The sequence below is a fragment of the Neolamprologus brichardi genome, chromosome 10 (assembly GCF_056152115.1).
Source record: "Neolamprologus brichardi isolate AB-2024 chromosome 10, ASM5615211v1, whole genome shotgun sequence".
In the NCBI taxonomy this organism is placed as follows: Eukaryota; Metazoa; Chordata; class Actinopteri; order Cichliformes; family Cichlidae; genus Neolamprologus; species Neolamprologus brichardi.
The window spans coordinates 21,296,226-21,354,402 of NC_142113.1; the positions used below are offsets into that span (position 1 = coordinate 21,296,226).

The window sequence follows — 58,177 nt, forward strand, 5'->3', positions numbered from 1 at the left end:
ATATATAAAAAGATTCCCTCTTAAAGGCAGAGATTCAACTCATGTAATAAATAAAGAATGAATTATCATAATATGCTACAGTTTCCAGATGACGATTTAAAATTTGAGTGCCAGTGTATGGGCAGGCTCAAGATCACCATTCACCTTTTTTCACTCACTATGTGTTCATACATCACTCTACATTCAATCACTAGTTATTATTAATCTCTGGCTGTCTTCCACAGCATGTGCAATGGGTGATTGCCACTCCCTGAGCCTGGTTCTGCTGGGCTGGAGGGTTCTTCCAGTTAAAAGGGAGTTTTTCCTTCCTACTGTCGCCAAGTGCACAGGGGGTCATGTCATTGTTGCAAGGTTTCGTTTTTGTATTATTAACTTGCAGTATAAAGCACCTTGAGGCCACTGTTGCTGTGATTTGGCGCAACATAAATAAAATAAAATTTAATGAACTTCATATAATGCTAGCAAAATGTTTGGCAAAACAATAAAATACAGATTCAGATTTCTCTCCTTTAACAGCAAAACTATCAGTTTGGCCTAAAAAAGATGTTGGAAGAAAGTCTTAAAAATGGTAGAGGGACTGGTTCATATAGTGCTTTTCTACTCTACTTGAGCACTTTATATAGCATGTCTCATTCATTCACACAAGCACTTTTTTCTCTAGATCTAAGTGCTTTCTGTCTAAAATTCAGACACATTCACACACTGATGAATGCATTAGGAGCAACTTTGGAGTTCAATATTTTGCAGATAGGAACCACACCAACCTTCCAATTAGTGGATGACCTGCTTTACCTTCTGAGTCAGAGCCAACCCGAAACGGTACAGAAACCATCCTGTCAGATGTTGGCCATCTTTTGATATCACTGATATAACTATTTGACAGGAAGCCGCTGGCTGACACAGACACCAAAAAAACAGGGTCACAAGAAAAAAGGTTTTAATACTCAGCAACAATGACTAGGGATGGGTATTGATAAGATTTTCACGATTCCGATTCCATTTTCGATTCTGTTTAACGATTCGATTCTTTATCGATTCTCTTATCGATTTTTTTTTTTTTAAAGAGGAGAACACTAAGGTCAATTAGCTTAGATCTTTGTTTTATATCTTCTCTTTGAACAAGATAGAAATTTAGGAGTAGCATGGCCTTACAAACCCAACAGTGAGATCTTAACAGATCCAACCTACGGCTCTTCAATGGGGTGTCACAGGGTCCCCAGGAAAAAAAATTGTGAATGTAAAATAATAAAATAAATATTCTTCTGTAGCAATTACACAAGAATATCCAGTAATGTCCCTGCCTACAATTAAACACATTCACTTACCGAAAATCGGGGGCATCTGCTGTGGCAAATGGGTGCAAGCCTTTTACCACAAACTTAGTCACTGCTCGGTGACATTCGTCTATCCTGGCCTGAAAGGAGACGCTACCAGTAGACTGCAGCGAGAACTGCCAGCATCTGAGCCAGACTCTGTCTCTCTCATCATGGTCACATAAATGCACAGTAATGGCAGGTTTGGTAATAAGGCAGATCGCGCTAACATAATATGCACTGTTAGTTGATTATTTACCTGCCGTATTAACGGGAGAGGACATGCAAACGTTACCGCTGCTGCTGGGTTGAGATTCACGAGTCCGGAGCGGAATTAAAAACACGACATTCATTTAAGGTCATTGCGTGTTTCCTTAAATTAAATATCTACTTTGCAAGTATTGCAAGTTGCCCTGTTGTCATCCGTTCTCGTAAAGTATAACCAAACTTTTTAGCGTTTGAGCCGCCATGTTTCCTGCCAGGTAAATGACGCTCCGCAACGTGGTGACGTCATTCGGGGCGACTGGAATCGATAAGGGAATCGTTTGCAAAAATGGCAAACGATTCCAAGGAATTGAAACAGTGGGAACCGGTTCTCAACAAGAACCGGTTTTCGATACCCATCCCTAACAATGACTCTTTACAACAAATTTAATACAGCTGATGCCAGTCTTTCTAGATACTATCATGTTCTTGTTGGGTAAATGTGACTTAGAGGAAGAAGAGAAATCTCACTACAAAACAACACATCTCTGTCTATCTGTTCATTTGGCCAGACGTGGGCTCCTAGAGTTTCTTCAGGAAGAGATGTGTTTGATACTATGATGTTGTCACATTGGCAAGCAACCACACACCCACAACCTCATAAAAGCTTTATTTTATTTAAAATTTCAAAATGATACCTACAAAAATGAAATATCTACAATATATAATGAAGCTATCACTTTGCCTGGCAACCACCTAACAACAGACTGAAATGATCTGTTTGTAGCCTTTTTATACACTTAAAATAACTTTTGACACTGTCCTATAGTCCTCAGTTCATTACAGTAGCATCTAATTTATATCCACAAAGGTTGAATTATGCATGAAATATTGTACCATCATCATATTACCTAGCAACCAACTGGACACCAGTTAAGGTTAAGCATTTTTTTTTACTATCTATGCACCCTAAAACACCTTTTAAATGCATTGTATCATCTTAATTTCACAGCCAACAGCAAGAAGATGCCAAAATGTTGAACTGTTGCATTGGCTTGTACTAGTTGCTGCAGTTCATTCTCTGAGGATCATGAATTTAAAGTAGTGAGTTTGGTTTTACTCCATTGCTTTAGAGCTAGTGGCGAATCAGCTGATTAACAAATACATAATCTGTATTATCACACAAATGCGACTGTTGCTTTTTGTTTAGACTACTGACATGCAGCTCACTGTAAAACATGTTTCTGCCAGGTTATCAGTTTAGAAATCATCAGCTCAGTTTGCAGACTCTGCGACCTCTCATGTTGCTAACCTTTCTCCCTACATGCATACAGATAAACCACTGCCTTTTAACCTTTATTTCACTTCTTGCTTCTTACAGCTCACACACACCTGCTTCTGAATGTGTATGCAAAAAAACATTCTTGCTATTTCTAGTTTCATGTGGTCTTTTCACTACATAGTCACTTAGTTAACCAACAGCAGAGGTGTGATAACAGATAGCTATCTGCACATCTGTCCGTTCCATTAATAGAAGCATATTGTTAATGACAATAAAAAGACTGATGGTGAATTTTAAGCTAAGTTCAGTATAGTGTGACACATTTACTGCTATTTGTTATAGAGCAGCAGTAGCTGCAGCCCAGTAAACAATGTTAGATGATTCAAGAGTCACAATTAAACAAGACTAGAGTGTAAAGTCATGCTAGCAGCAGGGAGCTACAAGCATGCTTTGAGGACCTTTGAGCTAAAGCACAATATTAGCATGCAAAGCTAACACACTGGTGGTAATACTTAGATTTGATGTCTTATTGGGCTGCAAATTTAATTGACTTTACAGGAAATGAATGCCTGTAGCATTTTTGCAAATACAATTATTGAGATGCTTTCTTCTAAAGTAAAATGATTTTTAAAGAAGAAAAGCTGAGGTTAGTGGGGTATAAGCCAACATTTGGCTCAAGAGAGAAAAGCTCATTCCACAAAATCACTATTATAGAAGCTGATTGTAACACCAGCCTGGATACCAGACTCACACTGATGCTTAGGAAACTTGTGCTTTAGCTTGAGCCCAAATAACCTTTAGACCAACCTGTTTCTTTATATTTTTGTCACACCTAATAGAAATTTTGAGAAATTGTTGAGCTTCTTAAAAAAGTGGCGTTATTCATCTTTTCAAAGGAGCAGGTGGGTAAAAGAGCTTCGGATTTTCCTTTGTAGTGCTACGATTTATTTTATTTATTTCTTTGCTGTGGCAGAGAGGTGTAGAAGATACAAATGCAAACTAAAAGCTACATTTTATATTTTTATCGACCCAAAAATGATGGTGCTTTTAATGCGCCCTGTCTGCAAATAAATAGAGGAAACTGTTTTGATCCAAATATAACAGGTGTGCTCTGTCCACTGGCCCACCGTACTATAAAATACCTACCTGATAGAGTACCTTAAAATGTGGTCCAGATATATGAGTCTGAAGGATTTTACTTTCTCCCCAAATCTTCCTCTGGGCTCTGCTGGAAAGAACTTTTCCAGGATACCCATACAAATATCTGAAAGCCTCAGCTATATTTTGTGCTAGAACGATGTTAGCATGCTAAATGTTTAGCTAACACAGTGGTCTGTTTTTACTGTGAGCACGCTAGAACACTTCAGCTAGTATTTAGCTCTGAAATAATGGCTTGCCTAAAGCATACCTAGCATGGCCATACTCTTGCAGGTTTTATGACCAGTGTTGATGTTGGATTGTAAATGAAAACTAAATTGCTGCACTAAAACACCTCTGCCGTTGTGATGAGAAATAAAAAATTTTTTGGCTTATAAAAAAACATCAACTTGACAATTACATATATTTTCTGCATTTACACCACAGAAGTAAGAGCTCCGAATGAATATCCTTTTAATATGATCCTGGTCACTGTGTTTCTTCCTCGCTCTGATTCTGTGCCTGCATGTGCGTGTGTGCGCGCGTGTTCGTTGCGATGGTTAAATGGGTGCCCACAACTTGGCAGAGCTGTGTTTAGACCTCGCTATGCATCTCAATGACTGCAGGGACACTGCAGAATGAGTCAAGCACTGTCAACACTGGAGAGAGCATTTAGTCTCTTCACCGGCTCTGGGTTTGAGTTTCTCAAGGCTAAGGCGTGTATGTGTGTTGAAATGTGCGTGTATGGGTGGAGGCGTAACAGAAAGAAATATTTTGGAAACCATCTTTCTGAATCATCTCATATGAAAGATGGCCTTTTCATCTGCAAGCGTTAGAAACTTCTGCCTCTCTGCAAACAATGTCACCGTGTTACTGTGACCTCTGTTAGTCTGTGCCACTTTTGTTTTGGTAACCTGTGTGCCCGGTGTCATTAGGAGTAAATTACCTGTCTGCAAAAAAATTGCATGGCGACTCATATGGATTATTATAGGTGGAGGTGTAACAATATGCTATAAAAGCCTCTTTGTTCTACTCAAAAGCATTTATAACATTAAACCATTCAGTCATGTTATATCACTGCTTGGAATTCAAGCAGCTAGTAAGTAAAGTACCAGTGTTTGAACCATTAAAGGCTTCAATGCAGTATTTCTTTTTTTAGTTTAAAGCTTCACATTGTAAATTTGTGAAATTTTACCACCCTTATCAGTGGGGCTTGTGGAAACAGATTTACAGGTGTGGACAGAGGTTTGCATACACTCATCAGGGACATGAATATCTTGGTAATTTTGGTTTTGTTTTTTTTAGGATTTCTTTGACCCGGCTTTTAAACATAAACCTCAAACTGTCAATAGGTTTGAGATCGGGGCTTTGGGAAAGCCATTTCTGAAGTTTAATGCTTAATTCATTCAGAAAAAAGTTTGTATGTGTGTTTTTGTGATTATTATCCTTTTGGAACACCTAACTGTGTCCAACCTTCAACTATCTAACTGTTAATTTGAGATGACCTTGAAGAAGGTGGTAGTCGTCCTTATTCATTATTTCATCCCATTTGTGCAATGTACAAATATCACAAGTAGCCCTAGAGCACAGGTATCAAACTCCAGGCCTCGAGGGCTGGTATCCTGCTGGTTTTAGATGTGTCCTTGATCCAAAACAGCTGATTTAAATGGATAAATTACCTCCTCAACATGTCTTGAAGTTCTCCAGAAGCCTGGTAATGAACTAATCATTTGATTCAGGTGTGTTGACCCAGGGTGTTAACTAAAACCTGCAGGACACCGGCCCTCGAAGCCTGGAGTTCGACACCCCTGCCCTAGAGCATGATGCTACTGTCACCATGCTTGACAGCTATTACAGTGTTCTTACTGTAGGTTTCAAAGCCTCACATTTACTCATGAAAACATTCCTCAAAGAACAGTTTAAAGCGATTATTAAAAGCCCAAAGATACCATGAAGAGTGGATGCAAACGTCTGATGACACCTGTACCCGAATTAAAACTATTTTTACTTTTTTTTTTCGTTCAAAAGAAGCAACATGTAGTTAATACGGTATGAGCATGCTATAGGCAGCTTTCTGACGTGCAAAGTTCCTGATGGTAAGGCTATTTAAAGTCTTCCTGCAGTTTGGAAACACAACATATCTCATCTGGATTGCAGCTTTTTGTACCAAAATATATTGTGGCACAAGTAACACCCTTTCCCCGAGGTTTCTCTCGCTCTGTTGCAGTCTGACTTTAAGCTCCATTAGGCATTGCTCCAGCAGTACTGACCTCAGAGGCAGTTTTTCTCCACTGAGGCACATTTCATCAAAATCCTGTGAAATGTTCAGCATTTCTACACTGAAACATACGTCATCATTACCATGGTTTTATGTCCATCTATTATCGTACACCAGTGCTATACAGGTCTAAGAAGTGGTGTTCCAATAACCAGTAAGGTGGCTATTCAGGCCATCTGGTGCAACCTCATGGTTTGTTTGCTCAAACCTGCACCTGTATTTCAGATAAACTTTGACTCAAGATGTTGTTATTCTTATTTTAACCTAGAGAAAGTTTTTCAGTTCAGAGTTAAAAGTCATTATAAAAGAGTTATAATGGATGTTGTTTGCAGCTCAGGATGACCTGTCAACTTTCTACAAGAAAGAAGGAAAAAAGTATTTTTGCAAGACAGCTGAAGGCTCCTTCAAGTTCCAGTTCCTCAACTGACAAACTGTGACTGTAGAGTCCCAACAAAGGTTAAGAAAAGTGAAGTGTGTCAAAAAACAGTTTAAAGCACTGCTGCCAGCCTCTGAGTGGCTTCTATTTTCATTGGGTGTCTGATGACTATCCAGACTGCAAATGAAACGCAGAAATTCTGAGTTTATTTACTGCCGTTGAAGTTTTTCATTATGTAAAGCACTTCAAATGGTCTTTGTGGTTTTTCAAATGTGCTTCACAAGTAAACTTGCTATGCCCGTTGGTAAAGCTAGCAATTTTAAATCCTGCTGGCTTGGCTAGACTGACCACTTGTCTTTACCCTGCTTCTTGAAAGATACTTGATCTCATCAAGCAAAGTCATGGCCTGGGAAAAGACACAGCTGTGACTCATTTTTGCAAAAAGGCATAATATAGACAAACGTACAATTTAATCCAGCAAACAAAACCGTAAACTTAAACCACGGCAAGCTGCTCTTTTTTTTTTGTTGTTCTGAGAAAAGTGAGCAAAACACTAAGTCACAATACAAGCGGTGAGCTTGACTCAGTTGAATTCACAATAGAGGTGAAGACAAGCTGACTACTGCCTGGTTGTCATCGACGTGGCCGTGGTTGACTTGGCAACCAAATCTCAGTGGGATTGTTGGAGAGAAACAGACCGATGGTTATTAAGATCTTTTTAACTGCACGTATTTGTCTGCGTGTCAGCGCTGATGATGTTTCTGCGTGTTTACGTGGGCGTCTATGTGTGTTTCTCATAGAAAAAATATTGTTTCCGAGCAGCAAAATTGGTGCATAGCAATGTAAATAAAACCTGCATTTAGGTCAGAAGGTAAAAGCAGAATTCAGTGACGAAGTGACGCCCAGGGTCTTCTGAGTTTTTCTGCAGAAAAGCATCTTTTTCTGCACATTGTCGTCATCATTCAGTGGGTGCGAAACTCTGCTTGTTGTTTTACTGAAAGCTTGAAGGACACTGCAACATGACAGCAGTGCAGCTGTCCATATTAGTTCCCGTGCCTCCTCCTCTGCCACCTCCACCTCTCCTCCTCCTTCTTTTCCTTGCCTGGCTGCTTATCATACACGTTTCTCTTTTCCCATCCTCCTCAACACTGTCATCCTCCTCCTCCTCCTCTCACTTTTTTCTCTCTCTCTCTCTTGACTCATCATCCTTGTCCTCCCTTCCTCTAACGTCCTTCTCCGCTTATTTGAGATACAGGACCCCAGGGACTAGAGGCTGCAGTAAAACAAGTCTGATAGATTCAATATGTCCTGATGGAAGTCCTTGACCAAAATCTTAACAATATAGAAGAAACCTGGCATGAACCTGAAGTCTAGTGGAGCATATAGGATCGTTTCTGTCAGTGTTGAAGGGGAGAGTTTCTCTACGATTCACACTACTGCAAAATGCATTTAAACTCACAGTTCAGCAAAATAAAACAATTCTAAGCTTGCAACAAGGTTAGGTACTGTATCTGTATGCACATGTGGGGGTGGAATGGGTGGACCTCTGTGATGTCACGGAGTGAGCGTCCGTGAGGAGGCTGTGTCAGTGAGGTTGTAAATGTTTGATGGGGTTTCATCTAACCATCTGTCCACTACTGCTGGCAAAGAGAACGAGAGCTACAGAGAGACCGGGTTAAAATAAGCACACATAGAGAATGGAATAACGTGGAATGAAATAGCATTAGCATGCTAAGCAAGATTACTAAGATAGACCACTCATCTTTCAATGCACAATTCCTATACATTTGATCTAAATTTCATTGGACAGGCATCACGATTAAGGGTGTTTGATGGCAGGCCTGTAATGTTTGAATGGTATAAATGAATCTATATACAGTTCGATGAATTTGTTTTGCTGCACACCACAACAAAGGATTGTAAATCAAACAATTAGTTTCAGCTTTAATTCAAGGTATTTTTTTAGAAGCTCACAATTAAATAGACAAGCTAACAAAACTTAAAATAAAAGGATCAGTCAATGATTGCCTGAGGTCTAGAGCCCATGGACATCATCAAAGGCTGCATTTCTTTCTGTGAGATGCTCTGCTAGCCACCTTCAGTTACTGCTTGTTTGTGGGCCTCTGTACCTTCAGGTTTTGTCTTCAGTAACTGGAAGCACGCTTTAATGAAATGAGATCGAGGGACTGACTTTGGTTTTGAAGAATTTTCCATTTCTTTGCTTTGGGAAACTCTTGGGTTGCTTTTTGCAGTATGTTTCAGATCTTTATCCATTTACACTGTGAAGCGCTGTCCGATCAGTTTTGCATCTGACTAAATTTGAGTGAGAGTATAGCTCCGGAAATTTCAGAATTTATCCTATTACTTCTGTCACATAGTCACATAATTAATAAGCATTCTGTAACATTAAGTTAATTGGTAATTTTAAATTGCCCACAGGTGTGAATGTGAGTGTAACTGGTTGTCTGTTTCTCTGTTTTAGCCCTGCAACAAGGTGGCGACCTGGGTGTACCCTCACGCCCTATGGTAGCTGGGATTGGCTCCAGCGCACCCGCGACCCTGAATTTGATAAGAGGAGGAAAACATGGGCATTTCCTGTCTCATTTAAGTTTGCAACAGCTTACAGGATCAGCTCTCAGGATGATGCTGGACTCTTTTCAAAATGTTATTGGAATGTTTTTGCTGCAGCGATGGAGCTGCAGGGTCCACAATCTGCAGAAGAAGGAATCAGACAGCTGTTACAAATATATCAAATTTAACTTCACAGCATACACACTGAAATACTCAACATTTCTATTGCAAACGGATGACCATACACTTGTAAATTAGCAATAAGATATTTCCCATCATTCTTGGAAATCCTGTAAAAACCTTAACAGGTCACCAGAGAAACATGAAGTGTGTACAATCTTCAGTCATTAACTGGAGATAACCCAGTGATGTCTGAGGTCTAATTCTGGGCAGGAATCTTTGTTATAATTTTTGCACACAAAAGATTCATTTTGTGTTCATTTATTTGTACATGACTCTTATTTTGCTTCTATGACCATTTAATGAATAAATGACATGAATAAAAGAGAAAAGTGAAACCTACCGGTGGTGTTTGAGTGTATTTACTTTTACTGTTTGTGTGTGTAAAGCACTTAATTGTTTTTGAATGGAACTGTGCAAATAGATTTTATTGCTCTAAAGATGAAGAAAGAGACTTTGACATTTACTCTCCATTTATCTGTTTGATCTGCTTTAAAATGCCCTTCAGAGAGCAGAATTAAACCTGATTAATGAATCTGCTGGTTCGCTGTGGAATTTTGTGTGAGGAAAACATGCGATGATTAATGTATGTTTACACAGAGTGCATGCTGCATGTTAATGAGCGTGTTTGTTGAATGCATGATACAGATATGCATCAGTGCACACAAAATGCTTTGTGTGCATGCATGCAGAGACAACCCGTTGCACCCCACCCAGAAGTCACGTTGCTGTGTGCCTCCATGACCCCATAGACTGATGAGTAGTGCGATCATGTGTGTTTTAACTACCAGTGGGTTAGATTGTGTCAATAAACACAACACATCCTGGGGGTAAGCTGAAGGGTTTGGAGCTGAGGGGAAGCTTTCAATAGCTTTACTAAAGGGCCCTGTCTTGTACTTTTGCTCACTCTAAAGGTCATCAAGATTTTCTCATTGATAATAATGCTAACACAGCTCATAAAACAAACATCAACCAGCCGTATCAAAAAGAATTAATTAGATCCTGTAAACTCCTGTGACCTTCTGTGGATCTGTGACCTTCATTTTACAGTAGCCTTCCCTAAGATCATTTAGAAAACTACTCAGTCTTCTGAGATCAGCATTTTAATAGCACATTAAAAAAAATCTTAGGGCATATCATGTTATATAACTTTGCCCTTGTATCGTCCAGCTAGCTAAATACATACAGGGTTGACCCTTATAATGGACTAAACCAGAAAGCTAATAACGTCTTTTATTTCAGCTATGGCTCCTAGTTCAAAATGTTCTTGTACCAAGTTTGAGAGACACCTGAGTTGAACGGGAATGAGGCTTCAGCACGTTACGTCTTAGGGACTTAACCCCGGTTAGTTTTTGGCTGGCAGAGCTACAAGGTGTAAGGGGACTGCGGCAGGGACAGAAACATCTGGAGGAGTAATTAGGATAGAACAATCTGGCTGTCAGAATATAAATCTTCGACGAGGAGGAATCACTTATTCCTTCCAAAGCTCGCAACTCCCACTGATTCTCGATATTAGAAAAGCATGCCAAACGAACCTGATAATACCCATCACACTGAATTTTCTCAGCAGGGTTGCAACAACCACAACATGTATTTGTGAATTTACACAATCAGTGCTTTAAACAGGCGATTTTACAAATAGGGGCATATCAAAAGCTTAAACTGATATACAGATAAATTCTATCATGAAACAAAGGGACAGCTTTATTTAATGAAAAAAAAAAAATACCCAAACCACGTCAATAAAAAAGGAAGAAGATATTTTATGTCTACCTAGACCTTGACTTTTTTATCAGCTAGCCAATGTGGAATTTAAAAATGTGTCATAAAAATAGTTCACTGGCAAACTGGTCCTGACTCTGTTATGCTGTCAGCGATGTCTACATCATATGCGGCCGAGTGGGCTTCATCAAAAATGTGGTGAGAAGCAAAGTCTTTGTTTCACGTTGGTAAATGTAAATCACCTAATGTGCACCTCCTCCAGCAACGTGGCTAACAGTGTTGCACATATACTAATGCTGTTGTGGTTGTAGTTTTTTCAGAGGCAAATATATTTATGCTTTAGGTTTTCACGCTTCTTTGTACAATTCCCTGATGTCCATTTTAATAGTTTCAGAAACATTACAGGCATTTGCTGACATGCTACGGCTGAAGGCATGGTTTTTATTATTAAGAACCATACCTTCTTAAAGTAGCTGCAAAGAGGAATTGACAGTAACGAACTGACCATTCACAGTAATTGCAGGCTGTGTGGATGCGACATGAATACATTTAAGGCTATGCCATAATGTTTCAGAAGGGTTTGCAGTTATGATGTAGCACAAATCTCCAGTAAGATTGCATTAGGAAGGAGATATGGTGTTAAACAAAAAAAAACCCCGTTTTGAATAGAGTTAGAGGTAACAAGTAGCTTGTTCTTCTTCATACTCTTCAGAGAAAATAACAATCGCTAGCAAAATATAAGGAATCAAAATCGTAGCTTTACTAAAAGGACTCAAAGATGTCAGCAAACAGCTGGAGGGAGATTGCCAAAACTATTTGAAAGGATGTGAAGGAATGGACAAAGATAGGACAAATATGTTTGCCTCTGAAAAAAACAAACAAACCCAAGGAGGGGCCTCGCTCTTTTCTATCATGGCTGCCACCGCATATAAAACTCTGGGAAATCACCACAAGGTAATTTATTCATAATATACAATGCAAAAGCATGAATGCTGGTAATGATATCAGCCACTTGCATAGGCTACGTTATATTTTTTTTATATAGATTCATCTGAGAAGCCAAATCAAACCCTAAGACTTCAGACAAGTTTCCATTTATGACATATGGTGTAAATTTAAGGCAGAAAAACGCTTTTAAACCCCACTTAACATGAAGCAGAGTATGAATAAAATGTGAGTGCACGTGCATGTTGCTTCTATGTATTGGTTACTTTTTCACATGTAATTTCATACATCAGGCCATGAGGTAAAATAAAAAGACAGCTATATAACTCAAAATTGAATTGAAATTTGAGATGAACCATGTATGCTGGCCTAACCCTGACCTTAAATGTACCCTTTTAATTTTTGTTGAAAGACAGCATCTCATCATCCTTTGAGATTTCCCTCTCTGGATGAATTCCCCATTTTTACGTGTAGGTCCCTAAGTCGTGCAGCAAGAAAAGCCCCTGTCGTTTTGCATTCGCCACTCTATATTTGGTGAAATACAGTAATTTGCATTGGAATTTGGACATTGCATATTCACATGGAATTATGGTCACAGTTATTTTTCTGGTTTTGTGAAATCAAGGACAGAAAATATAATTAAACAAAAAGGTTTCTTTCAATCAAACCATTAAATAACGTGAAAAGTCTCCTGGGTGTTTCAAAACACCTAATTCATGTCTACAAGTGATAGACTTTGATAGTTCAAAGCAATGCAAAGTGAAATGGCTGGCACTTTGCATGCTTGTGGCGTAAGGACAGCCTTTAGGAGCGTGTGCCAGAAATTCCTTAATTCTCAGTTCGCAGTTGAGTAAACTAAGATTTGGGGGGATTACAGAGTTGCTGGAGGGAGCAACATGTAGTCCTGTCTGGAAACCTTCAGCTGGTAGGTTTCACATTATTCGCACACGCTTTTCGCTACATCTGCCGTCTGACACACATCACAGTACATCACAGTGTCCTCGGAGGTACAGCTGTGTCGACTGATAAGAGACTCTTGAAGCTCCACCTCCGAGTGATCTGAAAATACTATGAGCCAAATTATCTCTTCTTGTGCATCCTCCTCCCAACTGGAAGCTCAGACTTGCTCACAGCTGCCTTTCCATCACACTGAAGGACATTGCACTGACATGTACTTAAAGTAACCTTACCCAGCTCTAACTACAAACACTAGCATGACAGTAACATTAAGCTGAATTTTTACTGTAAAAGGAAATGACTGATGTGTGACTTGCCTTTAGTCCCGGAAGTGTGACTGTTTTACTATACATACAGGTTCGAATATATATACGCTTGCTTAAACCTTTTAATAAGTGGTACTGAAGGTTATGTGACATCTTTTAACTCGACATGACTTGTTAACTTTTCATTAGTGATCATGATTGTTTCTCTTTGCCAGAATGAAAAGGAATTGTTTGACAGCGCTCATTGGACTGACCAATACTCAGATCAATGAGAAATTCCAAGGAACTCGGTGAAGATCTGAGGAAAGTTGTAGATTTACTCAAGTTGGGAAGGTCTCTGAGCCATATCTAAACAACTTCAGATTCCAGGGATTCCAGTTATTGAGATGTCTCCCCATTTTGCTAAGGTCTGGAAGAAAACACAGACTGTCACCCTCAGATGAGAGGAAATTTATTAGGATACTCAGGAGCAACTCAAGAACACAAAGCCTGTCACGAACTGGAAACTGCTGGAACACCAGTGTCATTGTCCACAGTAAAGTGAGTTTGGGCGCCGACCAAGAAAGAAACCATCCATCGATCTTCTTCCGCTTACCTGGGGCCAGGATAATGCCGTAGCAGCCTAAGCGGAGAAGCCCAGACCTCCCTCTCCCTAGCCACGTCCTCCAGCTTGTCTGGGGAACACCAAGCCTCCGCCAGGCCAGCCAAGAGTTATAATCTCTCCTGGGTCTGCCTCAGGGCCTCCTCCCAGTGAGGACATGCCCAGAACACCCAGGAGGCATCCTTGTCAGATGCCTGAACCACCTCAAAAGGCTCCTTTCAATGTGGAGGAGAAGACGGCTCTACTATGAGTCCCTCTTGGATGGCTGAACTATCACTAAAAGAGAGGCCAGCCACCCTTTGGAGAAAGGTCATTTCTGCCGCTTGTATCTGCGATCTCGTTCTTTCGGTCACCACCCAAAGTACACGACCATAGGTGAGGGTGGAGATATAGATCAACTGGCTTCGCTTTTACGCTCAGCTCTCTCTTCACCACAACAGACCGGTGCAGCGTCCTAGCGTCCATAGCACCAATCTGTCTGTCGAATTCCCGCTTTCCTCTTCCTTCACTTGTGAACAAGACTCTGAGATACTTAAACTCTTCCACTTGGGGCAGTAACCAGTCCCTGACTCAGAGTGGGGACTCCACCCTTTTCTGAGGACCATGGCCTCAGACTTGGAGGTGTTGATTCTTGGTTTGCAGCACTGGGCCGATTCACCCTGCTCCAAAATACACACTTTCAGTCTTGACTGAAATTTGCAGCTGCTGACATGGATGAGACAAAACAAGGCATAATCACATGACGTGAAAAGGTGATGTTTTCAAATGGATGGAATAATGAAGGAGGAGATCCGCCTTCAAATTCTTACCTTCATTTCAAATCAACAGCTAGAAGGTGGAAACTTGGACATAACTGGATGCTACAACAGGACAGTAATCCCAAACATACATCAAATCTGGTTTTGGAATGAGTAAATCAGACTAACATTGAGCTTGTGGAATGGCCTTCCCAAAACCCCGACCACAACAAACCAAAATTTGTGGCTTACACTTAACGGCTGGGTCCATGTCAGGAAACCATCAATTTAAACAAACTCTACTAATTCTGTAAAGGTTACCAAATTAATCAAATATCGGTTGGGATGTATGTATACTTTTGATACTGTGTGGATTAGAGAAATCCAAAATAACATCAAACTTGTGCACAGTGGAAAAAGAACAGTTCCAAGAAATCACTAAAAGCCCCAAATTACCATGACTTTTATGCCAATGATAAGTGTCTGTAAACCTCTGACCACAACTGTATACACACATGAACAATGAAAAAGAGAGCACCTCATACCCACAAGTCCAAGAAAAAAAGCACACAACATAAACACACATGCATCTGGGACTTTCAGAGCTTTAAGGAGAACTTTCAATTATTGATGAGGCCACGTGCTTTGTACCTTTATTGAGGCAAAGGGAGTCTCAGGTGGGCTTGACTCAGCATTTCTCTGTCCATTGCTTTTTCTTTCAGCCTCTGTCAGCACGGTGAGTGTGTGTTGGTAAATCATCTGTTGAGAAACACACAAAAGGGAAAACTAGACAGACAAACACAGACGATAAAGCCAACGTAGACTAAACAAGAGACACAAGTTGGTGAACAACTAACAGGTCAGTGGACCTTTATAATCTCGTTTTGTAGGTCAATAGCAATTTTCAGACTCCTGAAAGAAAATAAAATGTTACTGGTGGCAAACATCAGGTTTTGCTGTTGACCTCACAGCTGAAGGACTGCACTCATAGCGGAGGCAGAGCCACCAATTTGTCCTTCAGCTGTGGCTTCAGCCCAGCTGATATGATAAAATGCTGGCAAGAGTGTCAGCCTCCTGGGCATTATTTATAGTGTGAGGCTTGGGAATTTTAAGAACTATGATGTCTGCTTCTTGGTAGTTTAAAAAATTAAATAACAATAATTAGCTTTGTCTGCGTTAATCTTGTTAAAATGACGTTAACACCATAACTGCATTAACGCGGCAAATCTCCGTTTGCGAGTTAGTGCAGATCGCCCCGTGCGTGGGGCTGCCCGGCGTCAACGCGTTAGCGCCGGGCAGCCCCATGATCCGTGCTAACTCGCTAGCAGAGATTTGCCGCGTTAATGCGGTTATGCTACAAAGAAACAACTGGCGATGTCAGCAGGTTTAAATTAAATTGAAACAATATTAGACTCGAGTTAATTCCTAATCAGCCATTTATCACCTGTAATTTAAACACCCCACCATCATAAAAAAGCTTTGAGTTACATCAGGCTATGCTAAAGCGGCCATAGATAACTAGTCTCGATCATCATTTTAACAATCGGGTTACGCTTACCCTTGCACCTGTCCACTGCCTGCCGTTTCATTTTGACCAGATGCAGTTTTCTGCACCATCTCCTTTTGTTTATGTGCTAAAAGAGAAGTCATTTCCTTGTAAGTAAAACCGATTCTGAAGTACGATTTTGCTAACTCATCTACACAAGACGTTTTGTAGAGGCCATAGCAGCCGTGGCAGTTTGGCTTGAAACAATAACTCTAGTCTCTAAATTTCGACTTTCTTCTCAAAATGATCAATAATATCTTTTTATCTTAATGTGGCCCTAATACATCCCATCACACATCATGTGGAAGAGAACTAAAAATGGGGTATTTCATAGGTTGTTGTTTTTTTTTATTTGAAGCTGGCCACCACTTCCACCCAGTGACTGTTTTTGTGGCTCCTTCCAGCCTGTCACACAGCCAGACTCCTCGGCCATGGAGAAGTGCCCAGAAGGTAAATGAAACCACTCTGGCTTTAGAGGCAGAGGTCCTCAATTGATTTCACACCCACGTTTGCGCGCACATTCTTTAATTACACATTTAAACACACACACACACACACACACACACACACACACACTGAACCTTTGGCTAATGAATGGGTTTGAAACGTTTCTTGCGTTGCTTCATAAGAAAAATAGGATAACATGAAAATGAGCAGAATTAGACTCCTTTTTATGTCACGAACCGTGAATGAATGAGCAAGTCGCCCAAATTTGACATCACCATGGCAACAACAAATTCACAAATTGCATGCTGCCGTGCATACTACAGAAACGGCTCAACATACAGGGATGTACTGTAGTGAAAGATATAAAGACGGACAAACACAACTGTAATTTTGTACATCCTTGACCCACTTTGCTCAAGACACCATGTTCAGTCCCTGTTTGAATAGAGGCTAAAATCTTTATGACCCTTTTTTCACAGTGATGTGTGCTGTTCACATCTGATTACCACCAGGGCAATAACAGATAATCCACCGCTACTAATTTTCTACAACAGTCATGCTAATTGTTCCTGTTTGCTCTCTGACTTTGGTGCCTCTCCAAATAAAATAATTGTTTTCACTCCTGAAATTATGCAGCAAATTAAAAACTATTTTTTTCATTGCCTGTGTTAGTTTTTTTATTTACCAATATGGAAAGCTGCATACTTATCACATAAAACTTGCAGATTTGTCCGTTTTTGCTCTGGAAAATTTTGAAATTTGAAATTTCTTTCAACACACTTAACCACTTATTTGCTCAGTGTAGCGTACACATGCACACGATGCACACGCACACTGACCCTCACATCACAGGCCCCCAGCTGCTGCTCTGTTGTAATTTATTATCCCTTCTGTGCCCAGTGGAGTCATGAAATCAGCCTGGCCTTTGTGACACACACACACCCACATGGATGCACACACACACACACACAGTTCATGTGTCTTTTTCAAACAGTCATCTCAGCCCGCTACCCAGAAAGACCTCTTCGGCTTAATTAGTATAGGGTCCCCAGGGAGCGCACAACAGGGGAAAATACACTGGATGGATGAAGGAAGGATGAAGGGTCTGAGGCTGTCAGGCAAAAAAATAAAGAAAAAAGAAAAACATTGAGGAGATGAGCTTGTTATATAAAAAGTGGAGCAAGTTGGGGGTTTTACAGCTTATATTTAGAGTGAGGTTGTTAGTGATTATAAATATTACCCATAGATCAATGAGAAGCTTCCCATCCATACCCCAAGGTCCTTTGCATCCCCAAACTACCCACACGGTTTTCTTTCTCAGCCACATGCCCGATCCAAATGAATATTTTATAGGACCCAAACACAACTCTACAATAGCACACCATAAGGCTTTGTTACGCTGGTCAACACTACACATGTAAACATCTACATAATTTACGCAAATACAATCGGTGTCAAAGTCAAAATTCTGTATTGTTCATGTGTAAACTTGGGAATACAGAATTGTCTTCTATGCACTTTTGGGTTTGGCTGCAGAATTTTCTACCAAAAATCAAAACAGCACAAAATTGTTGAAATGAGATTTTAAGAAATTAAACATCAAATATTGTGAACTTGTGTGCATTTGCTCTCAGGCACCTCTGTGCACGCTTATAAATGCACACTTGACTCACAAACACACACACATGCACGCGTAGACTCTGGGAGGAATTGCACCATAATTATGCCTTAGGTAGAGGTGATTAATTTTTTAATGGATTCAATGTTTTATTCATAGTACCTATCCACTCTTGAATATGGCAGAGCACACAGAAAACCATTGCCAGAAAGTGAATACATGATAAAACTGGCTATTAGCAAGTTCATACAGTAGATAAATTACACATCTCGGTAGCGCTGAAAAAAGTCGAATTTCAGGCTGAAACTGTAGATTCGCAGTAGGTCTCATAAATAGTTTCATAAATGTGTAATTTACTTCCCCTTCTGCCTCGTGCTTTTTTTAGGGTTGTTCTGGGCATGAAGAATTTGGAAGAAAACAATGTATTTTTGTGACAGACAGCAAAAGGCAGAGAAAGGGGACAGTAGGAGGAGAGGGTGTTGTCTCCTGAGTGAGGCCAGCGGGACCGGTTATTCTGTCCTAGAAATCCATTTACAGCACTGAGCACTCTGCCTAATCATCTGCCCCACTGTGAAAGGAATACTGTGTCCTACACTCAAGAAGGGCCATAAAACTGGATCACATTTAGGATTTTTAAATATTAGTCCTTCCTCCTGCTGATTTTCTCCCCCCAGTGTATGAAGAAGATTTCTTTTGAGCAGTTTTGTTTGCAGACCAGAGTGGAGATTGAAGAATGATGAAAAAGGGAAACAGAGGTCGCGTGTATAATGATAGAAATTTAAGATAAAAGTGTTAGGATGGAGCTACTGTGGACACGATACTCTAATTAACAAAAGCAGTAGGGGTAAAATGATTATTTTATTATGTTTAGACAGTCATGGGGCTTAATTATATTTTGGAGAATATAAAAAGAGGATTTAATTGTGCAGCTTAAATTCAATATAAATATTTCTGAAGCAGAACATGAACAAAAAATAATATTTGGCATTGTTTCCAAGCCACAGATCTTTAGGTAAGAACCATCTCCTACTGAAACAAATCAAATTCCATATGCTCTCTTTATTCATACTACTGTAGTGTAGAGCATGAGGAGTGGCAGAAAGCTGGATCTCATTTGTGATTTAAAAAAAACAACAAAAAAAACATTACTCCTTCTTCCTGCTGTTTTTCACCCTCCAGTGCATGAAGATTTCCCTTGAACAGTTTTGTTTGCGGAACAGAACAGACATTTTAAAAAATGAGGAGAAGAAATGCAAATGATGATAGAAATTTGTGATATGAGTGTTAGACTGCAGTTAAGCAGAACCGCTGCTCCTCTACAGTAAAAAAACACAAAACAGTTGAGGTGGTCTGGGCATCTGATCACCCCCTGGATGCCTCATATGTGAGGGTTTCTTGGACATGTCCAAGTGGGAAGAGGCCCCTGGACATACTGCGTTTTGGCTGGCTGGGGAACTTCTTGGAGTTCCCCCAGAAGAGCTGCAGGAAGTAGCTGGGTGAGGGAAGTCTGGGCATCTTGGCTTAACTGTCTCCACAACCAGATCAAGTGGCAGAAGATAGGTGGATGGATTTCTTATTGCAATATTGTCTTATTTGTACACATCTACAGGTATTTGCACAGCTCACGCCAACCTCTGAGCACAATGTGAATGGCCACATTATCAGGCATCTGCAATCTATTCTCTTAATCTGATTGCTTTAATCCGGTCACTCCTTAACCCTGCTAATACCTGCTCCATGGCCTGTTCATCCTTCCTGTATATATTAAATAATGCAGGAGACTGCATGTTCCCCTAATTTATCGCTCTCTCCCAGCTGGATTTGAAGTGACAGATTTATGAGATTGCCATTTGCGGCTTGCGTGTAATACTGCCAGTTGAGGGTCAGTGAGACTGACAGAGTCAAAGCTGTTTGATGACCTCTCTGTGATAATGACCATACAAGAGAGAAGGACACAGAAGGACAGAGAAACAGATAAAAGGAGTAGAAGGTTATTGGTGTGGGTGGGTGATGAAGGAAAAAAGGTGGTTGGATGGTCATCTGACAGAGTAAAACAGACACAACCACATCTCTTAAATGGGCTACATGTGATACCCTAGAAAAAACTGGGACAGATTCATATTGGTATGACAAATCAAATCAATCTTAGATGTCAGTTAATACTGTACATGGAGAAAATTGCTTTTTTAGATCAAAAGAAGAAATCTTTTCTTGAGTGCTTTTTTACTGAATTTGAGATTATAACATTGTCTCCTCTCTAATTTCTGTCCATTAAATCAGGACACAAGCAGGCTTATTCAACCTTTTGTTAGCATAAACACTAACCTGGCTTTGTGCAAAGGTGAAAACACAAGCACCTATAGCTCTATTTCTTAAGGGTGCTTTATCCCACAGGCTTCTGTTAGGGCCTGGGGCAGAACATATTATGTCTCTCTCACACACACTATAAGTGGAAAAATCATGTATAGCATCTTCATTCCAGCTTCTGATCACTACAATGGACTATGACCGGAGTCAGAGGTAAAAGTAATATATTTCCTAGCATGCTCCTTGTTCATTGAAACGTCTCAGAAAAAGGTGCCAAATGATTAAAATAATCAACCAAAACAAAATAATTTGAAGCTAAAATGGTATCGGCACTGTGCTTCTTGCCCTGTCTTGACCCTGAATTGGATAAACCGAAGAGAATGAATGGATAGACGGATGGATGGACGGATGGATAGATGGATGGATGGACGGATGAATGGACAGATGGATGGACGGATGGATGAATGGATGGATGGATGGATGGATAGACAGATGGATGGATGGATAGACGGATGGATGGACGAATGAATGGATGGATGGGTGGACGGACGGATGGATGAATGGATGGATGGATGGATGGATGGATGGATGGACGGATGAATGGACGGATGGATGGACGGACGGATGAATGGATGGATGGATGGATAGATGGATGGACGGACGGATGGTTGGATGGATGGATGGATGGACGGATGGATGGATGGACGGACGGATGGATGGATGGATTTAATGAATAAAGCATTTATATACTACATACATGAAGTTAGGCTTTGGTTCACAAGATAGAACCATAGCTGGCACTTGTAATCTGCCTAATATAATGGATTTGTGTATTTTGTGTAATGTACAAAGGATAATAGTTTTTCATTTCTGGATTGTGCTGTGCACCCTGACAAGGATATAAGCCTTAACATTGAAGTTCACTGGAAACCCACATACACAAATCTGTACTTTTAACTCCCACCACCCTCCGGAACACAAGCTTGGGTGATCAGGACCCTGCCATACTTGACAGAAAATGTTCCCTCTATGGCAGAAGGGAAACAAAAGGAACATATACGTGTACATAAGTACATACTGTACTTCAGACCCAGCCACACCCTCAGACAAAAACCTGTTCATCCGTAAAACAAAACTCCCAAACAGAAACTAAGCAACATAGTGTATGCTGCGCAGTGCAGTGAGGAGTGACAGATGGTTTGAAATAGGAGTAAAACAGGCCACCTATGTCCACTGTGGAGGACCATCATCGAAGGAGGTGGTGGCTTACGGCAGGTGCTTCAACCCTGACTCACATCAAGTAACCTCAACAGGTCACATGATAGGGTGGGGCAAGGTCTCACAGTGGTTTCACCTGAAACCTCTGGTGGTAATGACCCACGCCTTTTATCACACCTTGTCTCATGTGATGACGTACGTGATTAATAGTGTGTCAACGACCACCTCCTAAGCAGCATTAGGGTTTAAATACCTGGGACTCTCCACCTTTTGGTTTTTGAACTGAAAGAGCCTCTTGGATGAGAGGTGAAATGGGTTTAAAAAACTTAAAGCTTTCTTTCTGGCTCTTGTTTTTCCTGTAATGTAGACGGGACAATTTGATAGTCATGAAGCTTTTTTTGCTAAGCAATCTGCTTCCTGGTTGTCACTACATATTTAACTGTATGATTACATGACAGCTGCTTTTGATTTTGGATTGAATAGGCTGTTTTCTCATAATAAAACCTATTATAAGACAGTGTGAGTACAGATGTAACACAGATAGGAGATATTATATTAACCAGCTTTTCTTTTGGTATACAACATAACTCCTTGTCTAACAAGGAGAGATTTTATCCACAATTCTGTTGAATCTTTATGTCGATGATGTGTCAAAGAATATGAGAGCCTGTAAATTTAGTGAACCACATCATGTATGCAGATGATCTTGTGGTCTTCAGTCCTAGTAGTGCTTCTCTCCAGCAGCTACTTCACATATGTTCTGCGTATTACTTGCAATGCCTGTAAGAGCGATATGATTTCTAGATCCTATATAGATTAAGGAGGAAATCTATCTTAATCTTATTTCCAAAGTTTACATTGTCAGATAATAATCTTACTGTCAGTCATGAGATCAAATATCCTGCAGATCTTTCTGCAGATCCAATGACAGATGACAACGATATTTATAGGCATGTCAGTTAATGTATGCTCAAGCGAACATCCTCTTATGCAAATTTACTGCATGTACAGAATGACTGAATATTTCTTTATTTAGAGCATACTGTACACATTTGTATACAGAACACCTGTGGATGAAATACAGGGAAGCGAGCTACATGTAGCTTATAATGATGCCATGAGGTTGTTACTAAAGAGACCAAAATGGCAAGTGAGATGCTTGTAACTGCTGAAATCAGTATATTTAAAGCTTTATTAAGAAATCTCGTGTTAAATTTATATTCAGGCTCAACACGCCTGAGAATGAGATCACTGGGCTAAATGGATATCAGGTTTGGCAAAACATCAGTCTTTATTGGAGGCACTCCTGTAGTCTCTTTGTGGGTGTATTTCTTTCTATGGACAATGAGTGCTGAATAAAGACTGACTGATTGGGAAACATTGAAAAGAGGAGTCTCTAGCCACCTGACAAAAATGATAATGCTGAAAAATACTGCGGAGTGCAGTGGCCAGTGTGAAGAGGACGAGATTTGCATTTAAGTTATGCATGAAAAGGAACACCAAAACAACAAAAACGACCACCAAAAAAATGATAGCATACCTCCTTGTTTCATCTCCATACAACAAATGAGCTAGGGATCAAAAAGCCCGAGCCAAGGATGCGCTTTTACTGAAGCTTTGGTGGGGGGGTTGGGTTTCTCATTTTTCTCACGACCTGATATAGGCTGCATCGTGAAAAGACAGGACCGCGATGGGAGGAGGGTTTTTTTCTGCCCTGTGTGGGCAGGCCCTTAAAGCACGGCATGGTTATATTATTGGTGCATAGCTGTTAAATGATGAAGAATTTTAGAGAGGTTGCCGGTGGTCCAACCAATCGCATACCGAGGTGTGGCCCCGTGAAGGCGTGGTCTAAGCGAAGAGGGCCGTCCCAGAAGCGGAAGTGTGTCTCGGCTGATCTTTCGCTGTCATTCGGCCACGGTCGGTTCCAGGAGAGAGGGGCAGCCAAGAAGCAAGCACACACACACAGAGGATCGGCTGGCTCTGAAGGAGAGACAGTTAGTGAGAAGAAAAGAAAATAAAGCGGACAATGAAACCGATCGAATAAGGCTTTATGAACGAACCGAGTATAAGTCACACACTGCCACGTTAACAAAGCTCTTCGATGATACGGTCCAGATTACAGGCAGCAGATAGAGAGCTGTGTCATTGAGCAGGCAGGACACGTCAGGAGAAGGGAGAGAGAAAAAAAGAGCTGACCGACTGCACTGTACGAGTCAGCTACTAAAACCGCCTCTGAAAACCTTTGCCTGTCGCACTCATTGTTTCAAGGACACCGTCTCGCTCTCAGCCCGAGAAAAAGGATCTCGACACAGACGACGCCGAGGTCGAAAGGTGGTGATCAGAAGGTGAGATGTTTTATTCGCTTGCCTTCAACCTGTCCAGCTAGCTAGCATTCGTGCTAACGGTCGTTAGCTAGCAAGCTAATGTTAGCAACGGATGGAAAAGTTAGCTGGTCAGCTAACAGCGATTTAAACTGCTTCTCCGTCGACGCGTGAAACCGATTAATTAACAATAATTTGCCCGACTGATAAAAAAGCCGTATTAATATAAACTTAATTTTGATAGTGGGCTCTTCCCAGGGTGCTGACAGCTGTCAAACAAGGTCGAGTGTTTTATTTTTGACGGATTTGTTGGTTTTTCTGTCAATATTTTCAGCCTTCGTTGATATTTTGTGCTAATGTGCGTTTCTTGGGTGATAATTAGTTGCCTGTCAGTTGGTTTTCGTTAGTAAAACGTCCCCAAATGGAGACTATATGCTCGTCACAGCAGTGGTTCTGGCTTTACTGGTGGCTGCCAGCAGCTCAGCTGTAGACAATCTGGCAACGTCACGGGGTTATAATTAGCTAAAGATGTAATGTTAACTGGCTGGCTTTTTTTAAGGATGAGCTCTAAAGCCACAGTACAGTGAATGTTATATGTGTGTAGGATCTCATTTAGAACCTAAACATAAAGAGATTTCCATGCCTCTGTGTCCCCTCACTTAGTTGTTTTTTTCTAAATCCCTTGATCTGTTGGTTAATGTGAGTGGGTGACTGCTAACTCAGTGCATGCCATGCTTGTATGCTCTTCTCTCTATAGGACCAAACGATCACGGGATAGCACTTGTCTGTGGGGGGAGAAAACAAATGGGGGATTACGGGTTTGGAGTTCTAGTTCAAAACAACACTGGCAACAAGTCTGCATTCCCGGTCCGAATCCACCCGCATCTGCAGCCCCCTCATCATCACCAAAATGTGTCGCAGAGCCCTGCCGCTTTCATAAACAGCACCACAGCCGCAGGGAATGGCACCACGGGAGGCTCTCCCTGGCTCTTCCCTGCCTCCGCCACCCACAACAGCGTGCAAGACGAAATCCTGGGGGGGCCAGAAAAACCCAAAGCACAGCAGCAACAGGAAATGCAAGAAACGCAAGAAAAGCAGCAGTTGTCTCCCGGGAGTCACCAAGAGGGTGGAAGTGGCGGTGGGATAATTTCAGAATTGGAAAAAGCCAGGTCCGAGGAAGGCAAGACAGAGAATGGCACATCTGACAGCAGTAATGGAAAAGAGAAGCAGCTCCGTCTTGAGTCACCTGTTCTGACAGGCTTTGATTACCAGGAGACATCTGGTCTCGGGGGTACGGGCCCAGTTCAGTCCAGTACAACCTCGTCATCGCTTTCTGGCTTCAACAACTGGTCACCCGCCATCCCGCCTGCGCCATCAACAATCATCAACGAGGATGTCAGCTTTTTCAACCCGGCGTCTGCCAGTAACGGCCCTCTGCTGTTCCAGAACTTCTCACACCACGTCAGTCCAGGGTTTGGTGGGAACTTCTCCCCCCAGATCGGACCAGCTGCTGCCTTGTCCCAGCACCACCCGGCTCCCCCACCCCATCCCCATTTCCAGCACCCCCACAGCCAACACCAGCAGCATCGGCGTTCTCCAGCTTCTCCCCACCCGCCACCGCCCTTCCCACACAGGAATGCAGCTTTCAGCCAGTTGCCGCATTTGTCCAACAGCCTGAACAAGCCCCCGTCTCCCTGGGGTCCAGCCAGCTACCAGAGTCCTTCTCCCTCCCCCGGCTCCTCCACTTCCTGGAGTCCCGGAGGAGGATATGGTAGTGGTGGCGGCTGGGGAGGATCTCAAGGCAGAGATTATCGACGCGGGCTGAATGGCGGGATGACTCCCATTAACTCTATCTCCCCACTGAAGAAGACCTTCCCTAACAACCATGTGGCATCCCAGAAGTACCCTCGAAACAGTCCCGCAGGCTTTAACCCCAAGTCCTGGATGGATGATGGAGTTGGCCGCAGCGATAACATCTTCCCGTTTCAGGTCAGTTTGCCTCTAAGATGTTTATTCAGATGGTTGAGTGGGAATTTTCACTAACTGTATGGAATTATCCTCTTAATCTTCCCAATTATGTTGTATACTAAGCATGAATGTCCAGCGTATATGTCTGGTTCTGAATATTTTTCAGTTGTAGCTGCTCATCACCTGAATTATTAAACAGCAGGATGTCATTTATGTGAACTATTAATATTATAGCATTATGTGGTACAGCTTCTATTTTTAGACACAGCAGGAGGGCACAGATTTACACGATGCTTTTGCTACTGTGTTAAACCTGTTATTGGACTCTGTACTTCTATAGCTGAGTGTCCTTTGCGATGACTAATGTGGCTCTGTCACTGCAGTGGTGTGTGCCACGTGAATTGGGGGGGTGGGGGGGGGGGGCATATAGGAATGGGGGAGACAGCATGGACAGAAAAAAATGATAAGATTTTAAAATGGGAGACTGGGAGGGCGAGGTACAAAATGAAGATGGCGATGGAGGGTATAACGACAGACAATAGTGTCAAAAACTATATCTGCATTAGGTGATGAATAACAATACATTATGGTTAGATTGCTTTTGTTCCAGTCGTAAACAACCATTAGCAACAAATGGTGATACTGTAGATCCATGAACCTTGCTCAGTTCTTTATGCTTTGCATATATTAGGCTCTTGACCTATTACACTGTGTAAGAGAGAGTCTGATGATTTATAAGATTTAGAGTTACATTAATCATTTACTGTATGTCATGTCATGGCATGGGTGGCCACCCCTTAATAAAAAAAAAATCCAACCTGTTCATTCATTTTAAAAGCTGGGTCCACATACAATGAAGACTGCTTAAATAATTGTACTGTCACATGTAGAAACCAGCTGTAATGGAAAGAGGTAGAGGGGCCTGGAGATAAATTCATTCTATTGATCTAGCCCATGATTGATTGTGCTGGTCGTTACAAGGAGGAGGGGAAAAGAGACAGAGGTGGCTATAGACCCATTTGGGCCTATCCAGTGAAATGTTTCTTTAAGTACCCTTCATATCCTTTACTTTTTTACGTTGTGACAAAGTCCCTGCAAGTTGGTGTCAGCCGTAGTCGTCGTCATGGATGAAAATAGATCATGTTAAATAGTCCTGGTGGCTGCATATCCTTTTAGATTCAGCAGCCTTTCAACATCCTAACTGAACGTATAGATTGCAGATTTCCTGGACACGTTCTTTACCAGTGAATCCAAAATTCTCTAAAGAAGCAAAGTAACTTAAAACTGTTAAAAGTGATGCTTGTTGTGACCTTTCTTCTTGTCCATTAGCAGTTAATGACTCAACACTCCACAGGCTCAGCAGCCAGAAGGCTGTGCGGACATGTCTTGACATGCATTAGAGAGGGAGCACATGCTTCTCAGTAGCTATTTAGGATTAATGTTGTTAACAGCTAATTGCTGTAGGTAGTTGTGCGGCCCAGGTTCGTGTCTGACCTGTTCCAGTTTGCTTTGATGAGGAGACTATTTAAAGGGGGCCTGTTATTCTCATTTACAGTTCCATATTTTTATTCTTGGACTCCACTAGACTAGCTTTGCATGATTCAGCTAAAAGACATCCTCATTTGTCTTGTACAGGGTGTTGGTACAGTTCATCCAATGTTTGAAATGAGCTTTTTTAGCTCCCACCCCATCATTGCTTAAAGCCACTAAATGTCAGTGACCTTCTGTGGTCTCTAATTGTCACCACACTTGCTGTGTGGACTTCCCTTAAGAGGACAATATTAGGAACATCCTCTCTCTTTTAGCTAGTTTTCTGGCAGCATAATTACAAGGATGGTGGCTCACTTATTTAGCATTGTAGGTTAAAAAAAGATAACTAAAATTGTAACAAGGTAGTTAGATAATTTATAACTTCATCCTATTGCTTCTATTAACAGTTTTTACATGTGAAAAAGATTTAAAAAGCTGAAATTGAATAAATAACCGGGAAAATGTTGTGACCTAGTTCTGTATTACCTGTTCAGCTAATATCCGTCCTCTTAAGTTAATTAGTTGTATGCAAAATCATTTGTTGTGATATGTGAACGGGGTCATCAGTGATTGAATACTATAGTGATCTTATAGAAGCATCACTTTCTGCTCATGCTGGAAGGGGGGAGGCTCCCTGTTTCTCACTTTGTCTCCATCCTCCTCCCTGCTTTGTGCAGAGGTGCACATACGCAGCTGTTATGTCTTCATGAGCACAAAATTACAGATTAGCATGGTTGGATGGTACAAAAAAAGCTGTTGGCTTAAAAAAAAGACCAGAAAAAGTATAACGAGAAAGAAGTTCCCAACATGCTTTGTAGATTTAAATGCTGATTAACATAAAAGGGTTACAACTGGTGTCAAACAGCCTGTAGATCAGATTTGGGTTTCTGCAACAAGAGAAGCCTGACTGTTACATCCTGGTGTTAGAGTTAAGCTAGCTTTCCTGTAGCTGCAGTATGTTGTTCTTCCTTGTGGTTGAATCAGATCAACTAAAGTAGCATTGTCCTCTTGCCCCCTTGATACTGCAAGGGCAGATGGAGGATGGGCGTAGAATGGCCTCCCTGTCGGTGTGCATGTCTGAGAGAGGGAGAGGGACTGATTATGTAAGTGTAACTCCTTTTTTAAAATAACAACGCATTTAAAATATAGGTTTCAATAACCAAAAAAGGATAACAATGACTGTTAAGAAATTGCTGTGTATATTTATAGTCCTCAAGCTCATTTTGAAACCTGCCACAATCTCCACTTTTCCTTCTTTTCTTCAAGAACATCTCCTTCGTGAATCTGTACTTTTCAAGCATATGCACGGTGGCGTAATGGCAAGTCGGACATGATCAGTTCACACAGATTTGTTTTCGCCTCGCTTTGCGTGCATGTGGATCGGTATTGTTTTGCCTGTAGTTACATCTTCCATTCAGATCTGTATCGGTGCTGCTTGTTGCATTGTGTAATGCAGCCGCTTTGGAACATTCACTTCATATGCACTTCATGTAGGATTTGTTCCAACTGAGATAGTTTACTACATGTAAATGAGGATTTGCTTATAAGTCTGTCAAATTCTGAATCACATCAGTTGTTTTCTTTTCTTTTCTTTTTTTTGTCCATTTTGATCCACCACAAAACAATCGAATCTTGAAATGTTTCATTTTGGTGTGAGCATGTACTGTAGGTCATGATGTTGTGTTGAAGTGGTTACTGTAGAAACCATTGTTAAATTACTGCACAGCCAACCAAGCGTCACATTTAATTGCCAGTGCCTTCTCTGTATATTTCACTCTTAAATACATCTATCCAAGTGTTGTTTGGCATTCATTATCCATGCTTGCATATACATGTGACATGAAAATTGCCACGTCCGTCTGATCAGTTGCCTTAAGCAGTTTCCTATCCATTTACTCCCGTAGCTACAGAGATACTCTAGAGGAAGTTAGGGGAAAGATGGCTTTGTTTTGCTTTCTTTAAAACCGTTTTTAAAATGGTTCTTGTCAATGTTTGTTGAGATCAGGCATTGTTCAGATGACTGATTACACAAGTTGTCTTACACAAGGCACTCCCGGATTTGGTAAATGAAACACTGTAGTTTGTGTAACTGTGAACTAAACAGACCTGTGTCACATCCCTTCTCGTTTAAGCCTCAACTGTTGGAGTTTTAGCACACACAACAGATGAAGGATCAGTTGGGCATTATTCAGGCCTTCTGTGTTTGACCAAATAACTCCTATTTCATCACATCTTCTTCGTGCATTTTTAATGTCGTAAACGTGTAACATAGATGATTTCTGTAAGTCAGTACTTTTGTGACCTTTGCACTATAAACTCGCTGCACATAAACACAATAAATCAATATGCAACCAGTCAGATATGTTACAGTGGTTAACTATCCAGACACACTGCTGCTAACTGCTAGCACACAGTTCACTTAGTAAATAACCTTTTGACCAGAAATGTGTACTTTTTAAATGTCAGGGAAGTCTTCATTTTCTTCTTCTTCTATCTGTTATTCTTTCCCTCTTTGTCCTCTAATTCTTCACCCGTGAATTTCAAGGTCAGAAGCCTGCTGCTGTGTCAGGTGTACTGAGTGGTTTCAGACTGGTAAATCTGGCCAGTGACCAGGTCAAGACCTGCAGGGTCTGAGGTAGAGAAGCCAGCACAGGATATTGCCTCAGTAAGCCACCTGGGTAACTGTTGGTTACAGCACTCCTGACTGTTTGTGCAGCTTAGAAATAATGATGCTGTTATCTGAAGGCACATTATTAAAACTGTCTCTGTGTATGTCCAGAAAATCTTCTTTGCAGAGTGTGGTTTTACATATCGCTTTAACCAAAACAACGCTACTTTTTATGTAAAATCAGACCTGTAAATGACCAGTACATGGGGTTGTAAGCTGGTTTGCGCTACGAATATTAGACTATTAGGCCGTTTGTTTTTACCCGATAAGCCTGTGCTTTAAATATTTGTAGTTGGATGCCCTGCGTCAGCTTACATGGGCTCCAGCTCTCCTGTGACCCTGAATTTGATAAGAGGTTAAGAAAATGGATGCACGTTTGGAAAATACTGTAGCTCTGGAGTGGGCGGCACAGTGGTTAGAGCTGTCGCCTCTCAGCAAGAAGGTCCTGTGTCTGCATGTTTCCCTTTTGCCTCCAGATACTAAATCTTCCTCCTACAGTACAGTGATATCCATGTTAGGTTAATTGGCTGTCTCTGTGTTAGTGCTGCTATATACTGGCGACTTGTCGAGGGTCTACCTCTCCTCTCACACCATGACGGTTGGGAGAGTCTCCAGACCTCAGACCCCAACCCCAATCCTGAATCGGATTAAGAAAATGGATGGATGTATAACTGGATGGATGGCGCTCAGGAGCCTAAAGATCATATTCAGTATTTACATGAACCTTTGTTGGTTATATTCTACAAAGGCCAAGGGTTGCAGTACATGCGTGAAAACCGCTAACATCTGAATCTTTAATGAAAATATGATGCAGAAAATATTGAGTGTGAACTAGAGGAAGTGCAGTTGGGTAAACTCTATCCTGTCCAGAGTTAATTGTCAGTAAATGAAAGTTAGACAAACAAAGCCATGGAAGTGGATGAAAAAGCAAGGCCTGTTACTTTGTGCCTGATAAAACCGAGAGTAAAATGCAGCTATTTATTATGTCTGGTAATGGCAGACAGAAAACATTGTTTGTAAACTCCGGTTGAGAAGAGATAAGAGAGGTATGTGTGAACATCCGTTCATATATGTACTGTGAACTCCTCCTGAAATAAAACTTTCACTTTACATCAGAAGTGTAAGTTCTGGATTAGCAAGTAAGCAAAGCTAAATGTTATTTTATTATTGCCTGAATTTATTCCAATAAGTAATTTTCTTCTGCTCATTTTTATTTGTTCATACCTCATTTGTGTCTTGGAGCGATCTGCTTATTCTTAAACTGATATATTTTTGTGGGATCACTAGGATGTCAGGTGTGGCAATGGCAAATGGTTTGCATGGATCAACCCCTTTTTTGGGGTGCAATGGTAGAATTATTGCTGCGGTTTTTCACAGATGTATTAATAATACATTTCAAACAAGGCAAAAGTACATTTTTAACTCCCTAACCCCAAAACACATTATATATATATATATATATGAGTATAAATACTCACGTATCAGGTAATTGAACTGTAGACCTGCCCATTTGCCTGTGTTAAACACAACACCTTATTATTCCTGAACACAATCACGCTGACACTGACAAATTTGCTTTAAAGACAAGCCTCAGGCCTTTCAGGTACCCTTCCCTGCCTACCTGTGATGTTCTGCATGAAAACTGTCATGCCATTTCAGACAAATTCTCTCGGTCATTTGAAGCCCAAGGTTAAAACCATTACCACTGGTCCTTGTGACAGTGGTGTTAAATTAGAAAAAAACTTTTTAACTAATGAGCGGTGCACTGGCAAGCACACAACTCTCTTGCTCATACAGCCTCATTGTGCCCTTCTTACGCCCTTGACAGACGCTCTGCAACAGGAAGAAAGGGCACTTGTGTATACGTGTGTGCATAAGCCTTAATTAGTCACTGAAATATGTGTTCAGCAAAATTTGATGTAACAAAAAAGAGTTGACAAAGGAAAGTTTATGTTCAGGTGTCTTATTATAGGTAGCTTTGCTGAATGCATACAGTAAGTGAGTTGTTTTAATCTTATCCCCAAGCAGTTCAAATACTGCTTGAACGCCTCCCTTTGTCACTTGTTTTAAAACCCAAACGCACACACTGTTCAGACAACACTGTGTATTTGGTTGTTTTTGGCAGCTGGGAGTAGTTAATATTACTGTTTAGTACAATCACCAGAGCTGAGCAATGTGGAATTTTTTTTTAATCACAATTCTTTTCTTTAATGTCAGTCTATCGATCAGTATATAATTTTGACTTTTTACTTGTGATGATGTAAGGTTGATTTTGATTTAAATATTTATTTCTGGTCTGCATTTTAAAATGAAATGGGTATATATAACAAAGTGACAACTCTAATCAGTTAAAAAGTTCTGTGACAGAAGAACGCAAACAAATGTCTAAATTCTTTGGTCAGTTCCAAATAAATAAAATGGATCCACATTTTAAGAATGGAAAATAAATCACTAAAAATGGCATCGATACTTTTCTGTTGATTCAAACCGTTTTGTCCCAGTCTTCTGAGCCTTGGACTGTGTCCTCTGGGGTGTCGTGCTCTGTAATGCATGAGTTTTCGTTAACATTTTCTGGTGTCATTTTGTCCTTTAGCTCGCTCATACTCCTGACGTTCTACTGTACGTGGTTGCAGGAGCCCAGACATTAGCGCATGTGCCACTACCTGCTGCTCTTCCTACGCTTTGCAGGTCAGGTTAACCTGATGTGGCTCAAACTCTGCTATTCTTATTGTCATTGGACTTTTGTGTTGCCTGTCAAAACATGGATGGAACGAGTTTTATCAACTTTATATTTATTTTGTGATAACTAAATGATCACAAGCATCAAAAGAGCAACTTGTTTCCCTTTCCTGTACTACATTTTTCCTCTTTTTATGATGAATTACCTCACTATTCACTTTTGCTCTCCCCTTTCTTTAACAGCTGTATTTACCTTCCTTCTTTGGCCTTTCTATCTTTTACAAATCTCAGGGATGTAATTAAAAGCTCAACCTTCCGACAATTGAATATAAGCGAACTATTAAATAACCTCCAAATTCTACAGCCCTGACAAATTACACATCACCAGTGTATCCTTACTCTTTTTTGCCTTTATGTTGTGCATCCCTTTACCCTGCCACAGCTTCCATTTTATCTTAACAGCCAGATGACATTGATGATTAATGTTGAGAGTTAATCACCCACAGCATGTTGGATTTAATCATTCTTTGATGACTCTACATGCCATGAAAATCTGTTGGAGGTTGCTCAGTTTGGTGCTGCTAAAGATTAAATTCTGTTTAGAGGGAGCAGTCACACAGTGGTAGCTAGGCCCAGCCCTGGTTTTGTTTGCTTTTTTGTTTTTTTTTCAAACATGCTTGACTTGAGCTTTTATGATATTAAAGGCAGCGTGTTGTCGGTGGTCTCTGTTATAGATGGAGCCGATGATAGGCTCTCCTGTCCAAATAAATATCTCCTGTCAAAAATAGACATTGTTTTTTATAGATGTCTAAAAATGATTGGAATTGACTCTGTGTAAATATACCAGGGAGCCCAGAATGGCAAAGCCCAGATCTACCTAGACTACTTTTTCAGTCAGTGTTAAGCAACTGGTGTGTGCTGTGTGCAGCACTTTATGCACTGGTTGTAAAGCTAACCCATACCAGAATTTAATGAACCATAGATTGAATGACAGATTAACCAATTTCTGATCATGTGTGGCCCAGTACGCTTTTGTCAAGCATTTCACATAAGCTTCTTTAAACAAAAAAAGAAAGAAAAAAAAAAAAAGAATTGATTATTAATTTTAGATTGATAAGAATTACTGGCTAAAAAAGTCAAATTATCTGAGAGGTAATTGTAATTGAATAATAAATAAGCCCATTTTTGTGTGTTCCATAATCCTTATTCTGGACAATAGTCACGACAATTTAAAATTTTAAATGATTAGTTTGGTGCATAGTTTTTAATTCAGTGTCAAACAAACAGCAAATGGCACCGGGCCTGATAGAGTAAGGTTGCCTTGCTGCATACAACCAACAATTCACACCTATTATGCATAGTAAAAGGAAAAAAACCCTGCACTGTCACTGTTTACATTATCAGCTTCAAATAGACTGCTTCAGGGTTACACGTTTCTGCAAGAGATGATTTTGCAGTGTGAATGGGCTGCATGCAAATTTAAGTGTATGCATTAGGCCGTGTTCATAGATTACAAGAACTACCATATAAACCGTCATTTTTCTTGCTTGTGGCTAATGTGCGTGCATCTGTGCATGCTTGCAATCTGTCAGGGATAAGCTCTTTGCTGGACAGCTGGCCAGTTGTTGAGAGCGAGAGAGATGCAGAAATCTGATGATTAATCACTCTCCAGGCTAATGCTTAGCAACTGCAGAGAACCAGCCAGGCCTCAAGTCCACCATACTGAGTCCATCTCAGCCACAAAATGAATTTGTATTATCCAGAAACATTTTAATAGAATTACCCTGTCATACTACACCGCCCACGTATGATGGTAAATAAACTGATGCCACAAAGCGTGCGAATCCAAAATGCGTACAGCATTGTCCGCTTCCTATTTGTATGCATTTGTCGTCATGTTGGAATATACTCATTACCCTTGTATACTTAAGGGAGAAACCAAACCTGGACTCTGTTTCTGCTTCCCTTGCCTTGGAGTGTTTGACTTATTTGTCCTCAGGCAATAGCGCAAGTGCACATATTATACTGAAGCGGATATGAGAAAATGGTGGACACAATCTGGCCTGTATCCCCATGTTGATATTTGTTTTGAGGGAGAGAGAGTTAGTGCATTGGGTGTGTTCTGCCACAGTGTTGTTTCTGTTGTAGTCAGCTCAAATGCTGGTAAGAAATTTGGCTACAGCTGGGAAGTTTGGCTGTTTTACCAGCCAAGTGTGCCAGATACCCAACCACGCTCTTCAAGCCGATCAGATAGTAGATATTGAATTTTGGTGAACAACTCCAGACACCGGACGGTAGATTAATGAGAAAAAGAGAAAAAAAGTGTGTTGCCCTCCTAGTCAACTCTTGAAGTGTAGTTCACTTAGATAGGTGTGTTTCTTCTGAGCCTTTTAGCATGGTAACAAAAAGGACAATTTTCTGACACTGCCTGCAGTTTGCCGTTAGGCTTCGAATTGGTTGCTGGTTTAACGCCAGAGATCTTTGCATCGATGCTGCTGAAGAAACAACATAGTAAATTTAAAGAGTGACTGATAATGCAGCCTTAGTGACATGATGGGTAATTCTCTGCCCATTATCAGTCAGGCCCAGGGCAGAGCTGACTATGTAGTGTTGCTGTCAGGATGTTTTCTCTGTTTTGTCTGAAACGGTGAACTTGTTTCTGTGTCATGCTTTATTTCAGTTATTTAACACTTTTCTCTTCCGTTTTTCTCGAGGCACAAGTTTTCTGACCATCATTCGAACTGTTGCTACACCTGAACTGTATGAGTTTACTGCTTACTTTGCTTCTAGTTTTTAAATTTGGATTTAGAGTTTTCCACATTTCATCTGAACTGTCCGCCGATTAGGTTTAAAAAGAAACAGGCCACATTGTTTCACACTGATGCTTTTGTTAGTTTAACACTGCGTTGCTGACATGGTTTGGAAGTCTGATCTGTCAATCATCCTGTCAGGTTCAATTGCTTCTAAGTGGATGTTTTTACAGTGTTAAACCTGAACACATCAGGTGTGTTCTGGCATTGTTATTTTAGAAGCATGACAGTTGGTAGTTAGGCAGCCATTCCTACTCCTGTCTTTTTTTTTTTTTTTTGTTAAATTGTAGTAATCTATTTTATGTTTTTACATATTTACACAAATAATATTTACACGGTTGCTTTTCTTTGAGTGCCGCTCTACAAATTAGTTGGAGATTGTTTCATTTTAAAAAAAACCCTTAAATAATCAAGTAGTCGACGGACTAGATACCAAACTGAAAGTAGGGCATGCATATTCAGTCGTGACCAAGTTTTGAGAGAATAAACATGACTAAACTTTTTAGTCATAGGGTACAGCTATGAACAACAACTTCTAGCTAGAACAATTGCTGCCTTTGTCAAGTATGAGATCTCTGACACATGCATGAGGAATATAAAAGTTTTTTTAAGGCATTTCTACTTTTGAAGTTGGTATTTGTTAGAGAATGGCTTGGAAAATGTTTAAGGAGGAGGAAGGAAGCAATGAGACATTGAAAAGCGAGATGCGAATAATAATTATTTCATATTTAACTTTTGGTTCTTTCAGAGGAATGGAAACCAAAAGAGTTGATCACTTTCTTTAGAAGTTGTTGACATAGACTGCATATTTTGTCTGGCTGAGGTGGAGTCGGCACTGAAACCTTATCAGCATGCCACTTGGAGTGTGTGTGTTTGTTTATGGGTACATGTTTTTCGTGTGAGAATATTTTGTATATACACATCGTATGGGTGTGTGCGTGTTAACACGTATTTGTGTGTGCATACAATTATATCCAGTGTGGCTGGCTGATATGCCAAGGATGCCCTTGTTGTAGGTGACAAAGCTTTTGCCCAGGAATTTGCTTGGCTCATGCTTCATTTGACTGCTTGTTTTTCTCTTGACTTTCATTATGTTGCCTCATTGAACGAGTCTGTTTATTGCTTAGTTGTGTTTACTTTGCAAGTTGCACAGCAGGAAAAGCACACAAAAACATGCAAGAAAAGAAATTAGGGTTGAATTAAACACATAGTAATTAAGCACATAACAGCATCTTATAAGACGAGAGAAATCAACTGCTGAGAGCAAAAGCTAGATTTAATAAAAGAAAAGAACAACATTTAATTCTTCTTCCCACTGGTAGATACACACCTACAGATAATTGTTTAAGCTACTTTGGGATGAGCCCTTCTAGGCCCACACAATAAAGCTGAACACAACGTGAGCCAAGAAAATGCTATAACTTTTTTTATTTTTCATTTCTTACTTTTAAAACAATTTAAACCAATACTAAGTCTATGTGTACCTGTACAGTCTCTCACATTGAGAGAAACAAAGCTTTTTGTCAAGTCTTTTCTTTGAAACAAGCTCAAGTGAGGTGACAAGAAACAGGAAAGCATGTGACTGTTCCCCTTTTTTTAACTCTTTTTGGTCAAAAGTCTTTAAGTATTGCAGGAAGTTTTCACCATTGTGTAAAATTTCTAAGTTAAGAGTGAAGATGTTTGTCTTGTGGCAAGACAGTCTTTGGCCAGCTTGGATATTAACCAAGTCATTGTCGCATTAATAAGGCAATTTCTTCGTTGCTCCGCTTTAACAATTAACATCATTGGTTACCACATTTCTTTTTATAGTTGTGTTAACTGCATGTCTTTGAAGCAGGCTAAAAATGTGACACAGTGTTTCTTTTTTCTCTCCTCTGTTTAGGAGCGCACCAGGTCATTTGACAGCTTCAACATGAACACTCTGGAGAGCTCCCTGATTGACATCATGAGAGCCGAGCAGGACAGCCTGAAAGGTAAAGATGCCAGTTGTCAATCAAGATCATGAAACACTAAGCAGACCAGCAGCATTTTTTTTTCTGTTTTCTGTTTTTAATTTGACATCGCGTTAACAGCAGAGCTGTTTTTTCATAGAAGGCTGTAGTCACACAGGCCTAGACACTGGTTGGTGAATGTCTGACAACCACCAGTCGCTAGCAAAAAGTGAGTCTCCAGGATAAAGGTTTCGCCTTTTGAAATGTGTTGGTTGCGGCAATATGTTTCAATCTGTTTGTGACCAACGAGGAGGTTTTTGGTGTGACAGATGTCTCCCAGCATCAGCCTGTAACTTCCAGCAACCATAAATCTTTCCCTGTTCTATAGGCAAGGAATTTTTTTTACTATGGATTCAGTACAGGAAATGAGTGTATATGCTGAAAGTGTATGCTTCCCATTTAGCATGTCTGTATTTGTAGAAAACCTGTGATGCGCTGGAGGTAGTTGTATGGACCTTTATCGTTTTAGATGCATCATATTTTCCCACAGATGGCACACATAATATGATACTGATCTTGTCATTATTTGTCCTGTAAATAGCTGGTGTGCAATAGTTATTCAGTGCATGTCAACTGACCTCGCTGAAAATGAGTTTCACAATATAACATGCAAACACTTTGCAGTACACTCGTTATTTTGCATTTGGCAGTTGTCCTCATATAAGGTGTGCAATACAAGAGAAAAAAATGTTAATGTGCAAGCAGCCTTTACCTTTAAACACTTGTCTTTGTTATGGATTGTAGCTTATTTGGCCGCACAAAGGAACAACAGCTCATACACAATAATTTATCAGTTAACGCCTCAGTTTTTAGCAGAGAGGTTTCACCTCCTCCACAGGTCAGCCATGTAGAGGCTTTGTCTTCTTTTTGTGCTATCATCGGCGATATTACGAAAGGCCACAGTGCGTAGCAGTCAGCTCACACCTCTCTTCCTTTTCCTTCTTTCTTCTTCCCACTCATCATAAAAAACACAAACCAAGACAAACAAAAACAAAATTCTCCTTGTGGCTTCTATTCTTCTTCTTCTTTACATTTTCTGTCATATCCATATATTCGATTATTCTGGGTGCGACAAATGCAGCTGGGTGAGACTATGTTGCATTCTGGCTTATGCCAGAGCTGATGGCAGTGCATTTCACAAGCAGCTCTACACGCGACGTTGCTTGAAACTGTGTCTAATAGTCTGTTTTTGCTTGGAAGCCATATCAGGCTGCACAGAGCAGGTCAGGAGGGGACAAAATCACACATGTAAATGACATAGAGAATCTGGTCATTTATCAGAATAAAAGACTAAACCTTTTGAAATGCTCTCAGTGTGATTCGAAGCATGCATAAAACTGCGTCAGAGAGGTGCCTTTCCTGTGCAGCTGTTAATATTCTACTTGCTGTGTTACATATGGTATTCCCTGTTGGCAGATGTTTTCCACGTCAGTTAGCGTTTTCATATGCAAGTTGATTCCCATGGACCTGTATAGCAATAGTTGACTGACCCAGTTTTCCACTGTTATATAACACAATAAGGAGTTAATGAATTTAATATTTACAAAACACAGACGCCCTGCCGTAGCCATCGTTGCTGCACATATTTGTGGTGTCCACAAGTTGCAGTTTTCAAAGGCACTTTTACCCACTATTGTTTTGAATCTGATGGTTTTTATATTGACAGATGACCATCTACTTTTTCCACAAAGACTGCCGATCAGCATAAAGTGAGCCTTTAGGAAGAGGGGCCTATTTAAGTGAGCTTGTTTCATAGAAACAGTGATGAACTGAGGGGCAATGCAAAAAGAACCATAAGATAAATAGTGTCAATTGTTTTAAATTTAATTCTCATCATCATTTTTATACTATTTTATTGTTTTTGCTATTTGTGCTAATTTTATTATTTTAAATGTCATTTTAATAATCATCTTATTTTTTTTTATTATTTTATTTATTTTTTATATATTATTTTTTTATTTCTTATTTTTTTAACATGTTCAATGTATCATTTCTGGCATGTCAAGTGTACAGCACTTTGTGTTCAGCTGGGGGCTGATCTGAAAGTGCTATATAAATAAATTGCTTGCTTGCTTCAATCAAAGCTACTTCTGTGGCATCCCAGATTAAAAACACAAAGTGTACAAACTTAACTGAAGGATAGCTGAGCATGGTGCAATAGGTATAACTTCTTTCTCATGAATTTTAAGAAGCAGATGCAGAGAGATTCATGAGGGCTTAGGCTTCATTTAAATGGGAAATATGAGAGATGGGAGAGCCCTCACTGAACTGAACTGACATTGTCGTTGTTTTCTAATGATCGCTGCTGCTAAGCTTTTCATACAAGATAGTGTTGTGAAATAGTTTTGGTCCAAAAAGTTTGAAGAAGTTGCATGCTAATTTTTTAACATGTTGGTGTAGACGTTGCCAAGAACAATGATACTTTTTTAACATACAGTATTGGTCTTACAGCATTAAAAGGAAACATTTATTTGATAGCAAACAGTGCTGCTGACCGGTTATCATAACACGGAAATTAGATATTAAATTAATTCTACAGGAGTCCAATGATCATTGTTTTAAAGGGTGACGCTCACAGAAATAATCTGACTACAGAAAAGTTAGTCAGTGGCCAATAGTGAGTGTTGGCTAAGAGGATAGAGCTGAAGTTCTTAGTAATGATCATTGTTTGAAAGGAAGCACATTTGATTTCTCAAGGCTTAGGCTGAGTGTAAAAGGTCACTAACTATACAGTTAAAGTTGTCTGTTATATTTGATAGTAGTTTAATAGGACAGAGGACTTAAATAATGATTACGTTGTTTTTGTTAGGTTGTACAAGTTTTAAGTCAAGGACCAGAAATTGATAGGAGTCTTCTTATGAGATAAAAATGTGGTATAAAAAATCTCTAAATGGGAGCGATGTCGTGCTTAATATATGCATAGCTTTATGTTCCATAAAAACGCTTACTATACACATCAGTTTATTAGCAGAATAAATACAAAAGAAAAGTTTTGAAGAAATTTTTAAGTATGGGATGCTACAGTAAGATCACTTCTTTAAACCTTGGACCTATCGGGCTCAGTGACGGTATAATGTTGTGCTGTCAAATCTTAGTAAATGTTTCTTCAGTATTAGCAGAAGAAAACTAGAAGTCTGCCTCATTAAACATCTTTTGGTGCTTTAGCTCCACTGATGGATCCAAGAAAACACAGGAAGAGAAGTCAAAATTCTCTTCTAAAAACCACAAAGCTTCTGCTTTACATAACTTCATCACAATTTCAAAATACTGCACAGTCTGGTTTGCGGAAGTGATTTTTAAGCCCAACTTCCTATAAATATGATAGAATATGATATGTATACATCCTATAATACATGTAAAGTAGATGTTCTCTGCTTCTTTGATGCTAATATTAGCTCAATGGCATTCTCAGAACCTTTTTCTGTGTGGTCAGGTATGTTTACATTTTTCTGTTGTCTGCAAAGCTTGTCTGAAGAAAGATGACAAAAAGTAAATAATTTTAGACAATAATTTGATGCATAACAAATATTATATTATAATTACAGCGACTCTTCTCCGGGCCAGTTTTTGCTCTTTCTCTCCGTCACATGCATACATGCATCTACATAACAAGCTGTGGCAGAATTCATACACAAGCACATTTAGATGCACATAAGCAGGGCAGCAATTTCTCATTCCGGCTTAACATATTGAACAAAGTGAGAGCAATGAAGCAAGGGAGCGGGCGAGACAAAATGTCTACAGTACAAGGAGCTTTGAATCCCTTCCAGCATTGTCCTGACTGACAGAAAGGATCCCTCTGTTCACCCGCCCCATGCACGCACACACACACACGCCCCCTCGTCTTTTGTGTGCTCTGCATGCATGTGCTTTAACTGTTACAGTACTGTACGCACATGTAGCCAGCAGCATGCAAATCAGGTTCACAGAGCGGACACACACAGTCTTGCAGACACACGGGGATATGGTGCCTACTCGTGTGATCCTCGGAGACCATTATAGCCCTTTAAAATTCAGAATAGCAGGTGGTGCTCAGATGGACTTACCTTAGTGTCATCACATCACTAAGGTCTGAATTGTAGGCCAGAGGATTTTAATTTGGTTTGGTTGCCACCTTTGAGCTTATTTTGATTTTGATTTTATTCAGATAATCATGATGCATGCGCTACACAGTCGAATATTATCATCGAGCGGCGTGTTTCAAAGCTGCAGGTGGTCTGTCCTGGTTTCTGTGCTCTGAGTCGGGGTTCTGTTTTTTTTCTGTTCTATGGGGTTCTGTTTTTTTCTGTTCCCCCCCCCCCTAGTTCTAGGCAAACTATGGTGGGAGGAGCCAACATATTTCCATGTGACCAAGGCGTTGGAATGCACCAATCACAGGGCACTCATTACCCACTCAACAATGGTCGTACTATTTGAGCTCTTTTATGTCATTATCCCTCTGCAGCAAGTGGGCCTTGCATAACTTCGAAGCTTGTTTGGAATCATAACATGTTTGTGTAGGCGCGGGTGTGTGCATATGCAAGAGGGTCTTGGCAAATGGCTAAAATCTATAGCATGAGGCTTGGAGAATAACGAGGTGATAAGAGGGAAAGAGATAGTTGATGTCCCATAGATGTAGGAGAAACATGCAGCGGTAACAAAGGTTGTGATCATAGCTGTCCCAGCTAAAGCCTGCTCTGGATTAACACTTTACTTTGTTATAAGTTCTTTTAAAGTCACCAACTGTCCCTATATTATGCGCAGAATAGATCAAATAGTGCCTCTCGGCAATTTAATCAGTGCACTGCTGTAATTGTCAAGAGGATTATTATGGTAACAGCCCCTTTCCAAATACAAAGTACTGATTGATAGTGTTAGTGGTGCTGTCTTGCCTCACATTGTTTTTAGCTGGCTGTGACTGGTGTGGAGAGTAGACATCACATTAGTGACAGCCATTTTATTACTATATCTTTCATATTCTTAATAAAATACAGATTTTTCTTTCAGCTGGTCAGTGAAAATATAACAATAGCTTTATAGGAAGGTTTATATGAGAATAACAAAAGTTTTTTTTTTTGTTGTGTTTCCCTATGTAGGTCGTCTTGGTTTTCCCCACCCAGGAGGGGACAACCCTCTTCCCCTCAATGGTACGTATGGTAACCTAAACACTCAAGAGTCTGCAAAAATGACAAACTGGGCAATAACAAACTAATTAAAAAAATTAAATCATAAAATGCTGATATCTCTGATAAATTTATTTATTGCAAGCTGGCATTCATTTTTTTTTTTTTTAAGTGCCTTTATCGCTTAAAAACGCCCAATAAGTTAAAATGGACAAGTGGACAGTAGATCGACATGAAGAAGAGTCAGATGTTTCAGATGGTTTTTTGGAGACGTAGCAAGGCTGGCTTCATCAGCCTGAGGAAATGGCAGTAATCTCTCATTCAGACATGGGATGCTTTTCCATTAACGTCCCTCATAGCGTCCCAGCCAGTGCCATGATAGAGGGAGAGAGTGATGGCATGCCTGTATTGTATCGACTCTAGCGAAGCGTAACCGCACTTGAGGGTTTAGTTGTTTGCCGCTGTTGTTGCTAAGAGCGGTGTTTCTGTCTGTGTACTGTTCACTGCAGCAGCTGCTCCTGCCCCTTGCATGCAGGATCAGAAAGTAGGGGATCTCCCTGATAGACTGAGAGAAGCAGGAATACATATTTTATGATTGGAAACTGAGTTAGTTAGACACAAGACACATGTGCAGTTGTAATCTTGAGTGTGTAACCATTAGTGTGACTGGTTTCAGTTAAAAACTTGTTGGTAAGAGTGCCATTGTGACTCTTAGAGAAAGTAGCCACGATACTTATGCAGACACAAAGGTAGGGTGTTTAGATGCCATCAGATTCTTGGAGAAGAGTGCACATCTTAAAGGAGGGAGGTAGGCTAAATATAGCAGGTGGAGATGCAGATCTTTCTGTTCGTCTTACCTGAAGTTAAATACAAGCACATCCCCACATGCCTGCTTGAAACTAAACTAACAAGCATATATCTTTGTGCCCTTTCTCCTAGCTTGAAACTAATGTGGGGCCCTTACCTTTCTACCTGTTACTGTTGAGAATGCTTAGTCCCCAAAGCCAAGAGGTAAAGAATGGATTGAGAAATGTGGACAAGTGGAGGGAGCGAAATGGTGTGTTTTTTTTCACCACTCTTTAATAAGTGGATAGAAAGCAGCAATGAAAGGGAAACTGCTTTTGGTTTGAATAATTTGCTAAATACCAGAAATAGTTTGATAGGTAGTTACACTAAAGATGAACCTCTTTGCTGTTCTCATGCTTCTGAAGGAGGCTCTTTCATCTTATGTTTGTTTTGCTTTTAAATGCATTCCTTAATCCTGGTGCTTTTCAAAAATAAGATATGGAGCTTGAAATTAGAATTGGCTTTATACTTTATTTCTTTCCTCAGCGGGTAGGAAAAACCAAACCATTCATGTCCACATGATATGTGGAATTTAGTGGCTTCTACTTTCCTTACACGCTACAGTTTCCTTTATTGTCCTTTTAGCTTTTTGCTTCTGGGCTTGGGGCTAGGATGTAAAACATGAAAGGCCAGCAGTTTCTTCAAAAGATTGCCGAGTCACATGGCAAGATCACATGATCAGGAGTTGTCATCAAGCCCCGAGACAGATGGTGCCAGCGGATAGGCAGCAGATAGAGGATGCACACTAGCCAAACCTTCCCTTCCATCCCTCTACCCCCACCTCATAAGAACACAAAGATTGCATTCCTATCTCCTGTTCTTTCACTCTTTCATTTTCTTTGACCATTTTTTCTTTTTCTCCTGTTCACGCACTCCTTATAGCTCTGTGTGCTTCCTTTTAGTCTGCTTTCTTGACTCTCTTGGGCTCTATTGCTAGCCTTTGTAGCCTACCCCCCCGGTTGATGTCCATCTGGGTTGGAAAATCCACTGAAGGAGGCCAGGATTGTTGCTCATGCGCTCTTCTCCATGTTGCTCTTTTACATGGGTTGAGGCCTGGTTCTCTCGTCAGTGTGCACATTTTAACATTTGTCACTTTAGCTCAAGGCCAGTATAGTCCCCCCCCGTCCCCCCTTCCCCGCGCAATGATGTCAGCATCAGAGAAACCACTGCCCTGGGAAAAGTTTGGATAATGACACACTGGATACATTTTCTTTCTGTTAATGAGGCTAGATTGAAACTGCTGTTGTCAGGGGTAGTGCTGCTTGACCTTCAGTGATGCATTTGATGTCTTGGAGAGTTCAGATTTAATCACTAAATTACTGAGGTCATGCTTATAGTAGAGGTCTCAATTTTATTTATTTTTTAAATAAATAAACATCTTTTACACTTATTGAGCCTAAGGCAATATTTATCTATTTGTAGCATTACATTCCTGGAAAACACATGCAGGTCAAATATGACCTACAGTTTTAAAGCACATTTGCTGTTAGCTATAGGTCTTGCTAAATTAGACCTGAAATCCAGTTTAAAGTTCAGCCCTGGGATCAATTCTTTGTCATCGCCTTTCCGTTTGCATAATTATGCAGACTTGCTTAATTTTGGTACTTTGCAGTCAAGCTAGGTGAACTGGATAATTCACACGGCTGTTTGGCTGGCATTGAACATATAATTATATCTGGCACTTAACTTCAAACAAAGCTGCAGTTGTTCCGAACCTGGTTTCTATTCATGCTTTTATTATTTTCTTTTTCCTCCTTCCTCCTCTTTCATTTTCTCCCCCTCTTTTAATTGAAGGCTTCATTTGATTTTTGATAGATGTTCCTGATGTGCTTCACTTTCAAGTTTCAATTTTTCTGCCATTTCTGTCAATATTCCTATTCAGAGCATCCATACATGTAGCGTAACACTTCCTGTTATCCTTCAGTTTCTTTGTTAAAGGTTATCCCAGGGCTTGTATTGAATTACAGAAATGTTTTGCTGTTGAACTGAGATGTCCTTTTTTTAGCTGTGCGCCTTTAGATTGTCTCCTTTATTCCCTTCTCATAATGAGTCAGCATTTTATTTTGAAAGTGCTATATTAATAGCGAGGTGACCTTTACAGCGTGTCTATATAAAGTGTCCTTTATAAAAAATATAGCAAGTTTAAAATAATTGTCTGCAACCTTTCAAAATGCACAGTTCCACAATTAAAAAAACACAAAACAAAAACCTGCTTGATAGTCGGTGTGCTGATAAAACCACAGGGTGTTTATGATTCATCGGTGATTAATAAAATCAAGGGCCCGCAGGCTGAAAGTGGATCGTCTCTCCATTGTCGTGCACCACCTGGCACTTTTATTGGTATTATGTGTATTATGGGACTTTTATGAACATCCTCTTCTTTGATTTGTCCTTATTCCACATGCAGCCAGGAATTATAGCAGGAGACGAGGTAAAAAGCAATCACAAATACATCATGTCTCGTTTTCAGCATATTTTCCCGCCCTATAAGCCTCAGTGTTTTAACTAATCTTGTAATGTTAAGCAGTGTTATGATTTTATTGACTGTGGTCTGCTTGTTTGTTGTTACATTAACGGGCACGTGCATTTAGTTTTGGAATGGCCCTGTGCTTTTTTAAACTTGTTTTGTTTTTATACGTGCAGTGATGTGACGAGTTTGTCTGCATGATTGTCTTTAGTGTCGAGCCTTGTTACTCGTCGTCAAGTGATCTTGTGCATCTTTTATCCTCAGGTTTTTGTTTCTCTCATTATGCTTCACTCTGCTCGCTTTTCTCCATCTTTGCTTGCATATTGCAAGATTAACTCAGACAATACAAGACGGTGTCACACTTAGCTACAAGTTAATGAGGCAGGGAGACGCGCAAAGTGTAATTCCTGATTTACACTCATTGCAAGAGGAGCCCGACACATGGCGAGGCACACACACTGTCAGTTAAGGCTAACGCCCTTGCATAAATCTTCATAAATCTTCATAAAGCAGCTCAGGGCAGGTTGTATGGGAGCAGGGATAGAGCAGGGAGAGCTTAACCTTTACCACACACAGTGCACTCTGAAAGTGTTTATACTTTCTCACTGATAGGACTAATGTGTGCGCGATAACCTTTATGTTCACAGGCAGCACAGTTCCATGTGTGATTCATGGAAGCTAATTAGGAATAAAGAACAACACATCAAGGACATTTAATTCGGTCGGACTGTGATGTGGTCCTTTCAGGCTCTAATATCTCCATTCTGCGTGCACATGTTTAACTGATTCTCTCCCAATTTGAATCAAATAGTTATATTTTAGTAAGTAAGATAAAAAGGTTAATGGTTTGTTTACTGTTGTTAGATCAAGAAAATTTAAGTAGTAGGAATTGAGGTCAGATAGACAAAGGGATGGAATTAAAGTGCTCATTTACGGCCATCTTTATTGTAGTGCTATTACCATAATTTACTGTTTTCTTTAAAAAAACAAAACAAATGTCTAGTTTTCTCTTCAAAAGATAAATCTTTTCCACCTTCTTCTTCTTTCTCAGGCCACTCTTCTCTCTTCCCCATAGAGGATGGTTTCCCTGATGATGAACGTGGAGACCAGGGTCTCGCAGGCCTAGGTTCCCCACACTGCTTTCCACACCAGAACGGAGAGCGCGTGGAACGCTACTCGCGCAAGGTCTTTGTTGGAGGACTGCCCCCAGATATAGATGAAGGTGCAGTAGTAACATAATTAATATCAAGAGGATTGAATTCCTAGGTTACTTTTAGCCTTTTATGTAATTAAACTTAGAACATGGGAACTTGAGGGAAAATGTAAAAGGTTAAAAATAAATAAATAAATAAAGCAATCATGCCTGAAACACACAGGGCTTCTTACAGTACACCCCCCTGTAATTTACTGTGAAATCTGAGCAGGGCCTCTGCTCTAAATCTCCCCTGGTGTTTTCTTTGAAAAAGCTATGGGCTGACGATGAGGATGCATTATTATGATTTTTTCATTTCAGATGAGATAACAGCCAGTTTCAGACGCTTTGGACACCTGTTTGTGGACTGGCCTCACAAAGCTGAGAGCAAATCCTATTTTCCTCCCAAAGGTATCTTAAATTCCTTAAATTCACAGCTTGTTCACACTATGCTGTTTTTTTTGTTTGTTTGTTTTTTTTGGCAACTGACTTCAGTATTCCTGGGTAAAGCAGTGTGTGATAATCTGCTACAATCGATATCTATACATCTGAGCAATCTGGTTTTGTCTTCAGGCTGTTATCTGAAGCATTTGTCATCTCTGCTCAGATTGTTTGTATGTTTGTAAAAGCTTATGCCTTCCTGCTGTGCAAGCAGAGTGTCGTGATCAGACATGCTTTCACAGTAATCAGCAAACTAAATTCCAGCACAATCCTCTGTCAGTACTCTGCGGCCCCAGCAGCGAGAATAACCCTCTTGTGTTCTGTGCAGGCTATGCCTTCCTGCTGTTCCAGGACGAGAGCTCAGTGCAGGCTTTGATCGATGCCTGCATCGAGGAGGATGGCAAGCTGTACCTCTGCGTGTCCAGCCCCACCATCAAAGACAAGCCGGTCAGTGGGAACACACACACACACACCAATTTGCTTAAATCTATTGGTGTTCCCACTGAGCTCAGTAAAACTTAGTAGACTAGAGCTAAAAAAAACCCCAAAACCCACTTGTTGGTTTTGTGTGTGACAGGTCCAGATCCGCCCATGGAACCTGAATGACAGCGACTTTGTGATGGATGGATCTCAACCTCTTGACCCAAGGAAAACCATCTTTGTGGGAGGAGTTCCTCGCCCGCTCCGTGCAGGTATCCTTCATTTTTATGCTGGTATTTTTCCGCCAGCTGAATTAACAACAAATGAGTGTTTATAATAGAAACATCTGAGGAATATTCTGTGCATATGCTTTGTATCTCAAGTGTTTTTTGTCAAAAGCCTTTTAAAGGTTCTTATTTCCCTTCCCTTTGATTCAGTAGTCTAAATATTTTTATAGCATCAACGACCAAATGAGAACAATAAGTAGCAGTCTTCTCTTACTTCCTTTTCTTTCCCAACTGTTGAAATATCAGCCGTAAGCAAACTGCTTCCTTCTGTGAGACACAATGTGATCAGCTTGTGCTTATAAAATTAGACCCGCTACAGGGTGAAGCTAAAGAGACACCGACCTACACTGGTTATTTCAGGAAGTAGTCTCTATGACACACTGTGCAGTGTTTAAAAAAATAAATAATTATTTTCCCTTGATAACAATGTCACGTGTACTGTGTGTTCAAGTTTATGCCGCCTTTGTGTAACTGTGTCTTAAACCTCTGTGCTGCCGTTTTAGAAAGGAACAAAGACATTAGGTCCAGCAGTGCATTAAATATTTTATGACCGTGTGTAATAACTGGGTTTAGATTTGCATTTTAAGAAAATCCACATATTAAAAAGGACCGTTCAGACTTTTTAATGTCGTAATAAGTAAAGCTGAAATGTAAACTTGCAGGGATTTTGTTTCCACAAACTGCATGCTTGTTAAAAAAAACAGAAAAACAGTCATAAGGACGGTCAGTAAATTCAGGGCACTACTTTCATATTTACCCCGTGAAACTCTGAAGGACTTTAATCCGTCCACGTTAATGGTTTAAACTCTCAGATGAACAGTTCTCATCAAGTATGTGTTTGTGTTTTCTGGTTACACTGGCATGAGTTTATGTAAACCTCTGTATCCACACAGGTAATTGCTGGATTTCTGTGTCCTGCAATCTTTGTGTCGGTGTGCCGTCTCCATCTGTGCATCAAACTTGTTTTTGTGAATGTTTTGTTGATCTACTTGTGTGCGTCTTCCTCACCCTCCCTTTTTGCAGTGGAGTTGGCCATGATAATGGACCGCCTGTACGGTGGAGTTTGCTACGCTGGCATCGACACAGACCCCGAGCTGAAGTACCCCAAGGGAGCGGGGCGGGTCGCCTTCTCTAATCAGCAGAGCTACATTGCTGCTATCAGTGCTCGCTTTGTACAGCTGCAGCATGGAGAAATCGATAAACGGGTGAGTGGAAAGAGGAAAAAAAAAAAAGCTCAGTGTTTTTCTGTCTTCCCTCTCGGCCCCCTCCTTTCTTCAGCTTGCTTTCTGCTCTTACTTGTGGTGTTTCTTTCAGTTGCGCAAAGGTGATGCAAAGTTTTAACAGTTTTAACAGTTTTTCCTGGAGTAATATAGTCATACTATACTGCATTTTATACAGAAATCATCTAGAATATGAACAGAAGAGTATAAATGACTGCTGTTAAATTTAGCTTCAGATTTTACATCCGTTTTAACCTTTATCCAGGCAGAGTAGTTATAATAGGCGTGCTGTGTTTGTGATGTAACTGGAGCAGAGAGTGATTTGTGTAACAGAATAATGTAGGTTCACCAGAAATGATTGGATGTTTTTAGCTGAAATATATCTTGGTGTGGTTGAACTGGGCTTAAGATTTTCATGTCTTCGCAAGCTGTAAAACTGCTCTAATGACGACTTTTCTGTTGAAGCAATAATTGAGATTTTTACTTGTAGAACTGCCTGAAATTCAGACTTTGTAACTGAGTGAATTGTTTTTTTGGTCAGCAATTAAAAGAGCTATTTTGACCAGTTTCAGTAGTAAGAGTACAAATTTGTTAACAACTGCTTTTTTTTACATTCATATGTGTCAGTGAACCAGCATGCATAATACCAAAAACCCTGAAAGTGAAGCATCTAAATGGAATTTAGCCTTCATTGAGTTCATTTATCAGTGCTATTCCTACTGTGACCTGAAAACTATTCTCTATAAAAAGGCTATGAACTCCAGAGCCTCGCTCTTTCAGTCAGCAGCAGAAGAATTACAGTAATCTCTACAAGCCTGTATATGACACAAATTCTACTGACAATAGGTGAGTTAAGATAACGTGAGACTCAGCAGATGTATGTAAAGTATAGGTAACATTATAAGATACGATACTGGAGTAATGGTATGCTCTTTTAAGATTTGCATAATTGTGATGTTGTGCAAATTTTGTGTAATGACTGCCTTGGTAACGTTCACCTCCCAATACTACAGTCATTCATCAGTGAGCAGGAAAGATAAAGAAGTAAGAGGTGTTCCAAAAGGTCATAAACAGGACGTTTACAATGCAGAAAATTTTTAGTATTTTTAGTAACAGTGAAGTCAGCAGTGCGATATTAACAATTTTAAACATTCTTTTGAATACTGATCAGGAATAGGAAATTATTATCATTATTATTATTATTATTATTAGTAGTAGTATTAGTATTATTATTAAGATATGAGTTCTCTATTTTCTTGGTCACATTATTTTCTAAGTGTGACCTGCAATGCAGATTTTTTGATAATTCCGATTTTATTTCTAAGAGCTGTAACTGACAGCATACACAGAAGAATTTCAGCTTTTTATTCATTCTGCTTTTTATAAACAAAAACAACCGCAACACATTTATGCAACAAAAGAAATGTCAAGTGCTCAGATCATTTTCCAACATGTTTATAAATTCACCAGACAACAGGACATCAACAATTTTCATTTTTTTCTTTCCATCTGACTTCACAATTTTCCTCATAAGTGCTTACATCCTTTGCTCATACTGAGGCTGTTAGCTTGGATAGCTTTAGCATTTACCACTTTGGCTTTGTTAGCTTCTTTCATCTGGGTGAGGATGATTTAAGCCTCTGATTGATTTTGTTGTTAAAAATGTTTGTGTGGTCATTCCCGTTCTCATGGGCTACTTTGGCTAAATTTGTGTATTTACTCACAGTGAAGAGCTTTCATGCTAACGACATGTTTGCATGTGACACGGAGTAAACCTGCAACTATTTGCATGTGCCACTGTGTGCATGTTGCACATGCATGGACTGGGCCTGCTCGTTGCTAGTCAGGGCCACAAACAGTAAAAATGGTCCAGTTCCTGTCACTAGATGGTCAATCACTGCATCTTTAGTTTAATTTGTGTATGTTGAAGCATAGACTGAATAAAGAAAGCACACTGTGTGGGGTGCTAAGTTAACAGCAAATCCTGGCTAGCTTGGTTAGGAGGAGGAAAGCTCATACAAACACCTGCTTCCTTATTCACAAGGGATCGCGATGCCCTTCCTGAGACAAGCCCACAGGGATTTGTGTCTCCTCCCAGTCTCGAACTCTGGATTTCTTTTTTTGTCTGTCAGGCCACCACAGTATGGAGCCACTCACACACACACATCTACTAATCACTGGTAAATAACGGATTGAGAAGATACTACAGTCTTCCTCACCAAAAGTGAAGCTTCGGCAAGTCATATTATTTGTCAGCGAAATCAAGATAATGTTTTTCCAATAAAAATGGTAGAAAAGGCAAACAGCCCAATCGTAGCAGATTGTTAATCAGCTGTAATGAAATTAAACTGTGCATTGTGGTCAAAATTGAGGTCTGTGGCGTCTGCAGTGAATGAAAGTTCAATTTTGAGCCCAGGCTGATTCTGTGACACTTGAGATTGCTCGTCATAAAAACAAATGTGGTTAAGAAATGCTGAACAAGTGCAAAAAAAAGACCTTTTTTTTCCTTTGTGGAAATATTTTTAATGACCAATTGCTAAAAAGGATTACAGCAGTAAGGCACCTGTGATTTTTTTTTTATTAACATTAACTTAAAACAACGTGATGCAACAGTAGGAAAGGGAAAAGTAAATGGTGAGACTCTCATCAGAAAGATGGAATTACAAAGTAACAGTAAGCTGGCTTATAGACATACACTCTCCCCTGTGCATCACTCATGTGTGTGGAATAGCAGACCCCTCAAATAACAATGAAGGCTGTTACATAGAGGTGTAAATGCAGTGAATTATTGATTGGATTAATTCACAGTATTAAAAACAATATTTTCTTTCCTGCTTACTGTAATGATTCCAACTCTAAATAATAAAAGCAGCACCTGTTGTGGCTCACGTTGCACCTTGCTCGTAGCATGTATGGATTTATTTATTTATTTCTACCTCTTTTGCAGGTGGAAGTGAAGCCATATGTGCTGGATGACCAGCTGTGCGATGAGTGCCAGGGAACTCGCTGCGGTGGGAAGTTTGCGCCGTTCTTCTGCGCCAACGTCACCTGCCTACAATATTACTGCGAGTACTGCTGGGCGGCCATCCATTCGCGCGCCGGCCGCGAGTTTCACAAACCCCTGGTGAAAGAGGGAGGCGACCGACCCCGTCACATCTCCTTCCGCTGGAACTGAGCGGAAATTAGAGAGGGAGAGGCAACAGAGGAGCAGGAGGGCAGGTAGTGCAGGAGTCGCAAAATCATTGTACAAATAAATGCACTTTTCTGTTGCTGGTTCCTTTTTGCTCCACTTTCACCCGACATTTTTTGCAATTTCTTTTGTTAAATTAATATTTAAAGACGGAAAAGAAAGATTGGATTTATATCCAGATATGTCAAGGAAGCAAAAAAAAAGATGTGTAATATGATTTTATTTATGTTTGATTTTTTAAATATTTTTATTCGTTCTAAAAAAAAACGTATATAGAAAAGTTTGAGGTGTGATATGGTACTCTGCTATTTTAATTGGGATATTTTTCTAAACAGTGTATTTAATTTTAATTTTGATACAAGAGGCCCCGAAACAAATACTTGTCATTTGACATTCAGCTGACTTGTTTTGTAGCAGAGCTCTTACATTTTATTTTGTATTGAGTCTCCAGAGCAAATGCTGTTTGAACAGAATATGATTGGCTATTTATTTCTGAGAGGTAGGATTAAAGTGCCCCTATTTTGCATATTTGCATATGTTTAAAGTCTCACTGTTTCATGTGAGGGAGGCGGGTGTTCACTCAAATTGATTTTGTGAAGTCCAAAAACAAGATTTGGGTCATACTGTTCACTGCTGCGGTGCCTGTCTTTAACCCTCTGTGTGAAACTCTCCATTTTGCCTCCTGTCTCTTTAAGGGCCCCCCCCCCCAGTGACATAGATAAGTCACAAAACAAAAACCTTTGACAGTTTCAAACAGTACAGCAGTATTTTTTTGGGAGAGAATAGCAACATTTAGCATGGCCTTTGTCACTTTGACATATATATATATATATATATATACACACACACACGCCAGACTAAAGGATTTGGAAGAACCCAAAAGGCATAATAGGGGCACTTTAAGTTTGCTATTGATAGCTGAGGCTCCAGAGCAAATGTGAATTAAAAAGGGTGTTGCTAAAGAAGAGTGCACTTATTTCCAGTTTAAGTACTGAAGATACACAGTACGTAAGACCCTTAGTAGTTACCAAAGCTGAATCTTAATTAACTCTGACGAGCAGAAAGAGCCCACTGCAGAACGAAATGGATTCGTTTTCCCCTCCCACATCAAAAACGTTCGAACCTCTCGTTATGATTTCCAGGACCATACAAACATTTTGATGTTACTTGAAAATCTAAACAAAATTTTAGCAACACTGATTAGGGTTTCGATCTCCATTTTGACATGCAAAAACTAATACCTCAAACTCCGCTGCTAATGTGCCGAATACAGAGAGAGTGAGAGAGAAAAAAGAAACCAAGAAAGAAAACATCATCGCTCTCTGGTGTTCTCCTTTCCTCAGAACTATAATCAGAGGGAAGGGATACAACAGGCAGAGAGTGATGTAACTGGCACAGTTTTCTACTCAACTTGCTTCATCACCTCCTTATTTTTGTAATCAAACCCAGGGTTGTGCTAGTGACAGAGCATCGTAAAGTATACAGTGTATTATTGGAATGTATGGTAAAGGGAGGCTACAGGAGAGACAGGCTTAGTGGTGAAGAGAGAAATTCAGCCCCAGATCCCTTCCTCGTGTCTGCCTGCGGCCTCTGCTGCTAAGCTTACAGCTAACAAACAGAAGGCCTCATTCGTGGATCACAACCTGCTCGAGGCTTGAATCCACGTCCTTCAGGACCGAGGTTAAGGCAACGTGTCACTGAAGGACGGTATTGCAGTTTTTAATGGGGCTACCACCAAACAGGAAATACCTGTCTGTGTTAGTTTTGTTTTAATGCATTTGTGCAATTCTCCCAAGTCTTTAATGGAAAAAAAAAAAAAGTTTTACTTTGCATCCAAGAGTTAGTTACATTTAATGAAAGAAGCAATTAAAAGTTTATCTGACTTTGGAATCGTCATCACATGTAGGGATCTGCCCTCGAAGCCAGGTCCCTGCCAAGCTAATCCAACTCAGCATCCAGTGTTTTTGAAGCATAAATGAAGATAGTCTCTGAAGTGTGCTCTACTACTGCACACTTGTGACCCACATGCAGTTTGCTCTCCATAACGAGATTGCAGGTCCAGTCGACTGTAGCCAGCGGCTTTTGGGAACCAAAGATGGCTGTGCAGTAGTGGGTCATACTGTAGCTTATTACTTGTGTGGAAGTTTTGGTTTTTCTTTTTCATTTTCTTCAAGGACGTTTTGCATATATATATATATTTTTTGTTTTCCTAAATCTGTGATTTCTACCCAGTTTTGCTTAACTGTCAAGCCCTGATAGACTCCAGCGAACCAAAGATTGGCCTTGAACATCGTCTTTACAGAATGCATTATGCATATGAACGATAGTGCCGTGAAAACCATCAGAACATCAGTATGGGGGGGGGGGGCGACATACAAACAAGGCCTCACACTCCCTCCGTAGCTCAAAATGGAGGCGTGTGCTGTCAGTTAGGCGCTAGTTATTTTTATCTGAAATGGATCTGTGCGTTTGGGAGAAGTAACACAAAAAGTACACCTTCCCACGGCGAAAGTAAAACTAATCCTTAACTTTGTTCGAGTCACTCAGTGGTAACCTTATTAGCCGAGCATTTAAATGTCAGGGAGTTAGTACAGAAACTTGATTATTACACACACACTAGTGAGAATCCTCATATCGGCGCGGTGTTGTCGGCACCAGTTTTGCACCCTGGACATTAGTTTTGTGGGTGTGGTGGGTGAGCATTTTAGAAGTTAAAACACTTTGTGAAGAATTTGCTGTTAAATGAGATGAAAAAAAAAAGATTATTTTATACATGGCCTGCTGATTTTTGGTACAGTGTTTTCTAGCTAAATTATTTTGTCATGCACATATAAACATTTATTATGCACTACTTTTCTAAATATTTTTTTTTCTTTTTCCAACAGTCATTTTAGGCACATTTTTCACAAATGGGGAAACTCCTTTTTGCAATACCTCAATTTTTCACATTGTGAAAGGTAGCTTTTGTACTTTTGTTACTGAAAGATCTGCATATATGGAAATGTTCATTTTAGGAAAAACAAAAAAAGTTGAGTGATTTCAATATATATTATTTTCAATTATGCTTTTTATACATTTCAGTGCTGAGGAATCTTTACAACTAAGTGCGCACTTGTGTTGATGCGACTTCAGATGTGCAGAGGAGAGACCAAAGAGTATCGCTCTCTTGGTCTTAGCTTTTCTTACACTAGATGTTTTCCAGTCGATCTGGTCAATAAGAGCATGGCGAGAAAAAGAAAGGAAGAAAGAAATATAATTTGGGATTGATGTTAATGTGTCTAAAAATGGCTATACTAGTTGGAAATGGTAACTTCTGTCTTGGTTTCCTCTCCATAGATGGAGCATAACTTATTATATAAGGAGAATGCAAAATTTGGTTCACGCTTAACGCTGAATCTCGTATCACAAGAATGGATGTTTGGTGTTTAGATATTTTAATATTTGAAAAAAAAAAGTATATATATATATTCTTGAACTTGCCAACTAGCACCTATTGTAATCCTTAGCATGCATGACGAAAAAAAAAAAGAAAAAGAAAATGACAAGTACAATGAATTAGCTATTACAATTAATTGTTGTGGTGTGCACCAAATGTTTCTCAACTATTCAGTTAAGGACACCCCGAACCCGCTCTCACCTCACCCCTCTTCCCCTCTTCCCATGTTCCCGCCCCACGTGTCGATTTCCTCGCTTCCCCATTCGCAGACCTCTGCAGGATGCACGTGACAGAGAGATAAAAGAAACCTACCTTTGAATTGATTTGGCAGTGCAGGACTTTGAGCATCCTTTATATAGAGAACACTGTTTAAAAAGACTTGAGAACCTGTCCCCGCTGTCTGTCGAGGTGATCTTACATAGACCTATCTGGAGGAAAGGGGAGCTTAAAGACTTGAATGTGGTAAATGTTGCAAGTTAACTTCAAGTTGTTATGTGCAATACTTCTTTTGAACCTTTTTCCAGATAAAGACTCTTTGCAATGTAATTCTTTAATGCCATTTTTAATTGCAGACATTTAATTAAAGAAGATGTTAATATGTTTTTCACAGTCATTTTCTACTGTTATTGTAATCCTTTTCATGCTGGTGTTTGTAAAAAAGAAAAGAAATCAAACTATTTGTACTAATATAAATAATTGAAGTTATTTTTAAAACATTAAAGGTTTTGTGCTCATTTGCTTATTTTGTTTATTTTAAGCTACTGTGATTGATTGCATTGTAATTATTAGGTCAACAATGTATTTAGCTGTTTATTGGTATATTTTTAATTGGAATGTATAATTGATTTTTATAATTTTGATCAGATTTTTGTTATATTTTTGAGGTGAAGCTTTTAATATGTTAAAGTGTCTAGTTTTTACTAATTGCTATATTGTGCTCCACAATATATGGTTCACATTTTCTGAAGGAAAATAAATATTTAAATATTTGTCTGTTAATGATGTTACTTAATGGCAAGATTTCAATAGTTTTTAACTGTGTATGGGAAGGTTGTTGTATTTATTAATAGCATTTTTTTACTTAAGATATCACCTTAATTTTTATTGTCATTTCACTTTATAAGTTCCTATTTTTGTATTTTCCTTTCTAATTAAGTTATGTAATACGGATATGTCCATATTTCTAGGAGTTGGTCTGTAGAAGTGCTAGTGAAACGAAAAAGAAAAATCTAATGTTATTTAATTGTTTGCAGCCAACTATTTATAACAGTATGCATAATTTTTAAATATTTGTAATGTGAAATGTTGAATGAAATAAATCTTAACTGTGATGAAAGCCTGTGTGTGCTGTGATTATTTATGACTGTTGTGTTGTCACAGCTTTAAACCTTCAGCTCCTTAATCAGTGTTCAAATCTGGGTGAACGTTGAATAATTTAAGAGGAGTGTCGATGCCTTCTCTGGCTAAAGGCATCCGCTGTCCGCCTGATCTTCTACAATTCACAGGAATTCCCACTCCTAGAGAAAACTGCACACGACAGTCATCTGATGGCTCGAGGTCGTATTTGTTGTTTTATGGGATTTTTCTCGATGACAAGAAAACTTTGACTTTCCTTCAGTTTTTCACGCATTCAACAACTGAGAAGAAGAATGAGCTGAATGAGAGAATATTATTTTCCTTCTTATTTTTCAAAGATAACCGGAGAAATTCAACATGCAGGATTTTATTTGTTAAGGGAACAAAGTTGTCTAAACCTACCTGGCTCTGTGTGATAAAGTAATAGATGGTTGTGCCTTGGCAACATGAACTGCAATCATGGCTTTCAGTAACTGGTAATTAGTCTTTCACATCTCTGTGGAGGAATTTTGGTCCACTCTTTTTTGCAGTGTTGTTTTTTTTTTTTT

At 39.9% G+C, this 58,177-nt stretch overlaps 1 protein-coding gene across 3 annotated transcripts; it reads left to right on the forward strand.

The window, feature by feature from the left end:
• The first annotated feature begins 23,592 nt into the window (after positions 1-23,592).
• Positions 23,593-57,609, forward strand: cpeb4b (cytoplasmic polyadenylation element binding protein 4b). 3 transcript variants are annotated; one of them, XM_087847409.1, is made up of 12 exons: positions 23,593-24,050; positions 24,784-26,015; positions 28,559-28,627; positions 37,564-37,654; positions 42,748-42,798; positions 46,028-46,051; positions 47,139-47,309; positions 47,601-47,690; positions 48,049-48,167; positions 48,298-48,412; positions 49,451-49,632; positions 52,595-57,609. In XM_087847409.1, the coding sequence occupies exons 2-12, from the start codon at positions 24,831-24,833 to the stop codon at positions 52,820-52,822; spliced, it is 2,325 nt and encodes a 774-aa protein (XP_087703535.1). In that variant the 5' UTR covers positions 23,593-24,050; positions 24,784-24,830; the 3' UTR covers positions 52,823-57,609. The 3 variants fall into 3 exon arrangements, with proteins under 3 accessions (XP_087703535.1, XP_006785009.1, XP_006785010.1); XM_006784946.3 differs by lacking the exon at positions 28,559-28,627 and having other exon boundaries at positions 23,595-24,050; XM_006784947.3 differs by lacking the exons at positions 28,559-28,627; positions 46,028-46,051 and having other exon boundaries at positions 23,595-24,050.
• The last annotated feature ends 568 nt before the right edge of the window (positions 57,610-58,177 follow it).

Bases quoted from the DNA above. Each gene is read 5' to 3' on its own strand.
- cpeb4b (XM_087847409.1), top strand. From the start codon at position 24,831: ATGGGGGATTACGGGTTTGGAGTTCTAGTTCAAAACAACACTGGCAAC. The intron at 28,628-37,563 runs GTAAGTGTAACT...TCCTCTGTTTAG, and splicing joins GAGGGAGAGGGACTGATTAT to GAGCGCACCAGGTCATTTGA. The intron at 46,052-47,138 runs GTAAAAAGCAAT...CTTCTTTCTCAG, and splicing joins GAATTATAGCAGGAGACGAG to GCCACTCTTCTCTCTTCCCC.